The sequence below is a fragment of the Aulostomus chinensis genome, chromosome 8 (genome assembly GCF_037954235.1).
Source record: "Aulostomus chinensis isolate RoL2024-O1b breed Wild chromosome 8, RoL_Achi_v1.0, whole genome shotgun sequence".
In the NCBI taxonomy this organism is placed as follows: Eukaryota; Metazoa; Chordata; class Actinopteri; order Syngnathiformes; family Aulostomidae; genus Aulostomus; species Aulostomus chinensis.
Window position 1 is genome coordinate 10,201,014 of NC_141327.1, and position 72,089 is coordinate 10,273,102.

General features: G+C 40.8%; 1 protein-coding gene and 2 long non-coding RNA genes across 4 annotated transcripts in view; 1 reads left to right on the plus strand and 2 right to left on the minus strand.

Annotated features, from left to right (window-relative positions):
• The window catches only part of LOC147257054 (NEDD4-binding protein 2-like), a 2,707-nt gene extending 2,520 nt beyond the window's left edge, over positions 1-187 (plus strand). For both annotated transcript variants that reach the window (XR_015117448.1, XM_086210092.1), the window contains one exon: positions 1-187. This exon is cut by the window's left edge. The gene's annotated coding sequence lies outside the window, so the exon portion shown is untranslated.
• A 6,344-nt stretch (positions 188-6,531) lies between these two features.
• Positions 6,532-8,467, minus strand: LOC147257055 (uncharacterized). Its single transcript, XR_015117449.1, has 3 exons — positions 8,387-8,467; positions 7,050-7,104; positions 6,532-6,914 (listed from the first exon to the last, which is right to left on the minus strand). It is a non-coding gene; the product is annotated as an uncharacterized LOC147257055 (long non-coding RNA).
• A 25,922-nt stretch (positions 8,468-34,389) lies between these two features.
• On the minus strand, positions 34,390-41,017 carry LOC147257056 (uncharacterized). Its single transcript, XR_015117450.1, has 4 exons — positions 40,650-41,017; positions 38,085-38,165; positions 34,665-34,820; positions 34,390-34,447 (listed from the first exon to the last, which is right to left on the minus strand). It is a non-coding gene; the product is annotated as an uncharacterized LOC147257056 (long non-coding RNA).
• Between the last annotated feature and the right edge of the window lie 31,072 nt (positions 41,018-72,089).

The following is a 72,089-nucleotide window of genomic DNA, read 5'->3' on the forward strand; positions in this document are numbered from 1 at the left end:
AGTGCCAGCAGCTTCTCATGTGGCTTCATATTAGTCGAACACAGCCGTCATGAGTCAAACAACCACATTTGGCCTGTGGGATCCTTAATACGACCCTGGTTGCCAGACTGAATGTCAGTGACTTCTGACATTTTGAGGAGGGCGGATCCAGGCTGGCTTCACCCTGCATGTAGTGTCAAAAAAAAAAAAAAAGGGAGCGACACTGGTAATGGTACTCCTGGTGTACTGGGATGGGGTTCGATTCCCTGCAGTGTCCTGCTGACTGTTTGGCATTTACATGAAGGAGGATGCATTACTTTCTACTTGCTGGGAATCCATCAAAACTGTGGCAGGGCCGCTTCCGTTATGGGGTCACTAAACTGCCCAGTTCAAATTTAAGTAAAAATAATAATTATAATAATGCATTTAATCATGCATATTCATTACAGAGTAAAATGAGAAATTTATATTCACATAATGGAGCAGAGACAGAAAGAACAGGAATTTTTTAATTAGAATAACAAGTAGCGAGCAATGTTTAGACTTGCTTTCCTTGCATTTTTCCTTTTGTCTATTTTTTTTAATAAAGGAAAAAATATATCTTAAAATTATTAATAAATCCAGAGGAGAAGGACTTACAATTTCTCCATGCAGCACAATGAATATTATATTTACCCAGTAACAAGATGATAGTAACAATGTCTGAAACATCATCATGAAACAATGTGGATTTAAAAGCATTACTAATGAACATGTTACCACATTTCTTATCAGTCAGAATACATTCCTCTACCAACAGATCAGGTAATCCTGTATAAACATTATTATACACTAAAAAGTTTGAATCAGCTGAATCAGAGGAAGGGGGAATTCACTCCATACAGTATTTTGTTTTATTCTCTTTGAGAACAAATTAAATCATCTTTTTCTATGAATTCTGTGAAAGATCCCTCTCCTATCCATTAAATCAGTTACAAATTCAAACGACTCTTTCAAACCAAATACTTTTAAAGACTGCGTTTCTATTTATTGTAATTACTCTGTTGTTCCATAAGGTTGAATGATGAAGAGAAAAAATGTGGGCAAGTATCTTTTTCCAAAAATGAAGGATTTCCCCATGAAAATTGGACAACTTAATGGGGATCCTGTTAAGATTAAAATCCCATTTCAAAACCAAATCTAAACATCCATTATTCTTAAACAAAGACCTTGGAATGTGGAACCACGTGGAGTTTTTATGTGACAGACAGGCTTTCATCCAGTTCACTCTAGATGCGCCGACCATAGACTTGAATAATGGAGCTTTAATACAACCTTTGTCCCACTCCTTAACAAGTGAGTTTTTAATGTTATACTCTCCTTAAAAACTCCATGGGTGCAACTGGCAAGGGCTGTGTATTTAACCTTGCCCACCTACAGGGTGGCATAAACAATCAAGGGTAACACAGGCAGCACATCAGCAGGAGGCTGGCTGAGTAAAAACTTAAATAAGAAATAGTCAATCAAAATGTGCGATTGATGTCCAGGAACCACCCTCAGAGCAGGACCAAAAGGAGTCACTACAAGAATAGCTCAAAATATTACACTGCCATTTCACACGTTAATTGTCCATTGCTGGGCACTACAATGCTTTAGCTATTTAAGGACTATGCCTAGTTTTAAAAATCACCATTAACTTTGCTCCAGTGTCGTACTATTCCTGTTCAGTTCATTTTTAGCGCCAAAAAGGGTTACAGTCTGACCAAGAAGAGACCCCTGGTTAAAAGGTTTTACATGCAGTTTCCTGCTTTGAAAATAAGTGTTTAATTAAATTCAAGGTAGTTGTAATTTCTTCCCTTTTGCATGAAAGTTTTCAAGGTTTTGTTGTTGTTGTTGTTGTTGTTTTAAAGTGAAGCACTTCAAGTGTACAATAATGGGTAATTCTAGGACATCACATGGTCTCAATTCAGGCCAGCAGTCACCAAGCTGTTGGTGGTCAAAACAACACAAAAACCTCCTTAAAGCTCTGACTGGCTTTGTGTTAACCAGTAGTGTCACATGATCCATTTCCACACCTCAAATACAGGTGAGATGTTACCATGGAGAATTGTTGAATTTGAAAGAACTCCTGAGTAACGTATGCAAAGTATGAACTGTAATTTCAGGAAGTGGAGGATTTACTGAAGCAACTACTGTAAATAGTGTTGGTATGCATCAGTTGGAATCAATAATAGGTTCCATTTTTCAAGTTACTTACAGCTCTGCTGTTAAATGATATACTCACTGCCACCCCTGCTGTCACTTCCCTACCCAGCCAACAGCCTGTACATCATCTCAAAACCCGAAGGGCTCCAGTCTAGCTGCTGCCACCAAGCTGACTTGGAGAATGTGCTTAACAAAGTATTTATGTGCACTGTCTACATAAATACAGTTTGTACTTCAGGTTTGCAACCTGTGTGTTTGCACTCATCTTATCTGGTATTTGATGAGTGCTATTGCAGCACCACAGTACAGTCAGCCAGTGAGTTAGGAGGCTTGGGGACAGACCTCTGAGCTCTCTGCATCCTCCTCCTCCTCCTCCTCCTCCTCCTCCTCCTCCACAGAATCCATCAGTCGTGATAGTGAGCTGTGAATGTGTCTCCTTCACTGAGATTTATTGAAATGATATACACTCGCTGTCAGCACTAACCACAAATTCAGACTGCATTTTAAAACAAGAGCACTTCGCAGCTTGAGAGCAAAGCTACGGAGAAATGACAGGGCAAAAGTTTAAACACTTAAAAACAGTACACACCCTCAAATCAATGCATTATGATATCTTCAAAGAGTGATGGTAAATCTTGATCTTGATACACTCCAGATAAAATGTTCAAGGATTTCAGTTCCACATTAAAAGTCAATGGAACTCATTCCTTTCTCATGGGAATGATGCTTGACCTTATCATGCAGTCATTTACATACAACCCCCACCTATGATACATCGCTGGTTTAAACTGGTCATATCTGCAGCACCAAGGACAGCTCTGGAGTGAAAGGACTGTGAAGATTCTATAGACTGAGATTTATCCATCATTTGAATAAATGATAAATGGATTTGTGACAATCTCTCAAAAATCACAGCTTGACAAATGACAAACAGGGAGAGCACAAACAAAGTTATCTTACTGTAAAAAAACAAACATCTGTCTGTGTGTCTTTGATTCCATAACTCAACTACTGTTTTTCCAGTTGATATCAAACTTGATGTGAATTTTTGGCATCACTAGGAAGTACAAAACCAAATTTGAGGGTCAAGGGGTCTGAGAAAAAAGCCTGACAACTGAGATGAATCACTGATTGGAAAATACTAGTGGCTACTAATGGACCTCGTGCCTTTTCTAAGAATGGATTAAATAAGTACGATTAGAGCACTGTGCAAATATTAATTACTATTGTGAGAAGAGGTTATAATGAACATACTTCTTTTCATTACTGCTTTTGTTTATTTCCTTGTTTTCTGTCTTTCCTCTTTTGTCCCATGGTCTCATGAGCTCCGCTCTCACTAGTCTGAGTAGAGATCTGAAATACCTATGAGATACTTGGTCCATTTTGTATTTGAAAAAGATGTAGTCAAGTACAGTAAATGCTTGAATGGTGCTGCACCTAGCATTATTTAATTTGTAGATTCTTTTCACATACAATTTTGCTGTTCTTTCTTCATAATATAAAAAATAGAATAATAAATTAATATTATTTGCACTTATTAGCAAAAATGTCTGGCCAGGCTCATGACAGTGCTTGTTTTTTTGGCGAACAAACAGCAGCTATTCAACCAATCACGGAATTAAGGGGCATTTCCAGGTAATCTGTCTGCTGTAATCAGGGTCCTGACAGATGTACTCTGGTAACCTTGACCCCCCCCCCCCCCCCCAACCAACACACCCACCCACCAACACACCACCACCACCTTGCACACACACACACACACACACACACACACACACACACACACACACACACACACACACACACACACGCACACTTGGCGAAACCAGTTGGATTTTATCCTGCAATAGCCAACCAGCAATGGCAAGACAAGGCCGTTTTGTACATATCGCACATTTCTTTACACATTGACTCACAGTGACCCACACCCACTGTCCAAAAGACTGTGACCAAAACATTCCACCAAGACACCACGACACAGTACAGAAGTATAAAACCTAATCAGAGCCCTGATGAAATCAAAACACTGTCCTATGGACGGGTCTTTAGGCAAATTGTTTTTTGTTTTTTTTGTTTTTTTAACCTGTCCTGTTCAGTAGCTGGGGCAAGCAGCATCAATGTTCCTGGTGCCTTGTTGTACTGAAGCAGTTCCTCTCTGCAAAGGAGGAATCTGATAAACTCCTCCTACCGCCATTTATGCTTAATTTTATTAGGAATGGTATTGGTTCATTGATAAAGCTACTGGACTGAGGCTCAGGAGTGGATAGAAAGAGAGAACAGGGACAGGATAGAGAAGACAGGATGGGGGGGAGGACAAAAACAACAACAATAATAGCAGAAAAAAAACAAACAGAAAAAGTAACAACAACAACAGAGAGGAGAAAAGAAAAAAAAAAGGAAAAAACATTGGTTGCAGAATTTCCAGTGCAGGCTTACCATTTGGTTAAATATAATTTTTAGATAAATGTCTGAGTGTGTGATTATGGGTCAGTTGTGCGCCGTATGCGTGTATGTGTGTATACGCGTGGCCGACAACCACCCACACCCCACACCCAGGCAGGGCAACCACAGCCCACCACAACGACCAGGCCCACCACCCCCGTACAGAGCTACCCCCTCCCCCCAGAGCAGGCGGGCTTCAGGCTATAGGGCACCACCAGCCAGCCAGCCAGGACCCCCCACTCCCCCGAGAGGCCCAGCCCGCCTGCCGGGGTGAGCCAAAGGCACGCACGCCCAGCACCGCCACCCCCGGACAAAACAATCATACCCTCATCTTCCTCCATACAGGGGCTGAGTACTCCATAGATGCTGATACGGTCCAGGGCAGCTCAGACTTAGTGAAACCGCCAGCAAGCAATCCACCACACAACAGCAGGGCCCGCGACCAACCCCAACCCAACCACCACACCAGGAGGAGGACCAGCCCCCCCCCCCCAAGAGCACCGGCCAGGCCCCCAGGCCTGCAATGGTACAGTTAGCAAAGGAGGCAGCACTGGACCCACTCCCCGCCCCAGCTGCCCCTCCATCCCAACATGGGTGCAGGGTGCGTGTTGTGCATGGGAATGTAGATGTGATGATGTGGATGACTGTGGATGTAGTTAAAATTGGGGGAGGCACCCAGGGCATTAGGCAAATTGTTAACAGGGAAACTGTGAGTTTGGGTCTTCTAGTGGGGATCTCATGTCTGTCTGGATCACGTCAGTGAGCATAGATTATGAAATCTCTCTTTTTTCATTGGAGAGATGTGTAAAAAGTGTGTACTTCTACAAATGCAGGTTAACTGGCTGTGTATCTCACCTCACACAGCAATGATGGGTTCCCTCCTCATCTCTCTTACGTGTTTGATTTTGAAAGGTTGAAACTATCGATGAATAGATAAATATTAAGGAAAAATTGAATGCAGAAATTTATCCAAAAAAAAAACATCAAATCTATGATCAGCTAGAGCGAACCTGCTATAAACAGCCATGTTGATCCACTGAGCCCAGCTTGGACCGTATTGATTTTTGCTCTGGCGGGCAAGAGTGAACTCCCACAAAATGAATGACCAACAGAAAACAAGGTGGTGCTCTGAGGGAGAAGGGTGATTAAGGGGAAGAGAGATTGGCCTCAGCACTGCGGTGCTAGTGCAGCTCAATGAAAGAAAAATGTCTTGTTCAATTAGAAATTAATCCACAACACTACCAAAGCATATATGTGTATTTCCAAGCTGTTCTACAGACGAGAAAGAAGCAAAGTAAGTACTGAGCCCAAAGAATCTACCAGTGCTGTGCTTGTGTGTTAGAATTGAACAAATTGATTTAGAGGATTTAATATCTCCAATAAATGCATGTGTATTGCCCTTTATTTATTAACTAAAGCCCTTGACTCTAGAGGACAACACTCCGGCTGTTTGTTAGATATTAGACAGTAAATATTCATGTGTCCTTGCAAAATATGGAGGATAGGATTTTGGTGGTGGAATTTTAATGTATTTTGACACTGCAGAAAATAACAAAGCCGTTGTCTATTTGTAAAACCTGCTGATGAGATGTGATAGAGAGAGGATTGCGAATTCAGGACACGACACGCGTGTCGTTACAGTCAAGCTGATAAGAGTTAAAGAACTTGAATACTTGGCAGTTGTTAATGGTAGGATTCAATGTTGTTACTGCATGGACAGGAAGCACCACAACTGGATATCGCCAGGATCCTACAGTGCATATCCTGTGTTTCCTGACATTCATCATATCTGTACAACTATGAACTCCATATCCATCATGAGAACAAATATTAGATGAGGATATGAGATAGATTTTTTTTTTTTATTATGCATGTGTTACATACCTATTTATAGTATCGGGGATACAGTCATTTTTGTGTTCAGATTTTGTTAACTTAGTGCAATAAACTATAAATGAAGGTGACTACTATGGATACGCATAGCCAGCACATTCATTTAGAAGGCGAGCAGTTTTACCGGATCATAGTTGTGCCACACTGATGTGGCAGCTCTCCAATTAAAAATGATGGGAAATCATACAGATATTGTTAGGGAGAATTCAATTTCATCTTCTCAATGTTATGAATGTTCTTTTCACTTAATAACCTTACATTGTTGAGTCTGGTTCATTATTTTCTGTCTTGAAATGTCACCACTATGTCTGTCCTCCTCTCCTCTCAGATTGTGACGTCTTTCTCTTCTCCTCCTTTCAACTCCTGTTTCATCTTCTGTGTCTGCACCTCCTCTCCCCTTTCACACAGGTCCAGCACTTAAATGGAGGAAACATTGCGCATTCTTCAGAGCTGCATCCCACCGATTGGTCCTGACACACACACACAACAGCGCATACACACATACAGCAGAAAGGAGGAGCTGTACCCTCCACTCCACCAGCTAGACTTACTTCGATGCTGATTCAAATGTCAGCTTCTTCTTTCCTCAAAGGCAGTGTCAGCTTGCTGAATGAGAGAGATGTTAAAATCAGGTAATTGTTTTTGTCTGATAAATATTTACTAACTGTGCAGAATCACAAGGCAACTGGAGGAGTCAATAATACAGTATAAACACTTGAGAAAAAACAGACATGGGTTTCTTACCATTTACATATTTTTTTCCCAAAAGCCCCAAAGTATAGTTGAAGTGTCTTGTAAATTATAAAATGGTGAGATGCCATTTCACAAAGGTGACGACCATGGCAGCTAAGCATGAAGGACCATTCAAATCTAATTAAACTTCCATTTTCTATCTTTTGAGTCCACCCCTCAGTTTGTCATTTATTCAATAATTTTGTAGATTTGTGCTGTGACCAGTATTGCTTCAGTAGATATGATCAATTACATACCCCAGCTACCAGCAACGCATGTACACAGTAAAATAAGTAGCATGACCCTTCTACATTTAAGACTGAAATCATAATCCCTGATATTTATTATATATTAAATCTTTAATGCCCTTTTAAACAAAACATAGCCACTCAAAATATTTCACTCCCAGTTCGAGATACTGTAGCTGGGAAAAAATAGGTCAAAGTTCAATAACATTACAGTAATTTGGGTTAATATCTGTTTAGAAAAGCAGACACACAAGACCAGATCAGGTCCTCTCATTTTTTAATCAAACTGCTGTAATGATAATGAATCTGCACCCTCGCTTCTCCGCAAGAAGAAAAGATTGCCAATGAGCAAAGGTAAGCTCAACTTGTCATGGACTCTGAAGTTTCCTGCTCCTCTTAATTCCCACCCTCCTGCACTCACTCATCTGATCAGCAGTCAGTCAGCATCCATCCATTTTTATCTGTTTACCCTGTTAGGGTTGCGGGGGGTGGGGGGTGGAGTCTATCCCAGCAGCCTTCAGGCGTGAGGTGGGGTACAACCTGGATGGGTCACCAGTCCATTGCAGGGCCAACACATATAGACAGACAACCATTCACACTCACATCCAGCCCATGTATTTTGCCTCGTTTTACCTGCACCTGACGAGCCTCTGTTGTGTTTTTGGCAACGTTTTCTCTGATTTCCAGATTGGCGTGTACTCCTTCAGTAAAGCCTCTGTTCTGCCCTCACCCTGTCTCTGTCCTGTAATTCTGCATTTGAGTCTTCTGGCATCTGACACAACTACATCAGCCTCTTCATTATTAGTTTGATATTAAGAATTAAAAAGAGAGAGATTTCCATTCAGTTATCAATATACAAGAGTATTAAAGACTCTTTTTCAAATATTTGCTTCCATCATCCATCATACCGTCCAGTTCACCATCCTAATCTTGAATGAAGGAGCAGCCATCAGCGGAGCAGTGGCTGGACAACTGCCACTGTCAGCAAGTCTAGAGAGAAGACATAGTACTTCATTACTGCCTGAGTGTGATTTCTATTGTTATTATTATGAATTTCCCAGTCTTGAGACAAATAAAGGACTATCTTACCTTATTACCGTATTGTATATTATTATTGCTGTAATGTTTCATTTGTAACATAATCAATGGTTATCTTATATTCAATAAAAGTTTTGCCCTTTAAATTCTCATTTTTCTTTTGTCATTCCTTCGATTGTAATTAAAGAAAACAAACAAACATTACAACCCCAGAAATATTCCTTCTAAGATCTTTTCCTTAAGACAAAGCTTCATATTTTGAGTTGGGCTTTCCACCTGCTTCTCATCTGTCAATGATAGACCAAGTTTAATATACCAATTTAGACTTAAAAAGTAAATTGAACATCTGTCAATACACCCCCCTCTCTCTTTTGATTTCCCAGCTGCTTGTTTTGCTCTACTTCCTGACTTTTTCTGAGACAATGTTAAATGTGGGCGTCACTTAATTCATTACTATAGAGTAGATAGTAAGCCAGAGTGACACAGACCAATATCAACAAGGTCAAGGAGGTGTTTTTGTGATACAATCTATTCCACCGCCACTGTCATTGCTTTTGTCACAATATTGTCATCACAGCTGACACTGGTGTTCTCTCATCCTCACACACTGCATTTTGCCTTCTGGGTTGATCCTCAGCTGAAACATCATATCCAAGTAGTTCTTTTATCTTCTTTCTCTCTATATTATTGGTTTTTTTTCTGAATCAACATTTCATCGGGTTGCCTAAGCCACTCCTCAAATTTGACTTCAACTGGTGTATTAGGAGAGACAAGTGAAAAGAGATGAATGTTTATTAAAGATCAGATTATAATGATCATAGTTGACAGAAAGTCTTTGGCAGTTAGAATCTACAGGGAGATTTATCTAATTGAAGGGCTTCCCTGAGTACCATCTGATGAATCCCCCATGGATTCCAGACACTGCTGGTGGTGGTGAGGGCTGAGGACTATGCTTAGACTTATGGGGCAGATGAAGTGAACGCGCTGAATCTGCAAAGACCCAGGGAAGTGGAGTGGTATGCACAACAGCATGAAAGCATGAGGGGCGAGGGAGATTTAAGTCAAGCTATTATTGAAGGAGTGTCGATGTGCTCTTAGATAAAACGACCAGGTGATGTCATATTTGACAGCCTGGCAATGACAGCAAGAAATTACGATTGAGCTTGTGTGAAAAGTTTAAAAATGAGAATGAAGGATAAATCTGCAAATTTGAACATGCTAATGATAAAATTTCTGATTGAAATGCCCTGTCACACACAAAAACACACACACATACAGTGCACACCCCTCAAACAGAGACTTGAAGAAGCACAAAAAGGCAAGCACAGTCTACAATTGGCTTCAAGTTCAATAATAAACTAAATAAATGTCATTTTCTCACACCTGACCACGCTCCCCATGTCATGCTAAGCTATACATCACCTCATCAGTTGATCTCCCATGGTAGTGCAGCAGACAGGTGATGAAGTTTGGGCTCACTCATAATCGTATTATTGCTGCTCTTCCCTGCTCTGGATCAAGGCCAAAACACATATTACACTAATAAAACAAGAGGCAGACAGAGTGGGAAGAGCGAGGTGCCTGCTCCAACCTCTGGCTTCATCCTCTCATGAAGCTCCGTCACTGAATGTCACTGAGCAGCATGAAAGATAGTCCTTGACATTTACGTTTAAATTCAGTGGAAGCAAAATGAACATCATGGTCCAGATATTGGAAATGCCTGTATATTACAGCTGTCTGACTTAGAAGTAGAAACACAAAACTCAAACAGACAGTAGGTGCCTAGCACAGAAAAATCAATAATCTTTAAAAGTTAGGAGAATGCAGATATCTTTTTAATCTATTTACTGTGGAATAACATAATTATGAGTCTGCCAGGGTCCCTTCAATAAGCCCTTTTATTTTCATGTATTTGCAAAATTTCTCAATGGTAAATTAATGATAGAGTCATACCGGCTTGGATTGGATGTCTCCCGGGTCAGCAAGGTCCACATCAGTTGCTAGGGAACCAGGGAAATTTGATTACACACATGGACGAGGGCAGAAGATGTGGAAGGTCAAGGCTGATGTGGTCCCCGTGGTAGTAGGAGCATTCGGGGTGGTGACCCCCAAACTGGGAGAGTTGCTCCAGCAATTGCTGATGTTGGCGTTAGCTGGTATTGCCACATCTATCACCACTGCCCTTCTCTGCTGTTTGTCCACCACTACTATGTCCCGTTGGTTCGCCAGTAGCTGTTTGTCAGTCTGGAAGCTGAAGTCCCACATGACCTTAGCCCTGTAGTTATCAACCACTTTTGCTGGTATGTCCACTTGGAATTTGGGTACTCTCAGTCAATAGTGGGTACAGATGTTTCTGTACACTATTTGCCACTTGGTTGTGACTCTCTATGTATGCTTTTACGGCTACCATCTTACACCGCTACTATGTGTTGGACTGTGTCAGGAGCATCCTTACAAAGCCTGCACCTTGGGTCTGGTTTGGTGTGGTAGACCTTGGCTTCTGTGGCTCTTGTGTTTAGGGCCTGCTCTTGTGCTGCCATGATGAGTGTCTCTGTGCTGTCTTTCACTCCAGCATGTTCCAGCCATTGGTACGTCTTCTTGATATCAGCCACATCCTCAATCTGGGGGTTTTACACGCCATGTAGGGGCTTGTCCGTCCACGTCTGCAACTCTTCCTCCTCAGTCTCATTGGGTTTCAGCTGTCTGAAGCATTTACTGAGCAGCTCATCCTGAGGGGTGCCAACATCAGGAAGAAGGAACACGAGATGGTTGAGAAGTATCAGGGGTTAAAAGATCAGCTAAAATGGATGTGGAGGTCAAGGCTGACACAGTCCCTGTGGTAGTAGGGGCATTCAGGGCGGTGACCCCCAAACTGGGAGAGCGGTTCCAGCAGATTCCAAGACCAAAACCTGAAACCTCAGTCCAGAAGAGCGCAGTCCAAGGAACAGTTAAGACACTATGTGGAACCCTCAAGTTCCCAGGCCTCTGGTAGAGGACCCGAGCTAGAGGACACAGAACCACCCTACAAGGGTGAGGGGGGGATTTTCATATAGATACAGGATATATAAAAAAATGTGTGTGTATGTACTGTATATATGCAACAATGGCTGTACAATTTCTATACAAAAAAAAAACATTTAAAAATAGAATTGGGGGCAAGGCTTTTAGGCAGACACACGGGAGATTCCTGAAAAACTCCAAGAAAAGCTGCCATACTATGTAGTAATTGCTAATGGAGCCCTGACTATGTTATCTCTGCTCCTCTAATTGTAAGCGTGTCACAATATCTTTGACCCAGTGGGCATGCAGTGGTGGAGTTCTGTCCTGTAGAGACACAAATACAATGGAGCTTTGGAATTTAGCATATGCATCACATGCTATTTGAAACTGTTAAGTCATTATTTGTATGGAGATAGAAGAGGCCAGTAAGAAGATGCTGGGGTGTAGATGCCTATAAAGCAAATCAAGAACAGGACAGACACAGTAAGCATAGCATGGCATCAAACTGAGCAGACACGAAACAAACCTTTTCTGCCCCTGAATTAATAAAGTCATTGCAAATTCTAATCATTTCAGTCTAGTCATCATTAGCAGATGTGCATCTCACACTGTTGGCTTTCTCTTTATCTAGCAAATATCTAACTATTGGACTGCAGAAAGCTTGCATTCGCAGTTGTATGCTAAACGGGTTATTACGGGTTGTGTAGCGTGCACTATACAGGGCATAAATAGAGGTTAGAAGTTGCTGAGCAAGCTGATAATAATAGCTTTGCTGGGTGAGTGACGTGGAGAGGAAACCTGACCTTGGATATCATGAACAATCAGGGCAGAAAAGATAGAGAAAGAAAAGATGGAACTCGAGGTATTATGGCGGGCCACTCCCTATAGATCAGGTTTACTGTATGATTTTGACAGTGCACACAGACAATACACAAACAACAATAGTGGATGAGGTGCACCAAGACAAACATAAGTGAAATATGGAAACATGGAACATACTCTAAAGGAAGGCTGAGACAAAGAGGTGTGGGGCAGGGTGGTGCTTGCAGGATTTATGGTAGAGTTTAGATGTCATCTGCTAAGGTTAGTGTTACATTGCTGGCAGCAGCAGTCTGCTGGGTGCATCACAGCTCAATCAGCCCAGGCTCCCACCAAGTGTCATTTCCAGGGACCAACCATTTGTTATGGCACCCCTAATGATATCAGGGCCACATGGCAGACATAAATTACCGTTATTCCTCCCTTTCCTCTCTCTTTCTCATCGCTTTCCTCTCCTCCTCTTTTCTTTGTCAGACCCCTCTTTCCTGAGTTTTTCATTTCTCTTTTCAGTTTCTGTTCTTTTTTCTATCTATCATCTGCTCTCCATATCTCATTCTGCAGAGCACAGTGGATTCATGGATCACCAAAGACAAAAAGCCTCTGTGTTCTCCCAGTAGGGGTTTAGATATACTCAACCCAACTGGCCTGTAAGTACCGAAGAGCAAAGGCAGCATGTTTAAGCAGGTCAGCACAAAATTCTATTGTGTGATCATCGAAAAAAAAAAAAGCTTCATGGCTGTGCCGGTTCACAGTGTGGCTCCCTGTTTGTGTGCATCGGAATGTTGCAGTTGCCTCCGATTAAGAGTGTCTCATCAAGAGACATATTTTTATAACAAATGTGACACATGCAAATGTTTTATGAAATTCCGATGTTAAAAACATAAAAACTGAGCATCGCGCTCATCTCCTGCCCTGAGGACAGTTCTGCTCTGCTGCATGAGGGACCTTAACCTAGCAGAGAGTGAATCATAATCCAGCAGTCAGGTCAGTTAACCCTCTGTGGGTCTCCGAGCTCATCCACCCAGATGGACAGACAGTGCGCTTCAGCAACACACTATATATAGCATAGCTTCTACAGTACATCCAGTGGCAGTTCAAGGCAGATGTGTGGTGATATCATTTGAGTTGGCTCTTTTCTTCTTTAAAGCTCCCTTCACACAAAGAACAAATTAGTGCTAGGATGTTGGCGGCCTGAATACCAAGGAGGCACTTCTGAAGGTGGGGACACTCCTCCTCAAACACTGGCATTCCCATCCACTGACCTCACCTCAATCACTAAAGTAAAAACACAATAATGTAAAAACAGTTAGCTTGAAGCCAATGTTGTCCAACTACTAAGAACAGCAAAACCGTTCCAAAAAATCCTTTTTTGAGTGTACTGTCCAGTACAATCCAACCATTTTCTCAGTAATTCACAAATATTTAAATTTAAGTTAAAACAAGCTATACCACATGCAGTTCTGCAATGCTGTGAACAACCACTAAGTGTGACCAGCTGGTACATTCAGCTGAAGAGTAACCCCAGACTAAAATTGCTATTGTTTGTTTTAGCTTGGCGATGTAGTTTATATCTGATGATGTGTTTGAGAGTTTATCAAGAGGTGTTTTGGGGCAGTTTTGATGCTGTTTTGTTGCTGCAGTTTTTGTTAGGCTTTGGTCTATTAAACTCAAGCTAAATATGTGTGGTTGTCTCTTTCTGCATTCTGAGTCACAAAGAAAAAAGGCAGGAGGGAAACAGTCTTTGTGATGAAGAGTACTTGAAGGCAGAAAACACTTTTTGGGTGAATTTAAGCTTTAATCAGAAACAGTTATTCATTTTTTTTCCCCCAAAATTTTAATCAACCATCCGGAATCATCCTTGATTGAGTAGTGACCTACACCTCTTCTCCGACTGATTGTGTAAACTTACTAAGACATGTGACCATTGTACCTATGAAGCAGTTTTACCTGCGCAATCGCTAGAGTCAAATGAAGGAAAATATGTAATTGATAAGCTATGATTTGACTGCATCTTTCTACATGGTGTGCAGAGGTTCTGCTGTATTAGACTGTCAGTCAGGGCAACGGAGGCCTTCACATTTATATGCAGTGAGGCCGACATCCGCACACATCTCTGAGTCACAATCACACACCCCTGAAGAGGTATTGTTCACTCTGTCTAGTTGGAAAACATCTCTCCAGGGATAAGGTCTTAGTCGCTGACAAAGAATCTGACCTTTGCATCATATTGTCTGTTAGCACATCACATACTGCTTGGCTGTACTGGCAGTGTTAAAGCAAAAATGTAACAAAATGGACATCACTGTCGATTTTTTTAAACACATCTGCCTGCTAGCACCCATGTAGCGTGCAGCATACCTCCACATCTCCTTCCCATCTGCTTGTCACCTTGCTTGGTCACGATAAAGGCAGTTTCTGAACTTCTAGCTAAGTAATTGGGCTCTGAAACAGAAGACAATAGATGTGAGTGTACTGTGCACTTCCACGAGACACCCTTCGTTTTATTGGTATGTGTATCTCCTGGAATTAAGTCAACATGGACATATTGTTAACAACTGTGTATGTGTATTCAAGCATAAGATTCGTTAAACTGCAACATGGTGCAGTAGCTGAGGCACTCTCCTGCTAATGTTGGTCCATTACCATATATCTGCTCGCTGTCTCCTGATTGTAAATGTAATGCCCTTCAAGTGACAACATGCTGATATAAAGCAAGAAATCCACATGGGCGAGAGAAATCGTTATTCACTGCTGACTGAAGGAGTGATGTCTCTCCTCGCTCACTCAGTGTGAAGACAGTTTACTGGAATGATGGGGGGGTGGGTACACAGGTGCCTGTCCCATGTGGCTTATTCGATTGATTGTAAGCTTGGAGTACTCACCTGCATATCCTCTCAAGATCTTGGTAGAAAAGCATATTCAGGACTGCCTGTCTTGACCTTTGCCTGGTAATTAAGGGACGGAGCTGACTGAAAAGAGCTGAATGCTCAAGTGTAGCACAATGAGCCAGACATCAGCTTTTCACATGCAGAGGATGATGTCAGAGGGGCTGCATTGTAGGTGCGCACGTGTGCACACTCACACACACACACACACACACACACACACACACACACACACACACACACACACACACATTTCACATACAAAACACACATCAGATGCAAAACCCAAACATTATACCTCAGTCAAGTGATGAGAGAGAAATACCTCATTTGCAGTTTGCAAAGAGACAAAGACTCCACTGTGAAATGTGTTCTGTGTTTCTGCTCTGACAGCTGTGACCCCTCCAGTGCAGGATGAGCTTAATCAGTGTGTATAACACTCACTCTGACCTTTACATGAGGAACATCTCACACACCAAGTGACTAAATGGGAGGACTCTTCAATTGGAATTTATTTGAGAGATAATATAAATGGAATTAGTCAAGCATCTTCGGTCTCTAAACTGTCCTCTAAAGAAATTTTAAATGATGAGGTTTTGCTATTTCTTCCAAAGGTTTTGGTGAGCTACATGATGATTGGCACATGCTGTCAAGGTTTGATAAATATGTGAACAAACAGCTGGATAGTTGACACACCTGGGAGAGCAAACAGGATTTGTAAAATGTAATTTTGCTTGTATGATGTTCAAAATCCTTTTCTGATGAAGGTTTGACATTTTTCTTTCCTTTTTTTTTTGCCATAGGCTTGCAATTTAAGTTCAAACTAATCCATAATTTCCTATTCCAACACTGCTCCATCATCTCTCCACCATCTCAATCTTGTCCAAAGCTGCCGCTCTGCTTCATTGCTTTACATTAGCGTAACCCAGCTAATTATGTGTATGACCTTAAGGTGACCTTCAATAATTACTGAAATAATTAGTGACCGATGCTTTTTCTCATTATGCTCTAAGGGTCTTGCACTGGATTCTCCTGAGAAGCTGAACAAGCGTGCTTCTAGTTAATTACACCAAAAAAAGAAAAACAATGGATGAGGCAAGAAGGTGATTAAAGTTAAACATAATATTGTCTAAGTGCAGATTTTTTTTTCTCCTTGTTTTTTTTTTTTTTTTTATAAAAATGCTGCAACTGCAGCAAAAATGAAGTCTACTGTTCAAGTGTCAATAAAAGTGCCCAAGGGATAGTAGACAGCAAGATTTTGTGATATAACCTTAAGACAGAATTCAACATATCATCCCCTGCCACTGACTTATCCCTTTAGCTACTATATGCAAGAGGCTGCATGCTATGGCTACTATGTGGCAAGTACATGCCATGTGTGCTGTTTGTCATAATCAATAGCAAAAGTAGATTTGAATTGTTCTCTATATGAAATATGAGTCAAATTCTACTTCAATATGAATGCATATATATCCTCTTCCTTTAAACCGAGCACACTGCTGTTTTCTGTTACTCTAGCTTGGTCCATCTCTGTAACATTGGTCTCATGTGAATGAGCTAACATGCATTTTTATGACAATGTGCCACCTCTAATCTCTATAGGTTTGTGCTGCCTTGATGTTTTTATAATGATTTGACCTGTTGCTGGCGATTGGCTGCTCAATTAAGCCTCAGCTTGACTGAGCAGATGCATCTGGAGAGAATATCAGGGTTCATTAACTCATTTTGCACTGAGGGAAGTCCAACATGGACTTGTTGCACTCCATGCACTGGCATGTTTTCTTCACAGTCTATAGAATCCTGAAATGTTGCAAATGGAAATAATGAAAACCAAGACTGTAGAATGAATCTCTTTTCATGAGTCCTCAATGATGGAGTCCTCCCTGGCTGTAACTTTTTTTCTTCTCAAAAAGAAGACAAAGGGTAGTTTTTAAGGTGGAGCAAACCGCAAATATAACATAGAATAAATGAAAAGCAGATTGAAAAGCCTTGTTTTGTGGTTTTACCAGACACAGTAGAATCACATTCAGTGTACTGATATAAGTAAGTCACCGTCTTCTAAATCCTACGTTTGTGTGTCAGTTTTCTGACCACCAGCCTGATTCTTTTCCTGACTGATCATTAGCTTTTATAACAGATAAAGTGTATGTTGAATTAAAACTGTCTACACTGACCAGGATCTAGGGATGGGAATGAAGCGCTACAATCGGTATGGACTTGGTATTGTTTAAATCTGAGAAACAACATTGTTTACCCTTCTGGTCTTTTTAAGTATTTTACTAATGCAAGTTTTTCTTATGTCTCTTACTGCATGCTTACACTGTGGAAAAAGGAACATTAAGAATATTGTGATGTGTTTTTAACAAATGTTTACGGTAGAGATGCCTACTTTTACATTGGACTCTGACAAACCAAACTGTTGGTTGTAAATGAGGTCTGTTATAATGTTACATTATGTTGGATAAAACAGATACAGTGAGGGTAGTTCCATATATTATGATCAGAAATAAATATTTGAAGTGATAGGAAATTGGGTTACACAGTAAATGTTCCACATTTATTACACATAACTACAGAGTGTGACAGTACGACATTGTTGTGCTTCAAAAGAGTTGGCTCAGCATTTCACGAGACTTTTTCCAGTGATCACATGACCATTACAAATCAATTTAATAAATCTTAAGTTCAATTAAGAAACTGAATATACTGAGTTCTTCAAACACAGGGAAAATGTTTTATAATGACTCAAGTGCATACTAAGCAGTATGTACCAGTGCTTTCCAGAAACAAGTTAACTGCTGGGGTGGAATAAATACTGTTGCGGGCGTTTTTCTCACCGTGTCTGTAGTTTGTCTACATCTGTGAGACTGGGTGGAAAGCTGAATGTGATCGCCAGCCAGCCGGGGCTGTTGACCTTGGAGAACTACCTTCTGGCAACAGATCTGCTTCCTGCATTGATTTTTTTATTTTCATGGCTGGGTTATTTGGGTTTCTGCCCTCGAGTCGCATCTAGGCTGCCACCAAGGTCAGCTGGGGAGACAAATATCTGTTTTTGTCTCCATCGGTTTCACACTGATCGTTGTCTTATATCTCTACTGAACCACTGTTACTGTCACAAACTCTATTCTGCAAATTGTTTAGTTTGACTCATGGAAGAACAAGAGGGAAAGTTTAGATCATCATTCCCATCAGTGGCAGAGCCAGACTTAATGTGAGTTGGCAACGACAACTTAAGGGAAATCCTTAGCTTGTCAAGGTTGCCAGCGCGGTTGACTGAAAACAAAATAATCAACTATATGCTCAATATATGGATTAACACTCAAAAGTGAAAAACTGTGTAGCTTTTTTTACAGCAAACATAGCCCCAATGGCTGGAACACTTGTCAATCTGGCAATGCTGGGAATTTGAAAAAGGCGCCAAACAAATGAAAATGACATTGGATACATTTTTTGGGGGATAAACTCCACTCTAGAAATCCCTTTGTCTGTGCCACAGAGATCTGAATCAAATTGTAAATAAGATCCTGAAGACTGCCCTGAAAGATGAATATTTTGCGTTGTGGAAATCATCATGATGGTTAACCAAAAGATATACTGTATTTAACATTTATGAACAGATTCCAATGATACTATATTCATATTCTGTATTCATGCCGCCTCCTTGCTGGAGGTTTGCGCTCTGCTTGCTCTCTAGTTTTTATTTGAGACATATAAAGCTTTATTTAAAGAAAACCATGCAAATTAAATCCTCAAAAGAAAATGCTGAAAAAGGAATAAAAAAGTCATGCACCACTTGGCATTTGTGGAAAATATGTGCAAATTACTTAATGAAAGGGGCTGATTGTTGTCTCATGTCTGCATGATACCGTATGAAGCTCTACAGACTTGCAGGTACTGAGAGATGTTTCATACCTGCATACAGAGCTGTACTGGTTGTCCCTTTATGCTAAGCTAAGCTAACAGTCTGATGGCTGTAACTTTAAATGATCATACAGACACAAGAGTGGTATCAATCCTCTCCTCTTACTCTCCCTGAAGCAAAGCTCATATGTCAGACTACCTTTTATTTGCTCTAACTGAAGATTATGAAAATTTCACAAGGCTTTTGATGTAATACGTATGAATACATTTGCCTGGATGCCATCCATATATTTTGTAATATGACCGCCATCGCAGGTAAATAGTTTTTGAGGATATCGACTCTAGTATGTATCTTGAAGCTAAAACATCAAAGCTATGTGTAGCCTTCTGTAGATTTGATGAATTCCTTTTATGCAAATGCTACATGTCTGGTGGCTTTGGAGATTCACTGGATATAACATGCAATTTTGAATAAACAGGGATGCAAAGAAATGGATTTAATTTCAAGGCTGGAGGCAAAGCATTCTCCACCGGATCAATAAAATGGATTTGGTTAAAGTTCTTTTGTGTTTTCCTGAGCACTGGACATGAATAGTGGGTTTCAAGGAAAGAGTGAGATGGTGAGAAAGAACAAAATGACAGAGTGGTAAGTCACACAGGCAAGTCCGCTGTATTGTGCTATGCCGGCATTGAAAATAGTCATTCATTCTAAGTGCCACCAAAATATCCTAGTCTACTTACATTATGACAGTAATGAACAGCAGCCAGATACTCCTGTTGTGGTCAGAAATAAGAAGCATGCACACACACACACATACACACACACAGAGGGTTTTTCATTTATCATATGCATTCCTCCATCAACATGAGAATTATTTTCAGCTTGTGGAGATCCAGAGTCTAAATTTAGAAAAGTGACTGATGAGGATGCAATAGGATAACATATGATATGATCCAACAGCAGTGCCATGACCAACTATGTCTGTACACTTTCTGTACATACAATCAGATCTCAAAGATGATAAATTTATATTCTCTCCACCACCACATTTTATCAAGTGGGATCATAAATCTTAATAATGCCTGTTGGATGGTCAATGACCTACCTTTGACCTACTTCTACCAAGAATCTCGGTATGTGAAAAGCAATATGTCCCCAACTCCCCAATGTCTCATCTGTGCGGTTTGGTCTAACCTCCATTTTCCACCTGAGTCCAAGCTGCACGAGGCCCAGAGAAAACAGGCTCAGAGGAGATCAAAGAACATGCTGCATCAGCATGGACTGACTGACGGCTGAAGAGGATGACTAACTGGTTGATTGGGGTTTTCATACACTCACAAGGCATCGTTCTAGTCCATGTCAACAAGCCTTTGTGGTGTTTGTTGTAAAATTCATTCAGTAAAATACTGAACAGGGCAGTCGGTCTAAACACAATGCATGTTGCTGAGTATTGTGTCCATACATTTATCCATCCATCGTCATCTTCCGCTTATTCCTACTAGTAAGGGTCGCGGGGGGGCTGGAGCCTATCCCAGCATCTACGGGCGAGAGGCGGGGTACACCCTGGACAGGTCGCCAGTCCATCGCAGGGTCAACATACAGAGACGAACAACCATTCACACTCACATTCATACCTACAGTCAATTTAGAGTATCCAATCAGCCTAGTCCATACATTTATGTCAAAGCTAAATGTTTTGGGCTGCATGTCATGTCCAGTTATCACTGGGCTCTCTGTGTGTGTGATCTATCTGCTTGTGCTGGTTTGCTGAGCATCTAAAATCACTTATTGATTCATGTTCTCCTCTCTAACAGATCCAGTCAAAACACAGTAGCTAAAGGATATGATCAATAGTTCCGACACAATCTGCATTGTAACATCCAGTTTCTCATTGACTTGCAGTTAACCTGTTAAACAATAGAAACTCTCACTCATTCACTGTCTAACCTGCTTGACCTCCCCAGGACTAGAGGGGCTGTATCAAACCCCAGCACATATTTGGCAGGGCAGCTGCCTATGGTCATAAATTATTGGGTGTCTACAGTACATGTGTTTCTGTGTGTAAGGTTAAGGCCTCGTGCGGACAGCAGGAAAATTGGACGTTTCTCAGATTAATCTCAAACTGGATCTTATGTTATTTGACAGTGAGCGAATCAGATTTGTTGTGTCTCCAACCGCTCTACAAGTCATAAACTTACAGCATTATTTAAAAAAGCAACTGGTTGCGAGTGACACAAAAGACACTTCAAAATTCTCTTTCATTGTCCAAGACTGAGATGCACCTGTAGATATCTACTCGGAAACACGCTTGAATCTACCTCCAAGTGTGGTATCACATTTCAAAATCAATCTGGATACAATCCTGGATCTGATGAAAATCTGATGTTGACCTGACTAGAGCATGACAGCAAATGCTATTCCTTGTTGGTCACCTTTTACAGTATGTGAGTCAATCCAATCATCATGTATGTGGACACAGTATGCACACAAAGACATGCTAATAATCAAATGGTGCACATTTTCACATATAAGCTTGTATGTATCCACGTTCTATTGCGACTGATATTTTGCTTTGTCACATTTATTGTTTTGCACCAATAAATTTTGTTTGCTGTTGGCATTTGAAGTTTGGCTGGAGCTGGAGCCGACTTACCAGTCCAGAGAGACGTGAGATAAGCCGGATCTGCAATGTGATGCTGGTCAGGGCAGGATCAGCCATTTCCCTCTGGGGTTCATTGACACAGTGGTGTTAGATGAGCTTGCTGCCATCTAGTGGAGGAGACACAGTAGGCACAACTGCCTTTGGTAAAGCTGTTGATAATGCAATGTTGCCCAAAACAGAAAAACGCTACCACTCTACTCACAAAAGCACACCTTATTTAGGTATAGCTTTTGATAACAACTAATTCCTCTTCAATTTCTAAATTAATAGTGAAATTAAGCGGCAGGGTGGTGCAGTGATAACACTGTCGCCTCACAGCAAGAAGGTTCCGGGCTCGAGCACGGGATCTTTCTGTGTGGAGTCTGCATGTTCTCCCTGTCTCTGTGTGTTCTCTCTGGTACTCCAGCTTCCTCCCACAGTCCAAAGACATCAAGAGGGGACGAGGCTGATTGATTCTCTAAATTGACCGTAGGTGTGACTGAGTGTGAATGGTTGTCTGTCTCTATGTGTTGGCCCTGTGATGGACAGGTGACCTGTCCAGGGTGAACCTCACCTCATGCATGAAGGCTGCTGGGATAGGATCCAGCCCCTCCACGACCCTTAACAGGATAAGTGCTAGAAAATGGAGGGATGCATGACATTTTTGCATTATTGAAACCTTCGGTATATTTTTATAAAAATCTGTAGTTTGCGGTTTGATAATGTTCAGAGAAATATTGCGTGTAAATATTTTGTACAATACCAAGAAGCATCATTAACTTTAATACCAAGTATTCAAGTACTTTATTAAGTCCAAGTTAAGTGAGTTCATTATAAATCTCCATTTACAGTTGCAGACCTTGTAAATTTAGGTCTTGTGAGGTTTGTTTAAGTGATGACTTCAATATTTAAAACTGATGTGATGGTACTCTGATTGCTGTAAAATAACCTTTCAAAAGCCAAAAGCCATTATTTTAAAAGCTCATTTCTATGTAACTGGCTGCTTAATTCTTTCTGTGCCCAACATAGCCAACAATAACTGTTTGGATATTATCATAGAAGCAATTGTATTTGACAAAACTGTCACCATTGTTAAGGTGTTGTACCATCCATAGTCCCATTGAGATGACAGCTGTGAAATTATGATGACATGTCACCAGTGGGTGGCAGTAGAGCAAAATGGTCAATTTAAATGTCCACGACTCAGAAACTGGCATAAGTCACAATTTTAAAATCTTTTGAAATTTAAAAAAATACCAAATCTCTTGCATTAAATTTTTTTAAGAGGGCGATAGGGATTATGCCCAGGGTTGAACTTCGTCATTTTGATATTGAGATAAAAATGTACAGTATGGGAGCAAAGCATCAAATTTTAAAATAACAAAACTATTTGAAGGTTGCCTATGCAGAAATGTTGCTCTATTACAACTTAATTACTGTATCCAGTCTGTTAAATGGCGAGATACAGTTGTTTTTGATGTCCTGATTCATTCATTTTATTTTCTCATTTATTTTCTTCATTTGACATTTGTTCATCAGCCTTTTTCATTTGCTTCAGTCATAAGAATATAAAAATGATAGGTCATCAGGCAATAAAGGTAACACGGCACTAATAAAAGATTAAAATTTTACAAAATTATGTTCAATAAAAAATAAAAAGAATTAGAAAATAAATACATAAATACCCTGCCTTTCATTTAATCTTACTTCACTATTGCAGTTCATTTTATTTAGTATTCCTTATTCCAAACCATAGTATGCCTCCCTCCATTGGCACAATTTTTGTTTTTTGGCTTTCAGCAAATATTCTGCACTTACAACCAATTTACAGCAGAGGGTGGTACAGCTCTACCTCATGACCAAGATGCACCAGTTACAGTCCCACTGCCATGTTTGTTGACCCCTGCCATGTTAAATTCATCGCATCACTTTTTAACTTTCATACAAATAAATTAAGATTAAATATTTATTTACTTGAATCCAAACAGTATATATTTACACCTGTTTCAGCATCTTGCCTCACTTTTAGACCTACATTTTTAAATCTGTTTAGTGTAAAATTAAAGTACTAACTTCAAAACTTTACAAAATCTATGTGCAACACCCAATGACACCAAACATCATGGCAACTGAAAATAGGACAAAACTCCTTTTTAACCTGTATTCATACACTTGGGAGTCTGCTCCACCCATGGGAATAAAAGTAGTGCCTACCGTTAGTATGTTACAACTGTCAAAGCCCATCACATCAACTACCCACAGTACAACCTCTCATTAAGCATATATTATATTACAGGCACGTGCACAGGCCTCTGTAGTTCACACACACACACACACACACACACACACACACACACACACACACACACACACACACACACACACAAAACATGCATGCAACAGTGTCATGCATGCTGACACTGGCACACGCTGACAGAAAAATCTTGGCCTGGCAAACAGAATGAGTGAACCAACATTCCCAGAGATGTCAACAGGCCAACACACACATTCTCTCTCTTTGACTTTCTCTCATTTGATTTCTTTTCCTTTTTATGCACCCTGCCAGAAGAAACTGATCACAGTATTAGTTTGAGGACAGGTCTGTTTCTCTAAAATCTGCTCCGTTTACTATGGCCCAAAAAAATGACTGTGCAAATGTGATCAAACTATGAATGCATATATGTGTTGTAAATGCTGACGACTAAAACAGAAACAGGAAATTACATCATCACTGGCTATGCCCGTTGATGGTCTGCAGTAGAGGGGGGGCTCTAGAGGCAGAGGAGGAGTAGAGTATGTGCGTCTGTGTGTGTGGAGGGGTTGGGGAGGGCAACGCGGTCACAGGTGACTGTCATGTTTAATAATGATTATCACCACGCACCTGCGCCCCCACACTAATTAACTGGACGCATATGCAAATGAGTCAGGGGATTTAAAAAAAACAGCTCGTGGAGTGGCAGTGAGCGGTTGTTCAGCTGCTGGATTTGATTAGGGTAATGAACGGTCAGCAATGGAGGAACCAGCGCTGGTAAAAGGAGGAGAGATAAAGGAAAAGAAGGATATTAGGGTGAGAGGGGAGGAAGGAAGGAGTATTAGAAAGAGAATGAGGAGAAGATGGAGAGAGAGAGAGAGAGGCAGACAGAGAGAGAGAGAGAGAGAGAGAGAGAGAGAGAGAGCTATCACCGAGGTAACATAATGGGAACAGGTGGATGAGTGGCCTGTTGACTGAGGTAATAAGAGGAGGGAAGTGATGTTGTGTTTGTTGCTTTAGTACAACCAATCCACAAAAGAACATTGACTATTTTATAACCCACAGTAAACATTCAATCTATGGATGGATATATCCATCCATCCATCCATAGATGCATCCATCCATCCATCCATCCTCCATCCATTTTCTATACCGGTTATCTGTGAAGGATCATGGGGGTGGGGGGGCTGCAGCCTATCCCAGCTGATTTGGGTGGGAGGAGGGGTTCATCCTGGACAGATCGCCAGTCTGTTGCAGGGCCAACACATAGAGACAGACAACCATTCACATCACATCCACGCCTACGGTCAATTTAGAGTCGGTGATTAACCTAACTTGCACATCTTTGGACAGTGAGAGGAAGCCAGAATACCCAGAGAGAACCCATGCAGGCGCAGGGAAAATGCAAACTCCACACAGAACACACACACACGCGCGTGTGTGTGTGTGTGTGTGTGTGTGTGTGTGTGTGTGTGTGTGTGTGTGTGTGTTGTGCTATGGGCCTTTCCTCATATTTTGCATTGTACACCTAGACTGAGCACTATCTAACAGGAGAAAGAGTCCAAGGTAGAAGAGGGATCACCTTTGAACCTGATTCATTTATTCCACTGCATTCCAAACACGCATTCTATATCTCCATAGTATGGTCCAGGCCACGCATGCATATACATCTACCTCTAACAAAGCAAATTGCAGTTCATCCAACTCCATGGCCTCAATCTTAGTCAGGGGAGGCAGGCTCGTCACTCACACAGATAAGGGTGAATTAGGGTCCCGCTCTGGGTTTTACATTTCAATTTAGCCTCCGGCTTCAGAGCCATTAGGGGCCTAATCTGAAGCTTGGTCCATGGAGTTCTGCTTCCCTACCAATCATAACAATGTTTTATTAACTTTCAAGTAGCCTATGCTGGGATGAAACTTCAGCAGATTCATTACTTCACATTAAATTCATATTAGGGTTATTTGTGATAGGAAGACTTCTTATTTAAGAACAAGCAATAGTGAAAGTGTTTGTATAATGCAGTGCTGCTGTATCACCAGCTGCTTCATTTGGGCGAGTCAAATAGAGAGTGTGAGTGTAATTGCAAGTTGATAATGTGCCTGGGCATGCAGAATGACCAACATGCCTCTTGCCAACAGAGCACAGATGAGGGAGGAAACACTGTGCAGGTCCAAAGTCAAAAGCTGGATGGAAACTTTATAGAGAAGTGTGGGAGGTGTATGGTGGAGATGGTGAATAATAAATTGATAACACTAATGTTTGATGATGATGGAAAGTGTTTTATGCTACTTTTCTACCTACATGGCATTTATGATGTTTCAGACATTCACAAACACACTAATGGTGGAGGCTGCCATGCAAAGTAGCAACTTACTCAACAGAAGCAGTAAGCATTGTGGTATCTTGCTCACTTTGACATGGTCTCTGGGAGAAGCAAGTGTCCCAACAAACCCTTCAGTAAGCTGGCCATTCTACTTCCTGAGCCATGCTACCCATCAACTATGCACCACAACCCTGAATTCAGGGAACACTACAGCCATCCAACATATACAGCCAGGGAAAACCTAGCGCCATGCAGCCCCTACAATCACACCACATCTACAAACAGGCTGCCCTATCGCCGTACCACACTACAACCATACCATCCCTACCAGGCTGCCCTACAACCATGTTGCACGACAGCCATACCATAACACACCTAAAACCATGCTCCCCCTACAATAACACACCTACAGCAAGGACATACCTTCAACAAGCCACATCAATATCCATACAACCCCTGGAAAAAGGCTGCCCCTACACCCAGGATACCCTAAAACCCTTAATACCATGCTGTCCCTACAACTAAACCATATCTACAGCTATGCCACTCCTACAACCAGGCCACATCTACAACCATACAGTACAACACAAACAATAAGGCTGCACCTACAACCATACCATACCTACAAACTCCCCCTACAATATCCAACCTACAGCCAGGCAACCCTACAAACAGGCTGCCCCTACAACCATACAACCCCTCCAAGAAAGCTGCCCCTACAACTACACTGCTACTACATTACACACCTTCAACCAGGCTATCAGACAACCCTGCCACCCTACAACCATACCACACTTATACAATGCCAACCTGCAATTAATGCAAAACCTACAGCCAGGCCATCCAACAACACGGCCACACCTACAACCAGGCCACTCTTACGTCAATGCTGCCCTACAACCATGCCACACCCACAACCAGTTCACTCTTAAAACCATACAACACTTCCAGTAAGTCTGCACCTACAACCATACTGCCCTACAACCAGACAATACCTACAACCAGCCAACACCTATAACTATACAACACCTACGTAAGTCTGCCTTAAAGGAGGGGTAGGCTCTAAGATTTCTATGTACTTTTTTGTATAATCCCTGAATTGGTCATGATGTCTCGATGGTAATCAATGAACTATGATGTTTAAAAAAGGAAGCATCAAAATCTCTAATACATTAGGGGTGCTGGGCAAAATTTTCCTCCAGCCAATCAAAACCTTCAACCAGCTATATTGGTTGGATCATTGAGCTGTTCATCAACAGCCAAAGCCAGAGTGCACCTGATTGAGCAGCTTAGCGATCAATGTAAAATGTGAGGAGAAAGGAGGGAGAGTTCATGACGAGAGTATGATTCAAAAATGATTTATGCCATATTGTTTTTTTATTGTTTCTTTTGTTAAATTAAAAAAAGAAAATAAAAGAATATATAAAAAAGAAAAGTCGCCAAAACAGGCGATGCCTACCCCTCCTTTAACAACCATTTCACCCTACAACCATACCCCATCTATAACCATACAACAGCTAGAATAAGGCTGCACCTACAACCATGCTGTCAGCTTACAACAGTACAACATCTATAAGCCTGCCACCCGGCAACCATAGTACACCTTATACCATGGTGCCCCTACAACTATACCACACACACAGCCAAGCTACCCTATAGCCAAGCTACCCTACAACATGGCCACAACTAAAACCAGGCCACCCGTACAACCATGCCACTCTACAACTATGTCACACCTACAACCACGCCACCCCTACAACCATGCGGCCCTACAACTATGTCACGCCTACAACCATACTGCCCGACAACCATACCATACCTACAACCAGGCTGCACTTACTACTTACTATACAACACCTACAACAAGGCGACCCATACAACCACGCTGCCTTAAAATCATGCCACATCTACATCTATGCCATTCTACATATAGCCCACACCTAAAATCAAGCCACCCCAGCAACCATTACTCCCTAAAACCATGCCACACCTTCAACCAGGCCACATCTACAACCATGCTACACCTACAACAAGGCCTCCCCTACAACCATGCTGCCATACATCCATACCACATTTATGATCATACATCACCTACCCTGCCCCTACCACCTTGCCACCCTATAACCACATCATGCCCACAATTTTCTCAAAGTTCAGAGTTCCCATGTTGAATACACAAGCTAAGGAATTCCATTTGAATGTGGCCTTATCCCTAACTGAAAGGACATTACATTATTTTATCTGTCAACAGCAAAAAAAATTTACTTCTATTATTCACTTTTAAAAGCAAATCCTGTCACATCTGCCAATCACCTCCGATCACCTGTGATGTAACATTTTGCCATCAACCACAGTTCTGTATGGGAATTAATAGCTTACAGTCAACCTGGTATTCATTTTGCTTGCTAACCTCTGTAAAACACAGGCTAGCTTCTTTCAGCTCTCCTTCAGTTTATGTCAATTTTCCTGTAATTTCAAATAATAAATGAATAGTAATGATATCTAGCCATCAATGTTCTTCCTCTTATCTTGTTCAGAATCGCAGGGGGGGGCTGGAGCAGGCGAGAGGCAGGGTTCACCCTGGACAGAGACGGACAACCATTCACACTCACAGCCACACCTCAATTTAGAGTATCAATCAGCCTCGTCCCCTCTTGATGTCTTTGGATGGTGGGAAGAAGCTGGAGTACCAGGAGAGAACCCACGCAGGTACAGGGAGAACATGCAGACTGCACACAGAAAGATCCCATGCCCGACTCGGACCTGGGATGCGAACCTGTAACCTTCTTGCTGTGAGGCGACAGTGCTAACCACTGCACCACCGTGCCGCCGAACGTTGTCAAATTTTTGTTATTACTTCTGTCTTGTTTGTGTTTTTCATAGATTAATACTTTATATGTAACAATGTACTATGTGTAGTTAATATGCATTTAACAAATATCTTGATTCATAGGTATTACTGTTAACACCACGTTGCCTGCTTGTTATGGCTTCAAAGACGAACTTGCTACTGTGACACAGAAGAACCCAACTTAGCCAAAGCCTGCTAAGAAGCTAAAATTTGTAATGGTTTTGGACCAGAGTGGTCCTGACTGATCGTTAATTAATTTTTTAATCAACTCTGGCTTAGGAGCTATACCTAAGTACTTCAGATACACATTTGCTATAACAGCATTTGCAGAAATAGTAACTAGGATATCATGTTTTAAAAACCAAGTCAACTCATAGCAAAGAGCCCTTTAAAGTTGCATTGGAAAACTTTTTAAATTTAAATATTCACATTTTGTTATTAGTTTATTAATCAGCCTCAGCAAGACCTTTTTCATGACATGAAACCGCATTAGACCCTGAATTTATTGTTGTAAAATGTAATCTTGAAATGACTATAGACGTTATGAATTTTGTGTCGTAATAAGGAGGACAAGACTGAGCCCTGTAAAATCTGCAGAAAAGCCATGGCTAAATCCCAAACGGCAGGTACAAAGGAAAAAAAAAATAACAGTTACAAATGAAGAAGTTATGATTCTTCAGACAAGATAAGTTATTCCAACAAATGGGAGCAATTAGAAGAGACAACAATACAATGTCACATTTGCATCTTTATATTGCAAAAAATGTCTGTATACGACATTGCAAAAAAAAGTCTGTGTACTTTAATGATAAAACAAACATGTTACTTCATGTAATCTATCTAAATCCAAGTAAAAGAGAAAGGACCAATATTTACCTGATTTAAAGCCTTTGTTCCAGTCGATGGAAACAATAACATTTTTACAGTTTTTTGCTCAGTCTGCTCCAGGCATTTGTGTTGTGATTACAGTGAGAGAGTGGGGGTTTTGGGAAGTGTAGTTCCTAAAATGCAGTGCCAACTATCACAACCAAAGGATTCTCCAAAATGACAAGCTACAGTGCCTCCTAGATCTCTACTCTACTGATCATCAGCAGCTAGCTTGTTGTTAGCACGAGAGGAGGCTGGCAATGAACAAATCCAGGTCATTTCTGAAATGTAGTTTTACCAGGGGTTTTACCAGTCGCAGGTAAACTGAAAAATTGCATAACAATGAGGCTAATGTTTATCTGTACAGAAAAAAATGTCTGCTGCTTCTACTGGAGCTATAGCTAGCACAATGTCGTCTTCTGAAAATAATCGTCGAAGATATTTTTCAAGTTTTTAATAAAGCAAAAAATTGGAGACAAAACATCATAAGGAGTTGATTTAGGCAAAAAAAACAACTATTTTTCAAAAAATGACTTAGGCGGTTATTTCAAGAGGGTGACGACACGCAATATTAGACTGCAAAGCCTTTTCAATAGTACTGAGCCCCTTTTTCATAGCACTTCCGGCGTAGTAATATCACATTTTTGCCCTCTGAGTAAAAATACATAGAAAATACATAGAAAATACAAATCCCTGATCCACCAGTGCAAGTTACAATACCTAACTGACAGCTATGTAAAAGAAAGCACTTGATTGGTGGAACAGATCCTTCCAAACATTGTGGCTGTTGAGTTTACATTTTGCCTTCTGTTGTTGATGCTCTATAAATTCACTGTTGTTTGGTTCTGTGTAAAAAAGGAAAGCATCACATTGGATTTATCAGTTTCAGTGTGTTATTGCAGAGTCTGTGAATGAAAGTGGCCACTGGCTGAGGTTATCACTTTTGGGTAACACATTAGACTGCTCAGCAGTGTGTCTCTGTTGAATACTGCTTGTCAGTGGTCACTTTGAAAGTTAAAAGTCCTTGGAACTCACAAAGATGCTGTGGTTTAACCTCCCACCATGGCCTCTTTTCCTTTCCGCTGCTCCTATTGAATCTGTTTCTCTTTGTTTAAACAACTAGCCAGGGTGCCATAAAGGTGGAGGGAAACATCGGACGATTCTAAGGGTCCTACACTGTCAGGGGCCCTCAAAACAGAATATTAAAAGGTAGATGGGGCCCGATGTTATGTTTCCATGGGGTCTAAAATCTCTTGCTGCCCCCCAACAGACACACTCACACACACACACACACACACACACACACACACACACACACACACACACACACACACACACACACACACACACACAGGTCAATCCTCCAAAATTTTCCTACACAGGTTGGGTCATTTTACCCCACTTTGGGGTTTTTGGTGTGGCTTGTGTTCCTGAGCCCAGCTAAAGCAATGGTGGTGGGGGAAATTTGCCAACAACAGAAACTCTGTGTGTGTGTGTGTGTGTGTGTGTGTGTGTGTGTGTGTGTGTGTGTGTGTGTGTGTGTGTGTGTGTGTGTGAGTGTGTGTGTGAGTGTGTGTATATGTGTGTGTGTGCAAGAGAGAGAAGTAGGGGGGAACATGTGGAAGTAATCTGGTTGTTTTACTGTCTGGCTCTGGTGGTGAAAGTGTTGGGCAGGGGCTACGAGCGGTCTGGATCGTGTCAGAAGCCGCCGGAGTCAGGTTACTCTGACAGACCAAACTGGAGGAGAGCCAGACTTGAAGAAGTAGAGGGCGAGATGACGGGTAAACAAGTAAGTGAGAGATGGGACTAAAAAGTAAGAGAGTGATGTGGTGTACTTCCAAGAGCCAACCTTCTGACTTACTCTGTCCTCCCCCAGGACATTTCTATTAATTCGAGTGTACATATGTACTTGAATGAAAGGCTTATGTGTGTGTGAGTGTGTGTGTGTGTGTGCGTGTGTGTGTGTGAACCCGGGCCAGAGGGCTCCAAAGACGACCAGTTGAACCAGCCCCAGCTGAGAAAACAAATGGCCTTGACTCTGTCTCTCCCTTCTCTTCTTCTCCCCTCATCCAATTTTCATCTTTTTTCCACAACGATGGGCATTTAATCAAGTAAGGGAGCTAATCAAAGCCAGAGAAAGGCTCCTGAACTCTCAGCCATCTCCTCCCTAATCCTAAAGCTCTGCTTCTCATTCGCCATTGACCCTGAGGAGCAAACTTGTCCACTGAACTCCGCCACAGGGACATAGGAGGAGTTGGATAGCTTTTTCACAGTTACTAAAAGGTTAGGGTATGTGCGTTGGTGCATAAATACGTATAAATCCATATTCTAACTTGAAGTATCAACAAAGTTCTTCAACTGCAGTGTATAAACATGCAGAGGATGAGATGAATGGGGTTGTGGAATGAGGGAGTGCAGGGGAAAAGTGAAGAGGAGCGAGAAGGAGGGGAGTGGGGAGGATGGAGGAGGTACATGGGGTCAGAGGGTTGAGGTGATAAGTCGCCTGCTGGGGAATTAATAGGGAGCAGATGGCGCTACCTTTACTTAATGTAGGGGTGTGGATACAAGGGGAGAGATTTATCAGTCTGTATGAGAATGGAGTCAGTAGACGGCTGGTGGTTCAACTCCCCCACCTGAGGAGGATTTAGCACATTCCTGCCTCAATGAACTGGGAGGTGTATGTGGATCGGTAGAAGTTTGTCATTTGAGATTTTAAATAGTAAAATAGTTCCATTCTTCTAGGATGAAACATGCTAATGGTTCCTGGAGGTGAATAGATTTGCTATTGTTACTTGGAATGCCAAAGGTTGTTTGGATACTTATTTTTCTAAGTGACGTTGTGACATAATAGAAATAACAATCTTCCACGTAGCCAGTAAACTATACTGTAAACGACCCACATATCAATATCAGCCACACCCTCCATAGGAACAAAATATGCAGTAAAACTAAAACAAATTTAAATCAAAAAAATGCATAAATATGTGTTTCAGTTTACTGATTTAAATAGTTACAGTGGACTGACCTTTGTGACGTTTTTGACTTGATTTTTTTTTTTAAGATAAAAAAAAATGACCTGTACAGCTGATTACTGTATGTAATGTTTTCCTCAACTTGACCCAGTCTCAGTTATTCCTACTGGAAAGGAACCAGGGGGAGCTGAGTGGGCCAATCACTCTTATCACTTTAGTGATAATGGCCGTCACATAAAAGACGATCTTGTGAACTCCACAAATGCCAAAGTGGCCCAATTAGCCACTATGCATTTCATACAATTTGCAAAGGCCAAATGTTCTCAAGCTGTAATTATGTACTCACACTGCCCACCTTGGGTGACCTGCCAACCAGTCTTAACGTCCATCCGTTGTAGAGGTCGCCATGACAGCACTGGCAAAAACACAATGAAAAACTAGCTGCCGGATCTATCATTGTGTGTGTAATTGGGCAAGTTGCGCTTGTTACCTTGTAGCGAATACATAATGGAGAGGGCTGATTGCCTTGTGAGATGGATGGGAAAATGTCACAGTGGGGGATGGACGCGGTGTTGAGTGGGATGCTGTTGGTTATATCGACTGTTTCATCATTTCCATTATTTGTGATGAAATAGAAGAAAATGTTATATAATACAGTAGCAATCGTAATACCATAAATCCTACTGATTTGCTCCTGGATCCAAAGTTCTGCTTCACCCCTGACCATTGCACTGACCAATGCCCTTCATCTTATGGTTGATGAACCCACAAGCTGGCTTTTTTCATGCAGTCTGGGGGCTTAGAGGGGCCACAGGCTATGACAACAACCCTTACTCCTGAGGTCACTGATGCTCACAAACCACTATCCCAAGATGGAACTGTCCAAGAAGGGATGATTGATTGTCCGGTCTATGAACTGAAATGTATGTGTCAGCATGATTCCTTTTTTTAAGATATAGCTGTAAAAAAACACAGAGGAGCCATAAACTTGGAAATATCCATTAAATTTTAAAAACACACATCTCTTTTCAGCTGACTTATTCAAATTGTGCGAATGCACATCAGGACTTCTTCATTTAATTCCAAAATACTGTAAATATGTGCAACCATACATCAAAAAACATCTCAGAGGTAGCTGTGAGAGATCCACACACCTCCTGAATATTTTATTTTGCCTTAAGGGAAAACTTCCGTCTTGACTTCTGTATTACTATATCTCATTGTGACCATTACCTTAAACAATTCAACTAGATGACCCGTCTTAGCTTGTTGCAGGTTCTCTGGGTGCTGGGGTCCAGCAGGCCTCAGCAGATGCTGCTGTGAGGTAGGCCCTCCCTAATGTCTCCATTGCCTGCACCTGACCTCACAAGCCAGCAGTGGCCAAATTTAGTTTGGAAACGTGCCACCATGGGAGAGCCGACAGACCCATTAATCAGCAGGAGTCTCCCCCCTACTCATCCTGCAGGTCAGAGAGGGAGCAGCACACATACTCAAAGGTACACACAAGGAGCAATACACATTTTCACGTACAAACACAATGGTGCGCAACACACAGTAACTAAACAAATGATCGCTGAAACATAAAAACGACTCTGACAGCTCTCTGTCCTCTTCCCTTTACTCAACATACCCTAAATCCTCCGTCACCTCTTTCACACAAACACACAGACACATACCTGGTCAGAGCCCTCCATCACTCCAAGGCGGATCCAGTCTTCTATCCGTCGTCCTCACCTAAATCAAGTTTTCTGTCAGCCTAGGGTCCGGTCATAGGGGTTATCCACACACCGCTACCTTTGGCTTACGCTTTTGGTACAGACTGAAACACAGAACTCAAAAACACAAATACAGACACAAACACACATTACAACCCAGAGGGACCTAAACATTAAAATGCAAAATGTGATGGATTGATGCGTTGGATCCATAATTTTGGAAGACCTGCATGGATGTGGACCAGGAAATAAAGACTTTGAATCTATCTGATGAAAGGCCAGGTTGTATATTGTAATTTATTATCATGGCGAGGATGAACTCCAAGTGCTCCCACTTTGGGGAGTATGCAAAGATAATAGTAAAGAAGTCTCACTTTGTCTGTTTTCATCACCTGTTTTTTTTTGTTTTTTTTTAACCTGCATTAGTCTGAATGAAACAGCAGCAAATTGACTTGTAATCAGTGTTTACTATCTAGCAATTAACACTCATAGGCAATGAGATCAGAGGAAGTGGCCCCAGCAGAAGGCATCTATTGGGCAATATCCCTAAGGTGGGAAAAGATGCCAGAAAGTAACCAGAGAAAATGTATCTGATAACCGGTAAGCATTTATATGCAGTGTCACTGGTGCACTTATCCTTTCTAATGTGAAACTCTGCGGGGAGATGAATGGTGGGATTGGGCTAGATTAATGAAGGTTAGCAAAGTCCCCAGATGTTTCCCTGGTAATTAGAGGCATTTGTTTATCAGCAAAACAAGTCACATCAAGAGCAAAGCTTTCATTATAATTTTTCATAATCTTAATAATTCAAGTGTAGCTGCTTCATTTTGTTCCCAATTTATCATGCTAATGTTATGAATAAATCTACATAATTTTAACGCTGCCTTTTGGATCAGTGAGCAACAGACACGTGTAAGGAAACTTTGATAAAGCAAAATCTATACTTTACATATGCTGATGTTATGTAGCGAAAACAAGTGTCTCAGTTTCCTGAGTAATAACACAATCATAACAACCATTAAAAAAGTGTACTTTGTTTTATAGCTTTGTCGACTTGCAGATATTAAAGATTAATCTTTTTCAGGATCATTCTGTATCTTCACGCAGCAGAAATTAATCTGCTTTTATAGCAGGCTGGAGGCTTAACGTAAAATTTTAAATGTCCACTTGATTGATATTATCACATTAATGAATAGTTTGCGTGACAATGCCTGAACTCTCACCAAACACTTTAAAAGGGATCTATTTTACTCCGTTTCAGGCCTGTATATTTAATGTGGGACTCTACTGTAGTAGCTTTGCATGATTATTGAGCTTATGTTGACCCTTTATGCAGCATTGTTAAAATAGGAGTTTGCTCAGTGTCCTGAGCCCCTTCTTCCACGGAGCACTATTCAAACAGAACAATCTCTCCTTGAAGACTCCATTCCTGCATTTCATCCAATGGGTGGAATCTCCCCCCGAACATTTGCCCGTACTACGATTGTGCACAAGGGAGGAGTTTATCTTACTGCTAGAAAAGCTTGGAAAAAAAAGAAACTTTGACAAAGTATAACTAGCAACTTTGGTTAATTAGCAGTTCATGGTAGGATTAGTGACAGTTTCATTCGGAGGGATGAGGTTCAAATTTCTTGGTGACTTTTAGCAAATTAATTTGTTTTGTTTTGAAACTTATTGATTATTTTCTTGTATGAATTAAAGGTTACGTTTGAGCAACAAACCTACTTGTTTAGATTTAGGACAAGAATGGGTCCTGTGGCTGGCCTTCTAGATAAATATTTACCTTATACATCTTAAGCAGATGAGCAAATACAGACTTCCATGATGAGCTCCAAGCAAAGTTTAAAAAAAAAACATTAAAAAAGAAACACTGTTTTATTCAAAACAAGTGCATTTAACACTAACATCCAATTCAACATTATGCTTTATTCAGAACTGGTGGGAATAGATGGTTTCCCTTGATTTGACCCAAATATAACATCTCTGATGTATACACTTTGACTGGCCCCAATTTGGTCTAGGCCTTATGTGTTTCTTGGGTATTTATTCTGGAAGTCAAACAGCACACAATGAAAGAACAATCATCAAGAAAAACAATGCATTCCTGGACAGACAAGGAAAAAACCTTTTTTTTGCTACCTCAGCTTAGAATTTGTCATTTATTCTTCAATAGTCTTTAAATTTATGTCTGCTATTCACTTTGTGACGCTAATAGTGGAGTGGATATGACTGTAATTGCAACCAGCCATAAGGGGGCATACAACCAACTCCTGGTCCAGAGGCAGGAATGCTCCCATCAATAAATCAATTCCTCCCTGGTTTTGTATACTGGGACAACGACAGTAGTCCAATTAAATGGCTTAATCAGGCTAAAGCTAAAGCTTGGCTGCAAACGTGCATGTAAACCCAGTGAGTGTGTTGTCTGAGTGGGCACTCACAGGTTCAGCTGGACAGTGCCGCCTACATTTTGTCTCGCCCCAATTGCCTTGTCAGAAATCAATTGGAGATCAAAACATGGGTTTGCAGTGGGAGGTCAGTCCTCTCTGCAACGTAAATATTTCATCCCAGACTCACGTCAAGGGGCTTTTAAAGATGTGTGCTGGACCATGCTCGCCTCTTGCTGCCCTCTCAAAGTGACAGAGCTTGCATTTTAGCCCACTTCAGGACCAGGTTAAATCAATTAAAATCTATTATTCATATGGCAGTGCAGTGACCTCACTGAAAGCCCCTATAATTTCAGAATAGAAAGGAGAACAGGAACTGGTCGTGAACTTTGGCTTCTCAAGTTTTCAGGAGAATACAGGAAACAAGTGACCTTGTTTTAAAACTCAGAGGCCTTGGAAATAAATTTGAAGATGGAAACGTGATGTTCCAGGACAGGGCCTGAATCACACGCCTTTCTGTGTTTTTTTTTTTTTTTTTTTTTTAATGTACTATTAATTTCATTTGATAAAGAATGAACACAATGTTGTAGTGCAATACCTTTCATGTTCTGGACCCTATGTGTACGCTCAACATTAGGCTCATGCCCTTTTGGATGAAAATTGGTAGCACATTGTGGTTAGCAGTAAAATGCAACCTCACTTTGATTGGAGCACATCAGCTTTACCACCAAGCTTAAAAATCACATTCAAAAGATCGCCCATAACTGCTGTGGTTGGACTCTTAGGCAAGCATGGCAAGCCTTCACCTATTGTTTGGCAAAGTGCAACTCTCCCTTTCTATTTGTAAGGAAAATTTCCAGTGGTATGGCTGACATAGACAGCCTATTTGGCCGAATAATAAGCAGAGAGGAGTCAGAGGGAGAGAAGTCATTAAGACCTGCTCACATATAATCATCCCAGTGCCATCACCATCTCTCTATCTGTATTTTTTCCTCACCATCTTTCCTTTCGCTCTCCTTCTCCCTTTCAGATGAAAGACCCTTCTCTGGCTGCATGGCAAATTAAAATGATTGAGGGGCTGATAAAAGAAAAAGAAGGGAAAAAGATGAAAAGTGGTTTTGAAGTGGTTCACCACATTACTTAGCTTTCCCCGACTGACCTTCCAATTTAAGCAAACAATACATTATCTCAGAGATGTGCCAAACAGGGGTATTCAGGAAGAGCTGCTCACAGAAAATGGGTAAAAATAGATAGGTGGACAGAGGGAGTAGAGAGGTATACTCCTACTGTATGCTGATGAAATAATTCTTGTATTTTATTTATTTAAAAGGGACAGTGTACAATGGACATTTCAGCGTTTGAATCCGTGTAGATATGCCAGAGTAAGCCAGAGCGCTCATTGGTATCACAGGTTCCTAGCATCCCCTGGTCATTCTTCCAGCGCAATACATCATACACTACAATATAACAATGCAGCCATATAGATCATGACCACATGCACCAAGATAATGTTAATGTGTGTAAAGGTGCTATTTTATGCAGTAAAGTGCTTTATGACTAACTACAAGTATAAATACACACACACATATTCATCCTTCTTTTCCTTTGTTGTTTTAAACCTAAAATTATACACGTATGCACCAAAAAAATGAATGCACAACACAACAGGACAATTCTGTACTAACAAGTACAATGTTGAATTGATGTTTCCTCAAAAGTACGTTTCAAAAGAACTACATCGCTCTTCAAGAGACCAAAGGTGCGCAATTTATTAACAGAATGAGTGACGTACAAATGGAGTGATCACAATTTACTATCAAAATTTGTAACATAATATTGTAAACAATTAACTGAGTTTGGTGGGAATATACAGTATTTGATCATTCCAAAAGTGTTAAATGTGAGACAAATGGAAGTTTTGATTTGATGAGTGGTACTTAAACTCAGCATGTCAACGAAGTCAGTGAGAATCAACCAGTCCAATATGATGTAATGATGTTAGTCTGGATCATAGTTGTGGATGGACTAATACGTGAAGATTGACAACCCTTGAACTAGCACCACTCTAGCATGGCTAGAAATCATTGTGAGTTTGTATATGAGATGTGTATCCATGCATGTTTTTAACTTATTAAAGTTAAAGACTTTATTAAAAAAAAAATTTAAAAAATTAAAAAGTATCAGCATGTCTGAAACATTCAGCAACAGCACTGAGGACTCCAAAATCTGCAGGGCAGGACGGCACTGTTGACCTTCCCCCTCTATCCCAACATCAAAATGTTGAAGGGACATGGAACAGGGTGGTACTGACATCCCTCCCTGAGCTTGGACAATGGACGCCTGTACTTGGTAATGAATTAGAAAGTAGGATGTGAAAACCACTTAGTGACCTCTGGGGGTCAAACACTATAAACCCGAGACTTCATCTCCAAAAGAAGGCCGTCTTTCCGTCTGGACACTAAGTTGCATGATGGACATTGTCATCAAAAAGACACCACATGAAGGACATTGAACTGATTTGAACACGCACACACACACACACACGCACACACACTGAGATCCAACTCTTCATTTATCTTTACTTTTGCATGTCTGTTGAATGAACTTTCCAACCATTAAGGTTTCCACCTACGACCACGCAGCAAATATTTTATTATGAAGACCTTTTCATGGGAGTGAGACATAAACCTTAGAGAGCCAATCAATCTAATATTCTTCATGCTCAACATATGATCACCACCCATGCTGAACTGTGTTCTTAAGATTCTATCTGCTACACTTATTTATCCGCTCCTAGTACCTCATGTTCATTTTTTTTAGCGGTAGTATTATTATTACCTCACCCTAGTTACCATTAAGCATAGTTATCTTCATATGATTTCCATTCTCCTCTATAGTAACAATATAACACGGTAAGACATAAACACCATGTTAGAATCAGATATCACTAGTATGTAACATAGTTTGAATTAGATAATTTCACAGAGCAAATTTAGGTCAACACATACTCTTCTTTGACACAAGTAGATTTGCATATTCATGAGACAATTTTGATTGAAACACACTTTCCCTGCCCAAATCTGAGTTTATGGTTGGTATCAGACATCAAACAACAGAAAGCTAGCAGAAATGAGACTTTGTAGCCTACTAACTGAGCACCATGAAAGCATGAAATCTAGCAGGACCAAGTCAGCTGAGGCACCCTGCTGTCCAATGCCTGGCAACCAGCCACACATCAGTGAATGAACGCCCCTGATGGAGCAACCATGTTACCTCTGCTTTCATGAGGAATATCTGACAGTCACACAAAATGTGATATTTAGCACGCTATGGCCCATGGCTAACTTTAAGGGTGGAATGGACAACATTTACCGCTCCCAGTCAGGACTAATCTACTCAAATAGTTGCCAGGTTGGCACAACTAAAAAAAAGACAATCCATGTGGTCTTTCTCACCTTGATACATTCTGCGATGAATTCACACACTAACAACATGAATCTGTCTGCGGCTAAAGTTGCTAACTTATGCCATTGCTATTGTAAGTTAGCAAACGTTAGCTTACCTGTCCAGCAGAATAGTGGTGACCTCAGCATGGCTTTTCAGCCCCTTTTGCTCTTTCAGCTTAGACCACGGTGCAAATGCAGAGCCAATATTGAACCCTTTTTTGCTCCTTCGCTGGTGTGACATTACTCATTCATCCATCCATCGGCAACTGCTTATCCTGTTTTCAGGGTCACGGGGTGCTGGAGGCTGGTCTGACAGAATTTGAGATGGAGGATGGAATGAAGCCTTACATTTCTCAGCTATTTCTCCTGTTAACCCAACACCTGACAACTTCTGAGCTCCTGTTGTAGGTGATGTCACATACATAACATGTGATATCAACCTGTTTATGTTATTGGTCCAGAGATCCTTAACCGTTTGTCAGCCAACTTGCTGGAATTAAATCATCAACATTTTGAACCCGCTAAAAAAATATTGTAATAATTTCACCATAATGGAAATTATTCTGACAAAGTAAGACTTTCATTCTGCATCTTTCTAAAAAAGCTGTGGCTGTATTCATTTTTAAAAACAGTTTGTTTTCTTGTATTGTTGTCTCTCACACCTTTAACTCAAAGTTCATTATTGTCAATCTCAAGTAAACCAAACCTCTATCAACTCAGACATTGTTCAGCACCAGTGATCCACTTCCCTTCCCCTCCATTTTTTGTTACCTCTTCTGAAGAGCTAATCTGTTTACTAGTATGTGTTTGTTTGCTTGCAAGATCTCTCAGGAATTCAGTGTTGTCATTGAAATTAGGTGGAAGGATTATAGATAGAGGCAATACTGCAAGGAACAATAATGGCCTTTTGGAGTGGATGCGAAATTGTGGATCATGGATTCTGAAGACTGTTCAGGGCAGGATATAGAAATGTGTGGAATCCATGTGAAATGGTTAGAAGAAACTTTCATCCTTTGAAAATCAAGATGAGTTGAAAGATACATTTATGTTATTGAGCAGAAAATGTAATAACAGATTTTAATAATACTATATTCATATTCTGTATCCATGTAACTTGCTAAGCTGTGCTGTGCTCTCAGATTGCTTGTCTATATTGTAGCTGTACATATTTGTTGTTGTAATAACTCTCAGTCATTGATTTGCGTTTATTTTCAGTGCAGAATCATATGATTCCTGAGAACTTATGATTTCAGGACTGATGAATGTTTTCTTAATTTATTCTAAAACTGACCCTTTTAATGAGTGCAAATCAGCCCATAAAGCCTTCACGCTTTATATTGCACAATTTAACATGTATCTTGTTTACATGTAGGTGTCTTTTGCCTCATACACCTGCGGGGCAGCATCAGTAGGCGACCGCAGTAAATGGACTCTCACTATCATTTAAGATGGTGTAATGCATCAACCAATCACATGATCCTCTCCCCCTCATACCCTCTGGCCTCAGCTGGTAACACGGCATTATCAGAGGAGCAAAGCAGCCATTTACACAAATATACACACATGCTGTACACACACACACACACACACACACACACACACACACACACACACACACACACACACACACCCATGCATCACCTCCTCCCTCATATGGCTTCAGGGCCATTCCAGCAATGTCAAAGATGGTTTCACCCTTTGTATTTTGCCTCTTTCACCAACACAGAATGATGGTGGCCTGCGTGGTTTAAGATTGTCATGGCCCAGAAACCCATTCTGAGTGACTGAAATATAATAAGGCCATCTTTCCTCTGAGGGTATATGATGATGCCAGAACAAAATGGTGGTAAAATCCTATGTGGATGGTTGTCACTGTCAGGGTGCAAATTTCAAATTGGTATCAACAAGCTGAAAGATGTACTGTTCAAATAAAGAAATACTGAATGTTGGCGCAAGTCTCAGATATACAACCGTATTCACTTTCAACTTCTAGTATTGCTGGCCTTGCTCTACTTAAAAGCTACTATCCACTTACTCCAGTAGAGTAAGCATATTGTTTCTATCTAATTGACACTAAGCTCATGGCTATTACCATGTCAACACTGGATTACTGCTGCCTTTGAGCTTGTGGAGTGGTTGACTTGGCCCACATTCTGGTCTTGTTTTCCTTTCCACTCTGTCGTCTGCTGCTCACACACATATAGTCGGAAAAGCTCACATAGCACCACATGTGCACACGTACAGAGACACACGCAGACACATGGAAGCACTCGGCCTTTCTCACACACACGTCTGTCTTTCCACTGGTCTTTCTCCCTCATCTCTCTTACACACACCATGTTCCAGCATAGACAAGCATTCCAAGGCCAATTCCACCACCATTGGAAGTCCCTCTCTCCCATAAGCCTGCTAGTTCAGAGGCTAGTGATTGGCCGGTCAGAGGCTAGTTGAGTTGGTGATTGGCCAGCAAAAGCCCCTGGTGCACAGTGACAGTAATTAGCACACACCAACCATTAACAAACACAGATTAGGCATGAACCCCGCATGGCATGCTGCCATCAACATGGTGAATGCATGTGTGTTAGGAGTGGTATTCCCCATTGAATGTCTGCGTGTGTCTCATTTTTTGCCTTGAGTTTGTCTGTATTAAAGACTTGGCACATGTGTAGATGTGAGTGGGGTTTTTTTTTTCTGCATATGCATTCATCTAACCTATTCACGAGTGAATGTACACACATACAAGTATGTTAGTGTATGTGTGTATTTGTATCTTTGCCTGCTGGTCAGTTTTGGCATTTGGTGGAAAAGACGCTCTTCATTCCCTAAGGTTCTTTCGCTTCCAGCACTGAATTAGAGATGGAGGAATGATATGTGGAAATGATTTTTTAAACGGCACCAATCTCTGTTTCCCCTCCCTCTTCTCCTTTCATTCTCTCTGTCTTTCTCTCTCTCTTTCTCTCCTCCCCCCTTCCTCAGAGCTGGTGAATCCGCCCTGCTGTGTGCGCTTAATGAAAGATAAGAAGGGTCCTCCACCACTGACACTGAGCCACGGACCCTCAGAGGACTGCACTAATCTGCTTGGCTCCTAATGGGGGCCACTTTGTGTCTGCCGAGGATCATTTCATATCAAACAAATTGTGTCCTATGAAACCCATTACATTTTGGGCCCTTTGGAGTTGCTTCGCCCTTAGCTGACACATAGAGGACATCTTCGGCCTGACTTTTGATGCTATAAATATTTTCTAAGATGGTCTTACACTGAAGCATTCCTTTTCTTGTCAGTGGGTTTTGTGTATCTTTAAAACCTGTTCACGCTTTCCATAACAGATATAAGGGAAGTAGGAATTCTCATGATAAATGTGAAGGAAAGGCTTATGAACATGTGAAAATGGAGGGGAGAGGTATAAACAGAGAGCATGATGGGTTAATAACCTCTAACTCTCATCTTACTTGTATTCTGCTTCATAATTGTCTCTCTGCATGTGGTCTTGACGCATAAGTCACAGACGTCAGGATATTCGCAGGATGTTTAAAAATCTCTTCATGTACATTGTGATGATGTAATGAAGTGATGCGATAGAGCACACAAATCATACATTTCCTGTTGCAAAATGGTATGTTAAGTGAGTAAGTATGGGTGAGGGTGCTATGAAATAGGCAACACAGGGAGATTTGAAAACACCATCACCGACAACATGTTCCCAATACATCTCCACTCACCCTGCAAAGCACAACTGCCGCCGTAAGCAGTAGCAGCTGGGAAACACGTATAGTAAATTTCTATTTGTATTGACAATAGTGTAATCTGCTGGGACAGTGTCACCCCTTGTGCAGGTCATCACTCTTAATGTTTATGTTATGTGTCTGTGTGAGTGTGTTTGCGTGTGGTGCCGTGCACATTTGTGTTTTAATGTGCGCTTGTGTGTCTATGCGTATGCCATCAGTTCTGCAAGGGAGAAAACGGGGAGGGGTAGTGATGGTGATGGTGGAGGGGGGAGTAGAAAATGATCCGGGGCCGATACATATGAAATAGGAGGGCTCATACATAAACATAGCGCCAAGGCCCCGGGGCCAGGCAATCTACGAGGCAAATTGCTCACCAGTCAGCCATGGAGGCCGCACTGTTTACTATGCATGAGGTCTTGTGACATGCTTTAAAGCCACCCCTAAAACAGGATGACTGGGCTAGAGGTAGTGAGAAGTTGGCTTTTTCTATTGCGATGCTAGTCTTTCTTATGAAAAATATGTTGTGGCTGGATCATCGTTTTACTCTTTGGAGGGTTTGTTTGGTGTACAGTAGATGCCGCATGAAGGCAAAGTATGGGTGTAAGGGTGGGCCTGCCTATTTCTGTGTCTGTGTGTGACAGGAGAAAACAACAGTGTGGTATTTCAGTACTATTCTTTGTTATTGAAAAATGTTTCTGGGGCATTTTAGCTATTATTGATGGCAGACAGCAGAGTGAGTTCCTTGAAAGTTCCCCTGGCATCACACAGGATGTTGCAATTATATGGAATATATCTGATGTGGTGAGGACACTCTGTTGTCCACAATTTATACCATTTATTGTGCATTCATTGAAAAGCTACAATCAGTCTGACATTCTTACGGTTTCCATTAATCCTCATTTTTGTAATTGTCTTGAGAAAACAGGAATCTCATCAAATAAATGGTTTCTTTTTTTAGAAAAAAAACAAACAAACAACCAAAACACACACACACTCACACACACACACACACACACACACACACACACACACACACACACACACATTTCTATTTTGGGCAACGAGGAGTCAAACAAGGCACATCAAAAAAGTTATATTTTCAAAGCCCCACAACAATTCTATTTTTAAAGCTTCTAACACGTCTCATGGCTTAACACCAAACCGTAGTTCTTTTATATTTAAGTAAGTGATGAGTTTGATCTTTAGGAATTTAAACACATGAAAGATTTTCTTTCTGTAACCAAACTTCAAATACAGCATCAATAAAATTGAACATGAATGAGTGCAACTGAGCAGAACAGAATCTCGGGAAGAGATGTTAACATGTAAACAAGCCGCAAGACCACAGCTGTTCCAGACTGCATTTACCAACCCACAATCCCAGGGGGAGCCCTCCTCAATTCAATTTCAATCTGCTCCACCCCCAGGGTCCGAGTTCAAGTTCAAAGTCAGGCAACCATGGCACCAACAGGAGAGTTGCCCACCCACGAGTCCCAGCCCTGAGTGAACTAGTCCAACTCTAGATGAGGTCAGGTCAAATCGAATACGAGATCTATTAAAATGTCCTTTACAAGAATGTCTTTTCACCAGTATGTGTGTGTGACGGGGGGATGGGGAGTGACTACAGTCACATTACAAACACCTTCGCTGTCTCTCTGTCTCTTTTTTCTGTCTATCTGTCTTCTCCCTCTCCCTCTCTCAGGCTATAATTATGCTAATAGTATGTATATAGCTGTGGCCCCAGAGGCTTGGGGCGTATTGAAGGCTCCCAGGTCTTTCTCTCCTGTAACAGTATTAGGGTGCAATTGAAAAGCAAATGGCGGGTAAGAAGGGGGGCAGGATAGAGAGATAGCACGGGGTGGCAAATGGGACATGACCACCGTGCTCTCTGTCACGCCGCCGCCCATTGTCTGGCCAAAGAAAAGGGCCTCCGTCGCCAGTGGGACAATATAAAGGGGTAAGAATGGGTTGTGCATATTAAACAACACAACGGACCACGCAGATCAACCTGCATGGGTACGATGAAGGGGAAAGAGAGGGAAAACTGCCCAAAAAAGAGGAGGAGGGTTTAGAAAAGCGGGAGGGAGCGAGTGATTGCCGGAGAGAAAAGAATTGAATGATGTGAAAAAGGGAAGAGGTGAAGCAACAGAAATACTTGCAAAAACAAAAATTAATGTGTTGTTTCTTTAAAGGGATGACATCTGCCAATGTCAGAGGTCTCTTTGAACACAGAAAACTCATAATGCTACTTTGGGGGATTGCAGCTGTTCCACTACTGCAATGTCTCATTAATTCTTCCTTTTATTGTAATTTTCTGAGAATTGATTGTCAACATAACATTGACTCAATGACAATCTGAAACAGAAATTAACTCTGCTTTAAAACATTATGCCATTAATTTACGGTTAAATGAAATTATCTATTTGGATTCTTATTCTTTCTTCCCTTTTTTATTATTTTACTGTTTCTGAATAGTTTGATACTTTTACTGATTGACTGTTTAATAACTTGAACAGGGAGTTTGACTTCTCTTGGGACTAAATAACCTGAAACACAAGTAATTACACTAAGTAGGATGATATAATTTATACTGAGTTTTCTTTGAATTATTTTTTTGGTCAACATAATTATATTTATTTGATCATGTATGATATGTATGATATCACCTCTAAAAGATATTATGTTTGTTCATATAGATAATGTTTGTGGGACCTCTATCGAGAAAACACAACAATCTTAATGAGTGTCTGCAAAAAAAATATGTTTTTTTTTTTTTTAATGATTTATTTTAGGGCAGCACGGTGGTGCAGTGGTTAGCACTGTCACCTCACAACAAGAAGGTTCCAGGATCGAGTCCCACCTCGGGCACAGGATCTTTCTGTGTGAGTCTGCATGTTCTCCCTGTTCCTGTGTGGGTTCTCTCTGGTACTCCAGCTTCCTCCCACAGTCCAAAGACATCAAGAGGGGACAAGGCTAATTGGATATTTTAAAATTAACAGTAGGTGTGAGTGTGAATGGTTGTCTGTCTCTATGTGTTGGCCGTGTGATGGACTGGCGAGCTGTCCAGGGTGAACCCCGCCTCTCGCCCGTAGCCGCTGGGATAGGCTCCAGCCCCCCCCCCCCCCCCCATGGATGGATGGATGATTTATTTTTTATTGATCTTCCCCCAGAAGAAAATGTGAAAAATCTGCTTTTTTATGTAGCACATGAAGAAATTCTCTATATTTTAAAGTTTGTAAACAATCATTATATGTGTTTCTTCATGGTGCTGTACAAATGAATATTTAAGCTTCACTGTTTTGAACAATGTATTTGCAGGATGTGAGTGGACTGTTTGTACAACCACTGACTAAAGTGTAAATTTTCCCTGCGCTGAATGAAAATTGTATTGCAGGGGTGAGGCTTTGAACAGGATTTGTGACATCACAAATATTTAGAATTTGATATGGGAAATTGAAGTCTCAAGCACACAAACTACAGAGAAGGAGACATCTGGTGTCTAGCAAAATGGAATTGCATATTCATATATTCTGAGAGAAGTAGGTGGAACATTGTAATGTGGTGAATATATTTTTTTTTGTATAAAAACAATGACCGGCAGACATTGTGGTTTTCATCTTATTTTAATTGTCTTTTATCAGGTGAGTTAAGGGTGGCATGGTGGTGCAGTGGTTAGCGCTGTCACCTCACAGCAAAAAGGTTCCGGGTCGGAGCCCCAATTTGAGCACGGGATCTTTCTGTGTGGAGTTTTCATGTTTTCCCTATGCCTGCGTGGGTTCTCTCCAGCTTCATCCCACAGTCTAAAGACATGCGAGTAGGGACTAGGCTCATCGGATATTTTAAATTGACTGTAGGCGTGGCTGTGAGTGTGTATGGTTGTCTGTCTCTACGTGTTGGCCCTGTGATGGACTGGCAGCCCATCCAAGGTGAACCCTGCTTCTCACCTGAAGGCAGCTAGGATACACTGCAGCCTCCCCTGCCCATCCCCACCCCCACGACCCTAAACAGGATAAGCAGTAGAAGATGGATAGATGGATGGATGGATGGATGGATGGATGGATGGATGGATGGATGAGTCAAGGTGATCTTTACCACTTTTAAATTGAAGTTACAGGTTCAACAGAAATGCTGCTACTGTAAAAGCTAAAGCTCATGTAGCCCAGGCTCTAAAATGACCGGTCTGTAACATCATAATCCTCCATTTAAAAAGAAGTCATTGTGATAAATCAACTCTTCATTTTATTTTGACAGGAATAATTTATTAATTCAAGTCATTTATGTGCACTATGAACTGTTCGAAAAGTGTTGATTAAAAAAGTGACTTGTAAAGCAAGTTACATTCAGAAATTATATAAATGAATGTATATGTTAAAAGTTGTATAAAAAAAACATTTAAAATGAAGATCAGACAAAATGTTTCAACAGAGGTTCAAGTAAAGAGGTCTTGTAGGTAGGCTTGACAACTAACCAATTAGTGAGCTCCAGGTGACCAACTTCCTGGTCCACTCTTGGTCAGTACTTCCTGTTTTCACAGAAAAAAAATTCCCTTGCCATGGCTACCTTGTGTGAATGATACATTAGTACACAGAGAGATAAAAAAAAATGTTCAACAGTTGCTGATCGCTTTATTTTTAAATTTAAACCTTGTATAGCAGTGAGAGAAATGTCACCGATCTGGTGTGGTGAAATGCTGCAAGGCGCCTTCGTGCACCGACAGTGGTGAGTGAAACACAGTTAAACCTGATGGGTTAAGACTGAAACTTGTAAAAGATAAAACCTCTTGAAGCTAGCCTTTTATTTTGATGGTAAGGCAGCTGATATTTATGTAAACTGTGTGAATAGCTATGTAAAGGTGTTAATGGCGCTAGCCACCTGAGAATGTGTGTTATATGATGCTAATGGTCTTATTAGCCGTGGCCTAGCCACATAGCTGGCGTGACTACCTCCTATTACATGTGAACCACTAAGACACTGATTATTTTAGTGGTTGGTTACAATGCGGAATGTTATTTTTCCAAACTGTTGAGTGCTATAGATGTTGTTAACAGAGGATGTTGACGAGATGATTTGATATGTTTGTGTCACGTCACAGTAATCAAAAGGGGGTCATTTTTTGTGCGTTTTCTCATTGTTACAAGTACAAAGAGAGATATCCAAGTACGCTGAGCCTTTATACCTCCGGGTTACTATAAATGTTACTGCTCTTAATGGTATTTTGACCAAATTCATAGAGCATTTCTTCATGTAATGCATTTCTGACCAAGTTAAAGGAGCATTTCATTCTTTATTCATTCTGTGTAATTATCTATTGTTAATTATTAATATGACCATGGTCCACTGACCTTTGAACATTATTAAAAAAAATAATTTCAATGTATTCATAGTTTCACAGCTGCAAATGCAAACTTGAACTAGATATATTTGGTTGAGCAAACATCTAAAAACATGATTGATATTGATTAATGCAAAAAGAGTGTCATCGATTAGTGATATTTCATGGGACATTAGATATTGAACAGGATTTATACAGCCAGTATGTGATTGTATTAAGTCATTTGGTTCTTGTTTGACCTGCCTATAGGTCTGTTTTGTTTTGTTTTTGTTGGTGACACAATTAAAAGACCTTGCATCAACATCCTACCATCCGTTGGAGCACCTCCTGCAGGGAACATGTGAGGTTCCAGGTTCCAGCTCTTAGGTCCAAAGAGATTCCCAGTGTGACTGGGTGGCAAGCCAGGTCGAACCATTGATGCTTAATCCTGAGATGTGCAAGGATTTTTTCCATCTCCCTCCTACACAGACTGTGAGGTAGGAAAAATAAACACTGACACATTGGCACTGACCGATTAAAGGGCCCAAAGCAAAACGGTTGACCTTGGGAAACGTTTTTCTTTTTGTCTGCTTTTTTTTTTAGTTTATTTTTCATGTGTTGTGTTTCAATGTGATGCATTTAACTGTGTTATTAACTTATAATAGTAAGTAATCAACTCAAGCCATCGTTGTGTCATCATTGATATTCAACCACTGGCTCATAAAAAAATCTAGAGTCTTCTGATCCAGGTCCAGTTATTACGATTGATCAATTTCCTGTGCTCTGTCATAACATTGTGATAAGGGTTACACTAACAAGAATGCTATGTGTCCAAATGTAACATGAGCTTAAACTTGGGGGGGGGGGGGGATCACTGCCATAAAGTGTCAACCTCAGAGGTGTAGCATGGAAGAGCTACAATGATTCGAAGATGCTTTGGAAGGTTCTGCTGAAGGTGTTTGTCATCGGATGGCAAAGGAACAATGTCACAACTCGAGAAGTGCCAGCCTGAGACCGGCCCAGTCCAGAAACTAAAACCACAGGGCCAGTGCTTTTAGTGAGCAGGCATACAGGCATTGGTTCTGTTGCCATATTGCTAAGTGTGCCCATACCTGTGAGGCAGCTGAATTGGTCAAGGACTGGAAAAACTTGAATCTGTGAATGACACCAGTATTGACAGCCATGACATGTTTCAGGAGAGCATAGCTCTTTTTTATTGAGGATTCTATTCCTTTTGTGATCACTCGCATAAACCCCTCCCTTTGAACTTGCTGAGCATCAGAACGGCCCTTCTGGTCTATACTGTCTTTATTGAAAACAACACAGTATTTCATAGCTGTCTTGGTTTATCTTGCTCTTTTTTTTTTACCCTTTTCTCCAGTGCATATGCACACTCATGTACACACAGGTTTTTCAGACTCTGGTAAACCTCTGAAAGAAAGGTGATTGAACCTGTTCCCATTGTGAGGAAATGTAGAGATGACTTGTTTTCCTTCCTGGTTTGTCACATTCATTGTCTCCTACACAGCCAATGCACTGGACAGAAGTGATTGGTGTTGTCAAAACAGCACCAGAGTTTAATATGTTGGACTTGAATTTAATCTTTGGTGAAGTAAAAGTAGCATGAAGGGCAGTGAAAGTGTTTTTGTTGTATTTTTAGCTGCAGTTTGAAAAACAAACTTCAGCTAACTGAACGATGTCAGAACATTACTGCTTGAATTCAGATTCAGAAACCAGTACGTTTCATTATTTATAGGTGGATATGTTTACATTCTTTTGATACCAGGACTGTTGAATGCAGAATTTATGGCTGAGATGATATCAAATTTCAGAAGTTAGCGGTGGAGGCGACAAGCTGTAATTGTCTCATTGTATATTGTTGATAGGGGAGCTCTGACTGCTCATCGCATGTGTGTCTGTTATTGGAAGCCAACCATAAATGATAAGGTTTTCCCATCAATGTTGATCGGGGCGGAGCTGAGAATGACCCGCGTCCAGAGCAAAGCTGTTCACATTACAAAAAATGCTGGGGGTTAGAAGGTTTTTTTTGACCTGCGGGAATGGAACTTTTCTGTTGGTAACAAACAAATTATTAGATATAAAGACAAAATTTTACAAAAAAATCATATTAAAGTGATTCAACGGTCCTGGTTTCAACATAAAAGTAAAAAAAAATCCACCTAAAAAAATGAAACATACTGGTTTTTGTATGAACACATAGATGGGGAGGCAGATGCATACTTCATCTCTTTTTTTTCGACGCCCTTATAATGACAGGACACTGTTGTCAACCCGCGCTACCACAGTTATTTGTTCTCAGTGTTGAGGGAATCTTCACACTACTACGTTATTTCTGATTATAAAAAAAAAACCTGACAATTGAAACCCTTTGCAAAAAAAAAAAAGCCCCCAAAAAACTACAGATCCCATGAAGTTTTTCCCAGCCCATCAGCATGTTCTCCCCCCGTCCTGCTCCCTTTGCAGTCATGCCTGTATGACAAGCTGGTTACAGTGAACCCACAGAGTTCTTGGGTTCATGGGAAATAGCGCTCATGAAAGACATCTGAAAATGGATATATTACATAAACAATGATATTGCATCTTTTAAAAGAAATGTCTGTCAAAGTTAATAATGGTCACGCCATTGACACTCCACATGATACACTATTAAGTCCTTTTCTAGGGCAGTATTTTTTCGTAATTTGGATAATTATAAATGTCAAGAGCGGTTTTCATTAGAATTTTTCTCTGGAGAAAATCTTCAAAAGTCGCTTTTCTGAACCCTTCTCCTCCACTCTTTTCTATGGAATGATGTTACCTCAGTCTAGTTATACCCCCCCACCCCCCCCCCACACACACACCCAACCCCACCCCACCCCTAGTCCCTTGCCCTCCTTGCTCTGCCTGAGTATGTTGAGAGGTGTCACCAGTAGAGGCGTGGGTGTGGGAGGTTCTACCACGGTTCACGGCTATCGCATGTGCCTCGGCAGCAATGCAGCGTGGCTACCATCTGTCCACATGTCACACAGTGTGCTGGTCTCTCCCTTCCTCCCCTTCTATACTTTCTGCGCATTGCTGGCTTGTGTCTCACTCTCTCTCTCCTAATCCTTTATCTTACTTCCTGTCCTCTCTTCATGCTTTCTTTCTCATCTTCCTCATACATGGTCACTGCTACAGCAAGAGGTTATCACTCCATTAACAGAAACAGAGAGGGGTAGTTGAAATAGACAATACTCTCACCTTCTCACCTTAGAGGACAAGACCTGAACACCTCTATTATAAAAGTCTGCAAACACCTGGCTCTGTCGTGTATAACTTTAGTTATTTGCAGTATTTGCAGCTCAGTTTGTAACAGTTTGAAGTGGATAACAACAGAGAGGGGCAAACTGCATAGAGAGAGAGAGATTTTAGAGACACAGCAGCACCCTTCATAGACCAGTGAGTGGCAGTATGCCACAGTTAGTCGTCCACCTTTAAGTTTTGTGTCATATGTATATGTGCGTATATGTGTGTGTTGAGTTAGTGGGTAAGTATTCATTTGCATTTGTAAAGCTTTTTTCCAAGTCTGTGGGAGGGAGTTTCTACATTGTATTGTACCTATCCTTGCATATATTCAGCGAGTTGTGTGTGAGCTTGTGTTTATCAATATACACCCAGTGCACAGACATAATGAAAGCAGTAGCTGACTAGCCATAATATTGTCATTAAGGAATTCAATAGATTGATAGCCTAAAATACCTGGAAATGTCCTAAGATCTCAGTTCTTTAGCTTGTAATTTCCTCTCCAGGTCCTGAGCACTAAAGCTGCTGTGTTGTTCTTGGCATTCCTCAGTGGGACCAGAGAACATCACACGGACACTGATACCTTCCTCTGGGATCCATTCTCCTCTCCGTTTGATGGAAACCAAAAAGGGCCTTTGGCCAGACAGGTCCCATTATGTCTCAATGACAGAGGTTTAGGGTGAAAAAAATGCTCTGTTCTTTGCTCACCACACCTATGGGTCCCAGCATGATATGACATGCACCCTGATGAACACAGTCATAGAGGTTTTGCCTGCTAAATTGGGGGGACTTTGTTTGTTACAACCCTCAGTGTTGTTTCACTTGAGAAATACAGCTCTTCCAACACCCTCCAGCTTTGTTGGGTATTAAAAGTTTGAGCAAACTTTGGCCAAGATTAAAGCTTCTGCTAACCTAATGCACAGTTGTGATTTTCACTGTTTAGATCTCTGTTTAACAGAGATGTGGGAGGGAGCTCCTTTAGTAACTTTACAGTGAGGACTAATGATCTCTGAATTCAGAGCTGCCTTTTGCTCCCTGTCACATTCCCACCTCATGACCTCATGACTGGATGTATGCATTAAACAGATGTGGCTGGCTATGAGAGGCCTGAAACAGGATAGGACAGCCTATAGCCTTTAGGCTGGTCTTCTCTGGCCTTGAAGCCAGGGGCCTCTGGGTTCAGAGGACAGCATAAACAGGATAGATCTGTGTGTGTGTGTGTGTGTGTGTGTGTGTGTGTGTGTGTGTGTCTATGTCTGTCTGTCTGTCTGTGTAAGTGTGTAAGGGAGACAGAAAGAGACACCTATTTCTCATATGCAACCAATAAATATTCAGGTAGACATGCTAAGATATTCAGGCTCACCTTTACTTTTATGTTGATGCTGCAAACAAGATAAATCACAGGATATTTAGACAATTTTTTATAAGTGATTTATTTAATATCATGTGTTTATGTAGGTAAAATATCAATATGGACTTGAAGGAACATGATTCAATTCATTGAAGAGCACAATGTCCTCACTTTGAGAACAGAAATTTGTTGCAGAAACTATATACTGCTGCGGAAAAGTAAAATTAAGCTTTTAAGTCAAATACAATGTTGGTGTGTGTTTTTATCTGACTTGTTTTAGGAGAGGGAGACAGTCTCTCCATTGTTTCATGTACATACCACCTCACTGGAGTCTGTATGCACACTGGAGAGACCCACAGTGCATGTAAACAAGGAGCATCTACTTGAATAAGTAAGAACAACATCAAGTGATATAATGTCACATCTGATGGCACTGAAGTTAAAAATGCAATATTTTGTTTATGAAAGCCGTTCCCAAGGAGTGAGGGTAGGAGTTCTGCAGTGCCCTGTGTCTGCAAAGGACTTTACTGAATGAATGTTTTAATAGAAACTGTTCCACAAAGTTAAATATAAGTATTAGATATAATCAGCATAGAAGATGGATAACATACTTAAATGCATGCATGTAGAGCAGCCACACACTACGCCCTGTGTTGCTGTTATAGCAAGAGCCGCCATTTGTGAGCCTGTCACCTACCCAGGCGGTACATTCTAACTAGCCCACAGCCTGAGACCCATCTATTCTCAATATGCCACATTCTTATTCATTTTTCCCAAAAACCTGACACTGCAATCTGATGATGAACCAGCCCCATTATTTTTTGTGCACCAGCAGGAAGAGATAGATCCCTGGACGCTGTGCCTTCACAGAACCAACATTATCCCTCTATGTCAGAGGTTGGTAATATGCTAGCAGTCTGGGAGTCCAGAGGTGCATACAGAATGATGTCATTAATCCTCCAGGGCGATCTCTCTCTTTCTACCTCTCTTTCTATGACTGGCAATGCTGAAAACAGAGCCACATTTGCATGCTGCATATGTTGCCAGGTGGCTCTGTGGGCTGCGGGTACAAATTAGATTTCCTGACAACAAGGTGTAGGAGAGGGAAGAATAGTAGGAGCAAGCTTGCTGGCTTGCTTGCTTCTTTCCTTCTTTCTTTCTTTCTTTCTTTCTTTCTTTCTTTCTTTCTTTCTTTCTTTCTTTCTTTCTTTCCTGTTTGGACATTTGGTATTAAATACAGAAGTATGCATGGTGCAGTAAAATCTGCAGCAGAGATGAGGAAGTATTTGACTTCCACACCAGAAACAAGGGCCAAGGTTCACCACTTTTTTATATGAAAGCTCTCAACTCTTTCATAGTCCTGACATGAGAGAAATACACAGGTTACATTTAAACTAAATAGTGACTAATTGATTCAAGAGTGGCTGTTTGGTCAACACTGGTCACAACAGTGGTCAAAGGACACAACAAACCATAAACAAACCAAAATCTAGTTGCACTGTTTCTTAGTGAAAACAAGTACTTGAACAGAAGTAAGAGTAATAATTTAAATAAGTGCTTGATTTTGAGATGAAAATTTACAGTTAAAAATGACACAATGACGTGTCATCCATCTATCCTGTAAAAACCTGTCGAATTATTTTTTTTGTGAAATTTACTGCTACTGTTAAAATAATTGTATGATTGATGACCAGATTTTTTTTTTTGCCCATTTACTTGTTTGTAAATTTTTCCTCTGTGCAATTATATTATCTTGTAAAGGTATTATAGAATCTAATAATGTATGCATTTTTCCTCTATAAAATTATAAAAACATATAGTACAGTATGAATAAGAATTAAAAAAAAAACATAGTATTTGCTTGTTGTCTAAAATTGTATGTTTTAGCAAAAGAAAAAAAATTGAATACTATGCAATGCACACATGTCTAGTATGACAAATTGTAAAGTTTAAACATGCAACAGTGTCTTTAAACTGTGGTGATAATTCCAGAGAGGTCCCAGTTCCCAGAGCAGGTATGAGCCTCCACGTCCAGGTCTCTCCAATCACATGAAGACAATCAGTCTCACTCATGGAGGCTCATTAGGAGGAATTACTGTGATGTTTCATTATTAATTACCTCTTAAATACAGATGTGTTCACTTTGCCCAGCTGCAGTTGAAACATTGTAACTGTCATTGTTTGCATGGAACAGATTTTCAAATTTTGCTAGCTTGAATATTTAGGTTAAAGCAGACAGTCGAAGTAGTCTGAAACACAATAAACATTGCATTTGTATATATATATCACACTTATTAGCATTAAGACAATAGACACACCTACCACTCCCTGTCAGCTCAGAGCCAGCATGGGTCCCTTAGTATATCGTCACCTCAGAACAGCGTGCTCACCCACAGACCTGCACTGTGTGGGGAATTCATCTGTAAATATTAGCTGCTTGTGCTATTTGAAAGCGGTTCTCCTGCTGTAGCTTTAGTTAGAATGCTGGTAACAGAGCTCCAGCAGACTTAAGGTTCACTGCCTTTTGAAAACTGGGAGGACTAATATGAAGGATCAAATATGATTTCATTTGAAGGGACAATTGTGCCAAAATATGTCAACTGGCACCCTTGTATTGATTGTGGGAGACAACATACTTTATCTAAAATGAGGGGTCACAAGCACCTCAGCAATCCAAGACTTTCGCACTGGGTGAGGACTGGTGTGGAAAAGGAAATAAAAATGACTGAATGGAGGCTTAAAGTTTTCAGAGTGGACTTGAAAGCTGAGAGCTATATGTGTCTGTCTGGTTTGTCTCTATTGCCTCCTAGCCCCAAGGGATAATGACATTGTCCTGGAACATGCCTGGATGCTCCAAAATGGCTTTACCCACATTGTTTACCACCACTTCCCAAACAGAGGACAGGAAGGGGTGTCTAGGTTGAGGATGCTATTAGCATTCCTTATATTCTTCATAGTATTGTGGCCAAGGCCTTGATCTTATGGAAGACAATGAGAAAGGGCATCAAAGCACAGAATGTGTTCATTTGAGTGTGTCAGCGCACTCATGTGTGGATGGTTTTATGTTGTCCACTTCTATCCAGAGAGAGCCTGCAAATGTTTTCACCTCTTACCTTGTTTTCCTAAAATTTTACATTCCACTATCATTGATCGATCCCCTCAATTCATAGTAAGGTTTGTCCCCAATCAATTTCTATCTCGCTTTGTCATTCGCGCCTCCCTCCCTCTCTCTCTCTCTCTCTCTCTCTCTCTATCTTTATATCTCTCTCTCTCCCTTTCTTCATTTTTCACATTATTCCCTTGTGTCCCCCAATGCCCCCCCCCCACCCTCCCTACCCCTCAACCTCCCCCCATCATGTTCCTACCTCACACCCTAAGGTCTCGGGGGTCACTCCCTCCAAGGTGATTCGTAAACAGCAGCTTGTGGAAAAATCAATACTTTATCAACAAACCACAAGGGGCTTTTGCACTTATCCTATATGATCTTTGTGGTAAAGGCCTCCGAGCATCCATCTCCTCCTCTGGTCCACTCCCTAAGCTTTCTTGCTAAGACAATCAGAAGAAAAGAGAGAGGGATGAAGAGACGGGGCCGCAAAGGAGGGAAGGGGAGAGGCAAAGGAGAAGGGATTGTGCAGGGTCTAGAGGCTCGCTGTTAGAGGGGGGATTTGCTGCTCCGTTGCTTTTAGCTTGATCTGCATCTGATTAAGGAGAGAGGGCAGGGTGTTGTCCTTCACCCCAGTGCTCCCCTGTCCCACCATTATGTACCCTGGCATTGAGATCCATCATCCACCTACCACAGGCCAGGCTGCCATAGCTTGGGGACTTATTAGACCAGCCTTGCTCTGTTCAGCGCAGCCCCACTATGCATACTTCAAAGCCTCAGCTGCTAGAATATATTGTATATTTTCTATGCATCCCAATGACCCGGATGAAGGGAAGAAAAAATACATGTGGGAAGTGACATATGCATATGTGCAAGTACTATTATAACTACTGCATGAATTAGATTATTATGAACTGACACCAAAGTAGAATTTTCCATGATCCAAAAAGTCACATATCTTCTAACCAGTAGTTATAAATTTGACTGGTCAGTAATTAAAATTTGACATCCGCAATCCATACTCTCCTAAAGGTTCATTCCTTAAATCAAACTTTGACAAACACCCAAAAAGTGAAACATCCTGAGGAACAAGCTCTTTACAAGCATCAAAATGATGAGAGTAGTGTTTAATTCAGCACTAAATCACAAGCTTGTGAGGGATGGCATCTGCTTTCTCTTTCTTGTTGGTCCTGGTGGGTCCCGTTTAATACACCTTCATCTAACCCATCAAACTCAGAGGGAAAAGTGGAGGAGGCCAGCTTGTGCTAACATCAATCCTAAATTTCCAGCCTCAATACCATCCTGACCTTGGTTTGCAATGACATCTATTTGCTGGCTGGCTGCACACATCTCTTTGCAAATTGTATGGTCCAGGCTAATTTGTTTTTATGCACGTTTAGTCAAGAATGTGATGCCACGTTAGCTTTCAGGAGCACTGCCAATGTGGTGCGAGGCTCTGAGTGACAGACAGAAAAAGGGTGATTGAGGATGATTGTTCTGCCGGTTTGATATATGAAAAGAAAGAGCCACTGAATGCATCCTGGAATGGGTTCACGGAAGATAGAAGTCCTTCTGGGACCACCTAAACCTGAATATCATCATCTGTACATAGAAATAAACAATGACCTTTAAAGCTCAAATCCTAAAGTGAAGGCAGGTGTGAGGTTGTAGCTTAAATCTTACAGAACTGAGTCATAAAAATACTATAAAACATTTTAAGTAAAGATTTATGCCCCCCCCCAAAAATTAAATAAAAATTTAAAACATGTCAAGATGCCTGTGTACAGGACACTCCTTTGACCTGCCAGTAAAACAGTTGCAGTGCCCTCGCCTAACTGAAATGTAAACAAAGTCCAGGCAGGAAAATATTTGCTTCCTTCATAGTTGAATTGACCTCTCAGCTACAGTCAAGCTGTTGTTTCGTTATCTCTTCAGCTGCGAGGACAAAATTCCACAAAGTTCCAAAATCGTCTACCTTCATACATGCCACCTTATTAGCATCCTCAGGTTTACAAAGTGATGCCTCTAAAGGGTAATCACCACAACCAGTTTACATTCACAGGGAGACACAATGAAGCTCTCCATTTGACCTGAATGTACAACAAAGTGAATATGTACAGTACAACAAGAGTGACCAAACACAAATAAATAAGTCTCTATCAGAGATACACATATTGCCACACGTGTCCTGCCCTGTCCACAGCCCAGCTCAGCTCGTCTTCATGTTACGTGACAGAAATAGCCGGCATGGCCCTCTCATATACATGCTGCAGTGTGCCAGTGCATTCACGTATATTCTGTTCATAACCTGAGATGCGTTGTGTTGGCACGCTTCACGTACACACTCGGACTCTTTATGTGAAAAGGCACATACAAAGGTAGGGACCTGCGCTCACACCTGAGGATGAATGCATGTACTGCACACATGCAAGCGCACACATGCAATGCTACTGTACTTCACTGCGAAGATGCTGTCTGCAAAGGTTACATTCCACAGACATAGTTCACATATGTCTTCATGATATTTATGACTGGAGTGTGTTCACTGCTCAACATACTTCACACTGCAGTTACACACCAGAGAGAAAAAGAATGAGCAGACAGCAAAGGGTTTATTTATTACTGTTTACCAAGGTTTAATGTATTCTATTTGTTAAAAAAACAACTTTTTAACTTAGTTATATCCTGTCAGACCTCTGTCAAATGACCTATTACTTAAAAGTGGAATGTTTTCTGCATATTTGTTTTGACTTTTAAAGTCTTAAAGGATTTGATTAGAGCGTGGCACAGTGGTGCAGTGGTTAGCACCGTCACCTCAAAGCAAGAAGGTTCAGGGTTCAAGTCCAGGCTCCATCACAGGATCTTTCTGTGTGGAGTCTCCATGATCTCCCTGTTCCTGTGTGGGTTCTCTCTGGTACTCCGGCTTCCTCCCACAGTCCAAAGACATCAAAGGGGGACGAGGCTGATTGATACTCTAAATTGACCGTAGGTGTGACTGTGAGTGTGAATTGATGTCTGTCTCTATGTGTTGGCCCTGTGATGGACTGGCGACCTGTCCAGGGTGAACCCTGCCTCTCACCTGAAGGCTGCTGGAATAGGCTTCAGCCCCCCGTGACCCTCAACAGGATAAGCGGAAGAAAATGGACGGATGGATTTGATTTGGTTGCTATAAAATGGAAGAGTTCTTCCAAAGTTGAGTCCCAGGAGCTGAAGAGGACTTGTCTCTACTCTGTCACCCCAGGTGGTACAACAGATGAACAAGGAAACCGTGAATAAACAAGACCACAACTATACTCTTTCAGCAAAACAGTTTTCACAAATTTGTACAAGCTAAAATGGATAATAAACAGTATGCTAGCCACTATGATCCATAAGAGAAAAAGAAGCTATATGATTATTCAACGTCACAACCCATTGAAGACAAAAATTCTATCCATATGGGTAACATGGAATAATTATTTTCTTAATATCAATGAGAAATGAATTTCACAGTGTGAGATAGTTTTTCCTCATCAAAAGGATCTCCTACCCAAATGTAGATAATACATTTACAATGTCCCTTAGCACTCAGAGCACATACCTGCAAAGGGGCAGGGAGGAGGGAAAATAAGAGGAAGATTTTTTTTTTCATTGTGAAGTTCAAGAGGAAAAAAGTCAAAATGTCAAGAATGAAGTTGAAATCAGGAAGATTTTTGCATCATGCTATTCAAGAAAAAAAGTCAAAATGTCGAGAAAAATGTTAGTGATTCAAAATTTGAAAAAAAAAGTGAAGAGCTCATATTTATTGACAGTAGGAAAATAAGTGACTGATTCAGCAGTGTGTTCTACAGCAAATATCAAATGCGGGGTGGTTACGTCGTAGCACTTTGGTATGAAAGGAAGGTTTGAACATGGGAAAATGTCTGATTTTTGTATTTTGTTCCCTTTTAAAACTTTTTAAAAAGAGAAAACAGTACATCAAAATTATCTAAAAGGTAACTGTAACTTTCAAATGCAAATTGTTGAAGAGCTGAGCTCTAACCTCTCTGCTATTATAAATCAATAGGAAAGTTGCTGATATGGTCTGCTATAGTTGGTTGTTTTTGTTTTGGTTTGGTTTTTTTTTACTGTCGGAACAAATTGGCACTTCAACTTTGTTCCCCACATTTCCACTTTTCTCTCGTTAAGTACATGATGAAAAAAACTTCCTGATTTTGACTTTATTTTCGACATCTCATCTTTTTTATCCACCTTTCTCCTTGTTTTTTGTGATCGGGACGAGGCTGATTGATACTCTAAATTGACCGTAGGTGTGACTGTGAGTGTGAATGGTTGTCTGTCTCTATGTGCTGGCCCTGTGATGGACTGGTGACCTGTCCAGGGTGAACCCCGCCTTTTGCCCATAGATGCTGGGATAGACTCCAGCCCCCCCCCACCACCACCCTTAACAGGATAAGCAGAAGAAAATGGATGGATGGATGGATGGATGGATGGATATACTGAGAAAAAAACTCCCCCTTTTTACAAGCAGCAATGTGTGGGCTCTCATCCTGTCCACATCCAACATCCACTTAAACGCAAAAATCTCTTTCTGTGTCCACTAGGTGGCGCAGGCAATCAGACTCCCACATATATTATTTTGCGACACATCACAGCCACAATGTTTTGTAATGTACATCTAAATGTTTGTTACTAAGGCTCCCTTCCTACAACCACCAGATATAGGGATATGACTGTGATGTAAATCCAGGTTGAAGATGTCTTCAGGTTAAGGTTTGAAAGAGTTGAAGGAAACAATTTTGTTTTCAAGGCAGTAGTGGCAACGCAGCTTGGAGAAAACGTATGTTGCTTCACAGTATATAAGTTCTTAAGACGTTTCCGACCAAATTTGAGAAGAATCTGATTGACCTTCTAAGAGTACCCATAATATTTCACAGTGCCACCAGGGGGTGCTATTACTAATCCATGCCAAAATATAAGGAGATCTTCTTGAGCCCATACTACACGCCTTTAGAATGTTTGGTGACATTGTACCCCATAGTTTTTGCATAATCATGCTGACAGGCAAACAGGCATATATCCAAAAACTAAGATAACTAAGATAACTAAGATTTAACTGTAACTAAGATTTAATTATTTCTTGCTGGGACTAGGGCCTTATTCAGGTCAAGGTCATTACAAAATACTGTTTAATTGGTCTTATTGAGTGTATTGCCGTTAGATTACGCCTCATTGGGACTTCAAAAATAGAAAAACCTTAAATACCAAATAGGAGAGGATTGCTACTATATAACAAAATACAAGATCCCTAAATGGCTAATGTGTTGACATGGAAGAACACATTCCTATAAACCTCATATGAAAATCATATGATTCTGTTCATCTTACACACATTGGGCATTACATGATAATTGATATGAAATAGATAGAAATGAGAACCACAGTTGAAAAATTTGGTCTTGTAGGTCATCATACACCAGTACCATTCACCTTTGAACTTGAATGTGAAAAAAAATAAGGGTTGCATCCTACAATGCACTAAAATAGATGGTTTTGGTTTAGCATGGAGTAGAGCACTTCAATCTTGATTGGTATCCTTTTGTCCTTGCAAATGAGAACCCAACACACTCTTTCACGACTGTAGTTAATAAATGTCCTTTCATGTACAGAAGGTCTGATAGCCACACACTGACCCTTAGGCTGGCCAAGGCTGCTTCTCACCCACATCAAGCGAAAGGTTCCACCAACATTTGATTGAAACCGGAATGAAGAGATACAAGAGCATGTGATATGGCTTCAGGGATGCAGTGCAGCTTACACGCAATCTTACAGAGGGAGTGCTATCGAGAATATCAGGTATGCTTGTATAGCTGCAGGTTATACTGTGGGATTAGAAACCAGAATTATCTCTCAGCAGCTTGAATGTTAAAATGGACCACACTGGGTTTAAGTGTGTCAGTCAAAGCAGACTTGGGCAAACCATCCAGTAAAGGCTATTAAAGACATCATTCATGGCAGTGCTCCATTGAGCCTTATGCAAAATACAAAAATATTCACTTTGGGACCCACCAGGTGGCCTTCATTAATACCGCTAATGATTTTGGTTGGATAGCACTATCATTTTAAAGTTTAAGACATGATGTGTTGGAGAAAGCCTAGGTAAACAGCAGGTGACCTCCTGTAATTGCAATTGTAAAAAAACTGTTTCACTGAGCAACATGAACATTCATAGAGTCACCTGCATCTATGTACTATGCTCATATGGAGAGGACAAAACAAGTCCATATGCTTACCTAAGGTCTCAGGATGCTGCACCCCACCCCGGCTGCATCAGGTCAAAGGTCACTGCTGTGAAACCAACAGCTGAATAATCTCTGCTTCTATCACAAACCATCTTCCCCTCTTCTCATTTTTAACATCTCTGTCACGTTATCATACCACAGATGTTGACATATTTAAACCATTCCATTCCATGCTCCTACTGCAAATCACAGCTCTTCTGTCCCACTATCCAAGCTTGTCCCAGGGTGAGTGGGCTGCATGAGAGGTCTTGAAGGGACTCCTGCTTTCTGCTCACATCAAGTTTGCTGGATGGCCTGGCTAGTCAATAGACTCATTAGTTCTTTGCAGTTGTTTGTCACCTTGTAAAATATTGTCTATGCAAATATTCTGTTCTTATCATTGGAATATACCTGGAGACATTACTGAGCATTTGACCTTTTAAGCTTGTCTTGCTTGTCTCCACTGTTCCCTCACCTCCTCCAAACGACCTGCTAGTTGACCACTGAATAAGACAAATATATGTTACACAGATATTGCCATTTCAATACGACCTCTTTTGTCGAAGCAACATGACTTATGTTGGTAACAGGAACACTTTTTAACATCTGTACACTCAAACCTCATTATGAATGATTGTCAAGTGAATACATACATACATACATACATACATACATACATACATATATAGATATATATAGATATAGATAGATAGATAGATAGATGGATGGATGGATGGATGGATGGATGGATGGATGGATGGATGGATGGATGGATAGATAGATAGATAGATAGATAGATAGATAGATAGATAGATAGACAGACAGACAGACAGACAGACAGACAGACAGACAGACAGACAGATAGATAGATAGATAGATAGATAGATAGATAGATAGATAGATAGATAGATAAAGACACATGTATAACGTAGCCTCATTCTTTTTAGTTTCCAGCTCAAATCTGTTTCCGTATACAAAAGTTGTTGTGAGTATCCAGTTGTGACATCATCAGACTCTTACCTTAAACCTTGTCTCAAGACATGATTTCTGTTTACCAAATTTATCACAATTTTCATGGACTAAACCGTTGTTATTGATTTTCTCTGAGGATCCTCTTTTGTATGAACATATTTTAGCCATGCGTGGACTTCCAAGCATTACTGTGTTCTCAGGCACCCCCCCCCCACACACACACACGCACACACACACACACACACGCACACACACACACACACACACACATATATATCTAGGTCAAGGCAGCCAGGGGTAATGGGAAAAGCCTGAGGCATATCTGCCAGGCAAATGATCTTATGAAATGATTAAAGAGTGTCTTCTCCCACTGAAGGCAGGGATGGAACAAGTCTAGTCCATGCGCATGCAGTTATGTATATGTGTTTGTGTGCATGTGTTGGTGTTGGTGTGTGCTAATCCAGGCTCCACATTATACAACGATCCCTGGGAAGAGGAAGTAAAGAGGCAGTTAGAGGCAGCGCTGGTGGAGACGGTATTTCAAGTGCGAAAATCATCAGTTAATGCCAATATCCCTGTTCCACTGACGGTCTTTAGCAAGAAAATCAAGCCAATCAAGCTTCAGGAATGATGGTGAACATAAATCTCAAAAGTTGTATCTCATATGAGCACCAGGATAAACACACTTTTATTGTAGTGCCATGAATCCTTCATTCAGCCTCCTCAATACCATACCAGCTGTATTTCCCTCTCTTGATATGAAATCAGCCATACACTGTACTTTATTGTGGAATGTATTCATGTAGTGACAGTGACAGGTTTAATAATATATCGTTCGCCTCAGGGAGACACTCATGTTTGAATTTCTCTCCAAAAGGGAAAGCCTTATAACCTGTTTGGTAAGTTAGAGCCTGTAATGACTGAACCCGACCAGAGCTGTTACATTTGAGCTTAGGATAACAGAGTTATTTAATGCTCTCATTTTGACGATAGAATAATCGACATCATCAAATGCTGGCTTCACTTCTTTTACTTGGTCTGACTATACTCATATTCTGCAATTGCAGCTACAAAAGCATATAAAAATCCATCCATCCATCCATTTTCTTCTGCTTCTCCTGTTACGAGTCGTGGGGGGGCTGGAACCTATCCCAGCTGCTTTTGGGCGAGAGGCGGGGTTCACCCTGGATGGTTTGCCAGTCTGTCGCAGGGCCAACACATATAGACAGACAACAATTCGCTCTCACAGTCACTTACAGGGTATGAAATAAAAACAATTAAAAATATATTATCCATCCATTTTCTATACCACTTTTCCATTAAGGGTCATGGGGGGAGGCTATCCCAGCTGACTTCAGACTTGAGGCAGGGTTCACCCTGAATGGGTGGCTAGTCCATCGCAGGGCCAACAAAAACAATCTTTCACACTCACAGCAACACCTACGGTCAATTTAGAGGCGCCGATTAACCCAACTTGCACGTCTTCAGACTGTGGGAGGAAGTCGAAGTACCTGGAGGGAGCCTACGCAGGCACAGGGAAAACATGCAGACTCCACACAGAAAGATCCCGGACTAAAACTACATTTCAGAGTCATTCTTGATAGATGCCAGATATGTGTTACAAAAACCAAATTAGAGTAATTTCCACCAGTTTATGTACTGATCCTGTACTCGGGGTCATGTGTTAATTTTACATCCAATAGAAATTCTTTGTGCCCAACATGACTTTTTTTCCCATATCGTTGCCTTGTGGAAAAAAGTGGGTAGAAAATGGTGGATACTTTCTGAATGTCACACAACCCCGCCAAAATGAGTTGTTTCACTAGCACAGTTTGATTTTGTCTGGTAACATAATGTTAGAAGGGGTACATCCATTTGGTCTGATAACATTTGAAAAGTCCCCAGGGGCTAAATTATTTATCCAGACACGCTAGAAGAGTTCTTACCAGATGTAACCAGTTCTGCTTGACCATGCCTTAAGGCAGGTAGTGGCTGAGTAACCTCTGGCCAAAGTCCATGGTAGCTCAGCTTGATGATTTTACCTGAATAACGTAAATATACAGAAAGAAATTACGTGAATTCCTACTGTTATTCTCTTTTTTTTTTTTTCAGAATGTCATGATGCCGTGGTGAAGGTGACCTTTTGGATATAAAATGTCAAAATACTTTATCCTTGACATTTGTACCACATTTACACCTGCTGTTAAAATTTGTTGTGGGTAATTGGATTGCAATCAAATAATGTTCGACCACAAGAATCTGCAGGTGTGAGATGCATTGGAATGAGTTCAGATGATGGGACACCTTCCCAAGACTCTTCATCTGTGCAGGTCCCCATATCCTTTCTGTCCAGGTTGGACTGGACAGTGCTGTGACTGTAATAAAAGCAGCTGAGGAAATCAGCATTTTCCTGACCTGTCTTCTTCAGCATTCCGGCTTTGAAGACGACCTCTTCTTTTGCTTTTGAAAGAAAACCATTTCAGTGGTAAAACTTTACAGATAGCTTTCATTTTTTTGCTATTGTTTGTTTTTTGTTTTGTTTTTCTGTATTTGTTTTTGGCCCTGTGCGAAAAATGCAACATGAGCTGGAAAGAGCAATCGCGTCTGAGTCAGATGAGAAATGGAAACACGTTATAGCACCAGAGATGTTGACATAAATGTTAACAAGTTAAATATATAGATACGATCTGGATAGGACACACTTTTGGTTTTTGCAAGATATGCTTACTTATGGAGAATAGTTAGGTGAAAATTAATTGAGGAAGTGAGGTGCTAGTGTAGCCCAGGCTATAAATCATGTCAATTGTGAAATTAACAATTCATTTAAAAAGTCATTAAAAAAAGCCTCAAAAAACATTTATTGTATGTTGGAACAGGTAAATAATTCATTCATGTTGATTTATATGCACTAAAAACAAGTACAAGTTTTTAAAAGTGTATAAAATGATGAAAGGAAGACATAAGAATGGGTAAAAGTTGTTAAAAAGTGTTAAAATGAAGATAAAATACGTTTGCACAGCAATGTTGCACTTTCCAAGCTGCTTCAAATGCATCTGTTTGAGGGCCTTCTCATTAGCCAATCAGTGAACCCCGTCAGCCAGTTGGTCAGCCCCTTTGTCTGTTCCAGTCATCACTTCCTGTCTCTACTTCCTGTTTGCAAGCAGCTGTCACGCTTTCTGCCTCATGCTGTGTGATGCATAAAAAGATTGAATAATATTCGGTGAACTGCTGTAAAGCTGATTCTTACATTATACTCAGCGGTCAGGTTTTTTTGGTGAAGTATCAAAAGAGGTATCAGTCAGCCACGTCCATCCACCCTGCTTGGTCCGTGCCAGGTTCTTCAGATCCAAAGAGATTCCAGAATTCCCAGACCCCTAGATTCCCAGTGCGAACTGGGTGGCGAGCTGAGTCGAACCACTGGTAGTGAACTATGTGACATTCAAGAGATTCCCTCTCCCTCAGGATTGTGTGGTAGGACAAGCATAAACACTGATACACTACCACCGATCAGAACGGGCCCCAATGTGAGAAAATCATAACTTTGGGAACAGAGGTATTTTGTTTTTTGCCGGCTTTATTATTTTAGTTTGTTATTTTCCATGCACTGTGTTTTCTAAATAATGCTGTATTGGTTATTGCCTGACAAATTTATAACATTAAAAAGTGGCCACAAAAAACTCAAATTATTGTTGCCTTCGTTATTATGCATACTCACAAACCAAGGGCTCCTGCGAATTTGGGTTCTTCTGTTACGAGTCCAGCGATTGCTTTTGACTACGACTTACCTCTGCTCTATTACTATATCATCACATCGTAACAAGGGGTACACTAGACCCACTCAACATATAAAGTGCCATGAAATAACTTTTATTGTGATTTGTCACTATACAAATATAACTGACTTGACTTATTTAAGGGGATCTTTGATCAGATGACCAAAATTGGGTTTCGTGAGTTCATGGTGACCTTTTATCACCAAATTCTGTTGTTTTCCTCCAGTCTAAGGGGATGTTTCAATAAAGTATATATTAATTCCTTCATAATGTTGCTGGGATATGTTCATGAAAATGCAAAAAAAAAGCACAAATTATATTGCACTGATGTAAATACAGCATTTGGGTGTAATTAAAAAAATCAACCCTGTCAATTAAAATTCAGTCTGTATTGCTGGATACAAATAGAGATGTAAGTGAGAAAATGTATAATTGTAAAAATCTTGTTTGCCAAAACCTTTAAATACCCATACGGCCACTGAGCTCTGGGTTGAATTCCTTCATTTGTACACATTAATTATATTCCTTGCATTTCTGGATTTGGGGTGTGTCCCCTTTACTTTCCCATATTAAACCAACTAAAACTGACTACTTACAATCCACAGAGTTCTGCTCCTACTTTAACCCAAATATTTCCGGTGATGTTCAAACCTGGAGGAAAACATATTTTTGTGTCTGGACAACATTTAATTTGATCACCTCCTATAGCTCCTTAAATCCCATTATGAAAGCTAATGCCTTTAGTGTGTTACAGCAAGGTTCAATATGCTCACAAACGTATTTCCTGGATGATTATTATTACTAGAGATAACTGCCATGACTGAATTAGTCACGTAACATTAGTTATCTACATTAACAACCTGTAACATTGTCAGAGGAGTCTAACCGGTGGACTCGTTGATCCAGTGGACTCTTCTAATGATGTAACAGTTGCAATGTAATGTTATGTTATCTATTGTTACTTTCATTAGAACGTCGACCAGGTTTTTTTTTCCAGCTCTGACACTTTTATCATGTAGCGTGTTCTTTTTCATGCACAAATCAGCTTGCTCCACAAACATACGAACATACAGGCTAGTACCTCCTGTGCAGTGCAACTAAACCTCAATTCACTGAAGCCATTCTGCTCAGTTCTTACTCTGAATCTCCAAACGGCTTTGCTACCGTAGATCATGCTGTGTATAATGTTCACTTGTGTCAGCCGGTAAATCCAAAGGAACGGCAAGTTAAGCAGCATTATTGTAGCAACCCTCCATTCTTTCCCCTGCAGCATCAGTTTCTGTGATTTCTCTGTAAATGGATCATAAATACAGCTGCATTAATGTCTGTGTCAGTCTGGGCTGATATCATTCCAATTCAGGGAAGCCCTCAATCTGATCTAAAAATGCGAAGGAATTGACATTTCCCTCCATCTGTTCAGCTACGACCAACGTATCCACTATTGTAACACACAAGATTTCATTAAGATCTGCTTTATGAATTATGCATTTTGAAAACAGTAGATAAAATTCAACCACGAATTGTGGGGCAAAGTCTGCCCACTGACTTTTTATTTATGACGCAGATTTATTTCTCTCCAACAAGTTACACCAAGGACAAATAAATGTATTCATAATTACAGAAATACAATTATGAATGCATAAATTAATGTGTGAATACATATAATTATTCATCTACATATCAATGAATGAAAGCATTTGATTATATCATTGGTTACGTGTTTATGTTCAACATTAAAATCCCTCTCTAAATATATAGCTAAGTGGAATAAAAACTGCGCATGACTGAATGTGAATCTAAAGGGTGAACATTTTTCTTTATCAATAAATCACCTTCATCACTCACAGAGAGCAATTTAAAGAAGTGTTTGAATGCTGACTGTGACACTGATATTTTTACTTCTGGCCGACATAAAACAGTATCAGTTCAACTTCTTTTCGCTTGCTAAAGGAAGCAGGTCTATTGCAAAGTGCTGACAGACATGCAAACAGCCAGAAAATGTGTTAATGACTGCTAGCTTAATACGTGACTCGGAAGGTGTTGATTAGTGCTGTTACAAGCTGCCGTAGCCAAGGCGAGCCTGACCCACCATGGTAAGTTATAGCATGCACCCTCGGCCAACGATAACTTGTGTCTGCAGCCACACTTCTCATCGTCACTTCTGCTTTGTGTCTTGAGAGAGGAGATGTGGAGAAGAAACGGAGGGAGGATAAATGAAAACCTTTTGCACAGCGTTGAAGTGACCTGCATGTCTCTTCTGCTCATCCCTGCATCTCTGCACTCTCATTTTGCTCTATTTGCCCATTGGCCATATCTTCTTTTGTGCTAATGACAACGCCCTGCAACATTAGTGTTGCCACAGTGACAGCAGACAGATGTTAGCTGCCACTTTTACAAAAAAAAAAAAAACATGACAGGAAGTGGAGTCCACACATGCAAATTTATGTACTAATACAGTACACAGTGACAGCTGCGTTTGTGTGTGAATCTGTGAGTTTATCCCTCTTATATGCAAAGCACTCTTCTCAAACACATTCACGCACATACATTTCTATTGCCCACATCAGAAGTGTTGTACCTGGTGTCACAGGATCATCTACACCACAGATGACAAACAGATGTAATCAGCTCTCCTGAGACCCATCCTGCTGACTTCCAAATCATTACAGCTGGACTCATATATACATCAAATAATCAAGCACCACACACACATATATCCTCACACATAACTGCTAAAACACACATATGCATGCACACAGTTGTACACACATGACTGTGCGCACTGTCAGCACTCATTGTCGTCACATCAACACATATCTCATATCAAAGGAATTGTCCCTTTGACCCTCCATGGCACATAGACCATAATAATCACATAATCTCCAAACTAAGGACTGATATACATATCCAAATGACTGGCTGGGCCAAGCTGTCATTCTATCAGTAGGGATTTGCATGTGTGTGATGTTTTTAATACTTTCACATGTCTGGTCCACCACACCATAATAACCCAGCATGTGAATCAAGCCAAGGAAGACCTGGAGCTGATTTATTGTCTTACCCTGGCTGGAGGCTCCATCTGGGGTGTTTGAAGTGACATGAGCGTGTCTTTGTGTGGATGGATTCATACAAATACAGATATAGGTGTTTATGCATGTGTCTTTGTGGGCCGATGGGCGCAGGCGTATATGTGTGTGTGTCTGGGGGCTCACCCGTGTGATTCATGTCGTCTAGACAACATTTGTGCCCTGCGTCCGAAAAGGGTGATTGTCTTATGCAAATGAGGCCACGCTAGCTGTGACATGCCGTCCAGCATGTGGGTCATGTGATGAGAGAGAGCGAGGCGAAGCAGTGGCGGTTGATAGCCTGCTTTTCTTATTTATTAGTATGGCCGTTGTTTACCATCACCTCTCCAGGCAGTGAACACACAGGGTGCATTCAGGCCAGGAGAATGAATATATTGTGAGATTTGTCAGGGCCGCCATAAGAAACCTGTATGATTACCGAGACGGTTGGTTTTCTGAAATAAACAAATTTTCTCTCTTAGATTGAAATCTGGCCATGCAGATCGTTTTGTTTATTATTTGTCTTTGGACAGAGATTTCTTTAAATACAAAGACACCACAGTTTATAGACCTTCATTTTCTGCTTCATCTTTTCACCATGAAGAGATTTTTTTTTTCCTCTCTCATGAAAGTTTTTCTTTTGTGGAAACATCCAATGAAAATAAACCAGAGATTATCCACAGATTACATAAGAGCATCAGTGATGGAGAGAA